This window comes from Siphateles boraxobius, unplaced genomic scaffold (assembly GCF_051911475.1).
Source record: "Siphateles boraxobius isolate OS27281-9 unplaced genomic scaffold, OSU_SipBor_1 26, whole genome shotgun sequence".
Classification (NCBI taxonomy): domain Eukaryota; kingdom Metazoa; phylum Chordata; class Actinopteri; order Cypriniformes; family Leuciscidae; genus Siphateles; species Siphateles boraxobius.
In genome coordinates this window covers 623,623-695,711 of record NW_027508876.1, presented here as the reverse complement: position 1 = coordinate 695,711, position 72,089 = coordinate 623,623, and the positions used below count along the sequence as shown (strand labels likewise).

Here is a 72,089-nt window from a genome sequence, read left to right as displayed (position 1 = left end):
GCACATCAGAGCTGCTGAACTGAGTAAATCTCCTGTTGAATTGAGTCCATCTTCTGCCGTAATCCAGTCCTGTGAGTACAAAATACAGAGTTGATGTTGACATCTTTGACTGTTCTCTCGTCTGTGCTGAGGCACGTCAGAGCTGCTGAACTGAGTGGATCTCCTGTTGAATTGAGCCATCTTTTGCTTGTGCTGAAGCACATCAGAGCTGCTGAACTGCGTGGATCTCCTGTTGAGTTGAGTCCGTCTTCTGCCGTGGTCCAGTCCTGTGAGTACAAAATACAGAGTTAATGTTGACATCTTTGTCTGTTCTCTCGTCTGTGCTGAAGCACATCAGAGCTGCTGAACTGAGTAAATCTCCTGTTGAATTGAGCCCATCTTCTGCCGTAATCCAGTCCTGTGAGTACAAAATCCAGAGTTAATGTTGACCTCTTCGTCTGTTCTCTCGTTTGTGCTGAAGCACATCAGAGCTGCCGAACTGAGTAAATCTCCTGTTGAATTGAGTCCATCTTCTGCCGTAATCCAGCCCTGTGAGTACAAAATACAGAGTTGATGTTGACATCTTTGTCTGTTCTCTCGTCTGGGCTGAAGCACATCAGAGCTGCTGAACTGAGTATATCTCCTGTTGAATTGAGCCCATCTTCTGCCGTAATCCAGCCCTGTGAGTACAAAATACAGAGTTAATGTTGACATCTTTGTCTGTTCTCTCGTCTGGGCTGAAGCACATCAGAGCTGCTGAACTGAGTAAATCTCCTGTTGAATTGAGTCCATCTTCTGCCGTAATCCAGTCCTGGGAGTACAAAATACAGAGTTAATGTTGACATCTTTGTCTGTTCTCTCGTCTGTGCTGAAGCACATCAGAGCTGCCGAACTGAGTATATCTCCTGTCGAATTGAGCCATCTCCTGCCTGTGCTGAAGCACATCAGAGCTGCTGAACTGAGTAAATCTCCTGTTGAATTGAGTCCATCTTCTGCCGTAATCCAGTCCTGGGAGTACAAAAAACAGAGTTAATGTTGACATCTTTGTCTGTTCTCTCGTCTGTGCTGAAGCACATCAGAGCTGCTGAACTGAGTATATCTCCTGTTGAATTGAGCCATCTTCTGCCGTAACCCAGTCCTGTGAGTACAAAATCCAGAGTTAATGGTGACATCTTCGTCTGTTCTCTCGTCTGTTGAAGCACATCAGAGCTGCTGAACTGAGTAAATCTCCTGTTGAATTGAGCCCATCTTTTGCTGTAATCCAGTTCCGTGGATAAGGAGTACAGAGCCAACGTGTGTTGGAGAGACACCGGAAGAGACTGCTTGATTTTAAAAGAGACATTCCTTTAATAAATAAAAGTTCAAATTGTATCTCCTGTTGCCTGGCCTCTTCTGTCTTGCGGGGTAGCTCCTCAAGGGGGTGTGGTAGTTCGGGGGGGGGGGGGGGGGGGGGTTCGTTGGCTGGCTCAGTACCAGCAACCCCCTGGCCTGTGACACTATCATCAGTTTAAATCTATGTTTTTGTGTGTGTGTGTGGGGGGGGGGGGGGTTCAGGCATGTGCCTCATTTAGTGACTTTTTAATTAACTGCTTGTTTTTCAAAAATATGATTTAATACCAATAAGTTACATCAAGGGTCAAATAAAATAGAAATGCCACATTCAAGTTAAAAGTTACAACTGAATGTTGAAACCGTTGTGTTTCTACGTATGCTGTACAGGTCAGGTATAAAGAATATTTTTGCTCAGGTGGCGAAATATGTCCGCCCAATAGAAAAATGTTTTGCTCAGCAAGAAAAAAAAATTAGAGGGAACATTGGTCCTCAGTGTTTCGTCGACTAGCCCACGACACCATAAGAGGGCTCGACAGTGACTCTGGCGTCCCAGAGTCACCCCCCTCCGTCCCCCACTCAACTCAGCCCAGCTTACTGACCTTTACATCCCTCCTGCTGCTGAGACTGCTCCTTTGACCTAACCACAATCTCTCACAACCTCTCCACAACCCGACCATACGCGTCAACCCGTTTGACTAAGGCTGTCGAGCCCCATTGCGGACGTTAAAGCGGTCAGTGGCAACGGTTCCGTATGGCATATCTGTCCAAACACCAATCCTCATTCACGCAAAATACACAGGAACGTAATTACTGTAATTACTATGCAAACTATACAAGTAAACCAACAGACTCATCAAGTTTTCAAGAATTTTTCGAAACCGTAGCATGGCGGCCTGTACACAGCCAGCCAGACTCTTTCCGTCTCAACCACAGCCAGTTGCTGCTCCTCTCTGCTGCTTCAGATAAGTTCTTTACTGTGCGACGCAACTCTTGGCCACTGAATCCGACGTCTCTGAGGAACTGGGTTGTGGAGTGTGCCACAAATCCTCGACAACCCACTTCCACTGGATAAACCCGGACTCTCCATCCTCGCTGTTCTGCTTCAGTGGCCAGCTGAGCATACCGCACTTTCTTCCTCTCATATGCCTCATCTACAGCATCCTCCCATGGCACTGTTAACTCTATCAGTTGAACAATGCGTGCTGATCCAGACCACAAAACAATATCTCGTCGGAGGTTAGTGGTGCCAATCTCAGGTGGAAAAATAAGCCGTTGATCAAGATCAGCCAGCATTTTCCAGTCCCTAGCAGCTTCCAGTTGTCCTGATTTAGAATTGGTTTTAACACCTTTTCTTGGTGGTTGCTCGCCTGGGCGGAGGAATATTATCTTCTGTGTGTAATGTTTTGCTAGAACAGGTGGCAACTTTTTGGTCATGTTACGCTTGTCTTCCAATGCTAAAGCCAAACATCGGAGTACTTGGTCATGGCGCCAAGTAAACCGACCTTGGCAAAGAGCCACCTTACATCCTGTCAAAATGTGCCTTAATGTGGCAGGTGATGAACACAAAGGACAAGAGGGATCCTCTCCTACCCAGAGGTTTAGGTTCTGTAGTGATGGGAGAACATCATATGTTGACCTGATAAGGAAACTGATCCTACTCTCTTCCATTGACCAAAGGTCTTGCCAGCACATCTTGCGTTGTTCCACACTCTCCCATCTCATCCACTCTCCCTGCTTGGCCTGGGAAATGGCCTTTATACACCTCATCCTCTCCTCCTGCTTTCGCACCTCGTTGACTACGAGCTTCCTCCTTTGAGCAGGGGCTGCCTTGTGCCATTTAGGAGGAGCTACACTGAGCCCAAAACCCCCTCTTCCATGCTGTACCTGCCCCACGATATCACCAATTTGAAGGGCAGCCTTTGCCTCTTCCACAGATTTCTTTGCTGGTCAATTTCTACCAGTTTTTAACACAGGTGCTGCCTCCCTTACACATTTGTCGCGTGACTCTACTAAGTCTGACCTTGACGCACTAAAACTCCTCAGTTAAAGCAGAGACTGGCAACTGCAATATTCCTTTACTATAAAGTCCCACTCTGCTGAGGCAGCGTGGAACTCCCAACCATTTCCTGATATATGAACTTATTAACGCTTCCAGCTTATCCACTGTTGTCAAAGAAACCTCGTACACAGTCAGTGGCCACAGCAACCTCAGCAGTAGACCAAATTGAAAGCACCAGAGTTTTAGTTTCCCTGGTAAAGCGCAGCTGTTTATGCTCTTCAACCCTTCCACTGCTTGTCATCTAACTTCTCCCACTCGAACTGTGTCCTTTAGATCCCCATCGTACCATCTCCCAAGAATCTTCACTAGCTTCTCAGAAACTGTTGGTATTACCTCACCATAAATGAAGAATGTTTTATTTACCACATTGCCTTTAATTATCGAGATGCTCCTTGATTTAGAGGGCTTAAATTGCATTCGTGCCCATCCAATGCTATCGGTTAACTTGCCCAATAACCGATTAGTGCAGGCTACTGTAGTCATGGTTGTCATGTCATCCATGTATGCTCTGATTGTTGGTAGTCGCAACCCAAAAGCAAAGCGCTCTCCTTCTACTACCCATTTTGATGCCCTAATGATTACTTCCATTGCCATGGTAAAAGCCAGTGGAGAAATTGTGCATCCTGCCATTATTCCAACCTCTATGCATTGCCATGTAGTGCTGAATTCTTGAGTTGAGAAACTAAATTGCAAATCTCCAAAATAGGCTTTCACTAAATTTGTTATCGACATCGGTACCCTGAAAAAATCAAATGCTGCCCAAAGAAGCTCATGTGGCACTGAACCATATGCATTAGCCAAATCCAGGAATGTCACATGGAGCTCCTTCCTTTCCTTTTTAGCTGATTGAATTCTTTGCCAGATAACATTGATGTGTTCTAAGCATCCTGAGAACCCTGGAATGCCTGCTTTTTGAACTGAAGTGTCAATGAAGCCATTCTTTAATAGGTAGGTTGACAATCTCTGAGCAATAATGCTGAAGAAAATCTTACCTTCGACGTTTAATAGTGAAATAGGACGAAACTGACTGATGCTTGTAGCATCTTTTTCTTTAGGTATAAAGACTCCACCTGCTCGGCACCATGCTGTAGGTACAACCTGCTTTTCCCATGCTAGTTTTATCAATTTCCCCACAATTCGTAGAACTCCTGAAGCACTCTTGTACACTCTGTACGGAACTCCGTTAGGCCCTGGAGATGATGAAGCCCTTGCCTTTCTCACAACCTGCTCTATATCATTCCACTTAGGTGCACAGACCTCCATTTGGTACTCTGGTGGATTGATAGGTGGGATGTCTGACGGAATTGACATAGGCTCATGCCTTTTTGCATCTTTATGCGTTTCCTCCAAATATGTCTCTAGCTCAACCCTAGATGCTTTTAAAGTGCCATTCTTCTCACTGGTGAATAACTTCTTTACGAATCTGAATGGGTCTTTATAGAAATTAGCCCTCGTAATCTCCTTCTTTTTGTAGCGTTTCCATAGGCGCTCAGCTCTGCGTAATGTTGCAAGCTTATCTTTTATGGCCCTTTGTAAGAGATCAAGTCCCTCCTTCTGACCTTGTTCTGCTCTTTTCCATTGCTTCCTCAGCTGCCTCCTTTCTCTAACTAACCCTTCAATTTTCTGCTGCCTTCTAGACATTCCAGGAGTAGTTTGTACTTTTTCCTTCCTTTTTTCCACACCAAACCTCTCACTTCCATATGCGTAAATGATGTCCCCAAATTTATCCAGCTTCTTTTCAACTGTACCAGTTAATCTTTCCAATGCAAAGCATAGATCTGTGTTTACTGTGTCCCATGCAGTTTTCTCACAAGCTCTTGGCCATCTAACTCCAGGCCTATGCCCGTTGAGGTTCTTTTTTCTCTTTTGCTGTTTAATCTGACCGGGTTCACAAGTATCAATGTGTTCATCACTAACGGTGCAAACCCTCCTCTCCTCTATGACAGGGGTGCTGATATCCTGCGAACTGTGGTTTGCTTCCTGTCGCTGGATTTCATTCGACTGACTTGACTGACTTCGTAAGAAGTACTGATCAATGCAAGGCCCTTGTCCCTTCTCTCTGAAGCATTTCATTTTCCCTTGATGAAACCCCTGACCGTTGTCTCCTTGCTCCAGCCACAGACACAAGCTTGGAGTTCAATGACTTTGCTAACTGCAGAACCTGAACTAGTCCTTGGTTTAAGGTTTTAATTGATGCTTTAAAAACATTTAAAGTAGGAGAAGCTCTAATCGATAAAGGTAGTGTATTCCAGAGTTTTGGAGCATAGACTGAAAAGGACCTATCTCCTTTTGTTTTCAAACGTGATTTCGAGATATTAATAAAAGCAGAGATGACGATCTAAGTGATCTCTGAGGAGAATAAGAACTTAAAAGTTCTTATATATAAATAGGGGCCATTCCATGAAGAGCTTTAAACACATAAGTTAAAACCTTGAAAAAAACTCTTTGTTTCACAGGAAGCCAATGGAGAGAGGCCTGGATAGGTGAAATATGTTCCCTCTTTTTTGTCCCAGTCAAGAATCGTGCTGCGGCATTTTGGATAATCTGTAATCACGAAATTGATGACTGACTAATTCCAGCATACAGGGCATTTGTCACGACACGCACACACGGGGAATAGAGATCCAAAAAGCAGTTTATTTAAAAGGGTAATCCGTACTCACAACAGTCCAGGCAAAGGTCAAAATCCAGAAAAGGCAATCCAATAACAAGAAGACAAACACAAGGAACCGACTCGAACAGTAAACGGAAGTGTGGGGACAATAACAAGGACTCCGTGACAAACACTGAAACAGACAGGGTATATATACACAAGTGCAAACAAGGTGACGAGAAACAGCTGTAATGCAATGAACAATCAGTGACAGACAGGATCATGGGAAGTGTAGTGAGAATGCATAGACACCGTGAAAACTGAGGACCTCTAGTGTTTAACCCAGGGAATAACCAGACACTGTGACATAACCCCCTCCCTACGGAGCAGCTACCAGACGCTCCATCCGACCCGGGTGGTACAGGAGGGACAGGCCAGGGGGGAAACAGGAGAGACAGACCAGGGCAAAACACACAACACGAGAGTTCAGGAGGGAGGTGGAATGGTGGAGGATCAGGGGGAGGGATGGGGGGCCAGGTCCATGAAAGGGAACAGAAACAGGGGGTGATGGTTTAGCCGGGGGCCAGGGCGAAGCAGACAGTCCATCGGGCGGCCAGGGCGAAGCAGACAGTCCATCGGGCGGCCAGGGCGAAGCAGACAGTCCATCGGGCGGCCAGGGCGAAGCAGACAGTCCATCGGGCGGCCAGGGCGAAGCAGACAGTCCATCGGGCGGCCACGGCGAAGCAGACGACCCATCGGGCGGCCACGGCGAAGCAGGCAACCCATCGGGCGGCCAGGGCGAAGCAGACGTCCCATCGGGCGGCCAGGGCGAAGCAGACGTCCCATCGGGCGGCCAGGGCGAAGCAGACGACCCATCGGGCGGCCAGGGCGGTGACGACCCATCGGGCGGCCAGGGCGGTGAAGACCCCTCGGGCGGCCAGGGCGGTGAAGACCCCTCGGGCGGCCAGGGCAGTGAAGACCCCTCGGGCGGCCAGGGCGGTGAAGACCCCTCGGGCGGCCAGGGCGGTGAAGACCCCTCGGGCGGCCAGGGCGGTGAAGACCCCTCGGGCGGCCAGGGCGGTGACGACCAGGGCGAGGGCGACCATGGCACAGGAACAGCAACAGACACCGGCTCAGGAACAGACCCCGGCTCATGCACTGGAACAGGCACTGGCTTTGGAACCGACATTGGCTCCGGCTCTGGAACAGGCACCGGCTCAGGAACAGACACCGGCTCAGGAACAGACACCGGCTCAGGAACAGACACCGGCTCAGGAACAGACATCGGCTCAGGAACACCAAAACTGTAACAGCCACAAGAACAGACACAAACACAGAAACAAACACTGGCACTGGCTCTGGAACAGACATTGGCTCCGGCTCTGGAACGGGCACTGGTTCTGCCTCCGGCTCTGGAACGGGCACTGGCTCTTCCTCCGGCTCTGGAACGGGCACTGGCTCTGCCTCCGGCTCTGGAACGGGCACTGGCTTAGGAACAGACATTGGCTCCAGCTCTGGAACAGGCACTGGCTCTGCCTCCGGCTCTGGAACAGGCACTGGCTCTGCCTCCGGCTCTGGAACAGCAGAACCTGGCTCCGACTCTGGAACAGCAGACACTGGCTCCGGCTCAGGGACTGCAGAACCTGGCTCCGGCTCAGGGACAGCAGACACCGGCTCCGGCTCAGGGACAGCAGACATGGGCATGTCCAGGATCCGAACCAGGCGCTCCAGATAGCCCAGGTCCAAAAAGGCGGACGGAACGTGAACAGTCTCTTGCTGGGCAGACGTGACGTGAACAGTCTCTCGCTGGGCAGATGTGACGTGAACAGTTTCTCGCTGGGCAGACGCGACGTGAACAGTCTCTCGCTGGGCAGACGCGACGTGAACAGTCTCTGACTTGACAGACTTGACGTGAACAATCTCTGACTGGGCAGACGGGACGTGAACAGTCTCTGACTGGGCAGACGGGATGTGAACAGTCTCTGACTGGGCAGGCGGGACGTGAACAGTCTCTGACTGGGCAGACGGGACGTGAACGGTCTCTGACTGGGCAGACGGAACGTGAACAGTCTCTGACTGGGCAGACGTGACATGAACATTCTCTGACTGGGCAGATGTGACATGAACATTCTCTGACTGGGCAGACGGGACGTGAACATTCTCTGACTGGGCAGACGGGACGTGAACATTCTCTGACTGGGCAGACGGGACGTGAACAGTCTCTGACTGGGCAGACGGAACGTGTCTCTTCCTCCTCCTCCGTCCATGAGAGCGAGAGGGTGCTGGGTTGGCCGGCGCCAGCGGTGAGAGCTCTGGGCTGGACGGAACCATCAACGAAGGCCTCATGCTGGACGAAACCGGTGGTGGATGGAAGTCTAGGCTGGATTGCACCACCTCAGGTTCCATGAAGGATCGAGGAGGATAGTGATACCTGGACTCCCCTCTAGTACCTCCTCTCCTATGACCTCCGCGGTTCCCGGAATATTTTGCCAGCCGGGTTCCCTCGAATGACTCTCTGGGATGATCTGAAGGGGGTGTGGAAGCTTCCTTCAAATCAGCTTCCTCAGTCAATCGGGCCCACAGTGCAAAACACTCCAAGATGTTCATGCGAGGAGGAATCTCTGTAGGTTGAGAATTCCCCCTCTGCTGTTTCTTCCCCCTATCAGTGGCTGGAGACTTAGGAGACCCCATACCGCTGGATCTCTGCATGACGGAGTCCTTCTGTCACGACACGCACACACGGGGAATAGAGATCCAAAAAGCAGTTTATTTAAAAGGGTAATCCGTACTCACAACAGTCCAGGCAAAGGTCAAAATCCAGAAAAGGCAATCCAATAACAAGAAGACAAACACAAGGAACCGACTCGAACAGTAAACGGAAGTGTGGGGACAATAACAAGGACTCCGTGACAAACACTGAAACAGACAGGGTATATATACACAAGTGCAAACAAGGTGACGAGAAACAGCTGTAATGCAATGAACAATCAGTGACAGACAGGATCATGGGAAGTGTAGTGAGAATGCATAGACACCGTGAAAACTGAGGACCTCTAGTGTTTAACCCAGGGAAAAACCAGACACTGTGACAGCATTACAGTAATCAAGTCTTGTTGAAATAAAAGCGTGTATTACAGTCTCCAAATCTTTAAAAGTCAGAAGGTGTTTTAACTTACGAAGATGCTTTAGTTGAAAAAAGCTGGCCCTAACTACAGAATTTATCTGTTTGTCAAACTTCATGTCACAATCAAAAATGACCCCCAGATTTTTGACATAAGAGTGATTTTTTGACTGCAAATTCCCCAAAAAAGCACTGTATTATTCATTTGTGGTTTGGGGCCAAACAGGATAACCTCAGTCTTATTATCATTCAATTGAAGGAAGTTTTCATCCATCCATTCTCTAAAGTCCTTTTAACATTCTAGCAGGGAAGAAACAGAATCTCTACCGGAGTCTAATGGTAAATAGAGTTGGGTATCATCTGCATAGATGTGATAAGAGATCTTATGATGCTCAAAGATCAAACGTAATGGAAGCATGTAAAGAGAGAACAGAACTGGACCCGGGATCGAACCCTGTGGCACCCTGCAGGTAATTGGCACTGAGGAAGAGGAAAATTCTCAGATTTCTACAGATAAACTCCTATTAGAAAGATAAGACTCAAACCACTGTAAGCCATTTTCACAGATGCCAACCTCATGATTTAGCCGTTTTAACAAAATGCGATGGTCCACGTGTCAAATGCTGTGCTTAAATCCAACAAAACAAGGACTGCACAGTTTCCAGAATCGACTGATACCAAAATATAATTTGTCACTCTTAGTAGGGCAGATTCAGTACTATGCTTAGTTTTTAAAGCAGACTGAAAAGGATCTAAGATGTTATTTAAAATTAAGTACGGTGTAAGTAGATTTAAGACCAATTTTTCTAGGACTTTAAGTAAAAAGGGCAATTTTTTCTTTACTCTGGTATACTCTCTACCTGTCCCTGTAGTTATGGCCCCCTCATTTTCAGCGGGGGACTGGCTTATCTGCTGCTAAGAAGCTACAAACAAAATATTAAAAGGTCATTATACTGCATACACAGATCAAGCTTGAGTTTTGTTATCAATATTTGCATTATATTTGCAAAGTCTATAAATCACCATATATTGGGTGATACAAAAAGGCTAATATTTTAATTAAATTGAATAATTTGCTTGTGAATAGGTTGACAACGCTACAATGGTATTAAAAATAATTACGTTGAAGCGTTGCTAATGCTAATCATTACTAGCCCTATCTCTATTTACCTGTTGCCACTTGTGTTTGTCCTCTTGAAAATAAATCTGTAAGTTTGGAACATTTGGCCGCATCCTCCTCCAATGCCTTTCTTTTTTTCAACCTGGCTTTTTCAGCCCCTCCTGGCCTCTTCCTCCCATCCATTCTCCTTGACGCAAACAGTTATGGTAGGGCCGGCCCAGCTAAAAGACGGGCTATGGACCAAACCAACTCTATTTGGAGCGGAGGGGACAACCCTTGCATAGGCTGCGCGCAGCGGTGTCGGAATGTGTGTAGCCTAATTTAAGAGAAGATAGACTAACATGACAAATGTAAAAAAAAAAATATATATATATATATATATATATATATATATATATATATATATATATATATATATATATATATATATATAATATATATATATATATATATATATATATATATCCTCGACCGGCCAAAAAGTGAAGCGGCCCACCGGGAATTCTCCCGATTCTCCCAATTACCTTTTGTTTTTATTGTTTTTAGTTTTTGATATGCAGCCTGTCGTTGGAACCATTCACAAAAGAAAGCAAAAATATTTTGCTGTAATCAAAATGATCTCTTATCCATGCCAAGATTTCAAAATACAACTCTTCCACAGGGGCTTAACTAGATTAAAGACTTCATTTGATGCTATAATAATGCATAAACTAAAACACTGTGTTCCAAATTATTATGCTAGTGACATCAGAAAGATTTTAGTACAATAAACATTCAGATTTTTTTTCCCAAATAAAGTGTTTGTTTGCTTTATCTCTTGTATCTTTTTAGATAACTGGCATCAATCACAGACAGGTTTGTTAAGTAGTTTGCCAGATCTTCATAGGAAAATGACAAACCTACTTAAAGAGGTTGTTCCACATTATTAAACAAGTCATAATTTTCATGAAATATGGGGAGGAAGAAAGATCTTTCTGAAAATGTAAAGCATGAAATGGTGCAATGTTTTGCAAAAGGCATATTTTAAGGCATATAAAAGGCCTGGAAATATTTTTTTAAAACCGGAATAGAGATTGTTGAACTGTTGAACAGATGAAACAATAAAATAGCTTTTTGGCAGCAAACACTTAATATGGGTTTGGTTCATACAGGTCAGGATAAAAAAGTACTCCATGTGTAAAATTAAATAGTCTGCTGGATCTTTAATGCTGTGGGCCTAATTTTCTGCCAGAGGTCCTAGACCTCTTGTTCAGATACATGGCATCATGGATTCCGTAAAATACCAACAGATAAAAAATCTAAACCTGACAGCATTTGCTAGAAATCTTATAACGGGTCATGTTTGGATCTTCCAACAGGACAGTGATCCAAAAACAAACATCAAAATCAAAACAAAAATGGGCCACCGAGCATAAAACCAAGTATCTGCAATGGCCATCCCAGTGCCCAGACCTGAACCCTATAGAACATGTGTGGGCTGAACTGAAGAGAAGAAACTCCAACATGGATCTGGGAATCTGCAGGATCTGGAGAGATTCTGTATGGAGGAATGGTCCCTGATCTCCTGTCAGTTGTTCTCTAAACTCATCAGGTATTATAGAAGAAAACTCAGAGCTGTTATCTTGCCAACAGGAGGTTTGTAAACAGTATTTAATAAAAGGGGGCAAATAATTGTTCCCAATATGTTTTGGAGAAAAACATTTATTTCATAATGTGATTTTCCCCCCACGTTCAATTATTTTACTTCAATTAGAGGTTAGGTTTTTGCATAAAAAATAAAAAAATTATATATATATATATATATATATAATTTTTTATTTTATTTATGTTTTATGTAAAAAAAAATCTGCATTGTTTATCCTTTTGATGTACCTGTATATATATATATATATATATATATATATATATATATATATATATATACATGTATATCAAAAGGATAAACAATGCAGATTTTTTTTTATTTTACAGCCATCTATGATCATATTAACCAATGGGGAAAATAATTCTGACCAGCACTGTATTTCTACACCCACTGTAAACATTTCTCTTTGTGAGGAGTGGCTGAAATGCATCTTTACACACAACTGCCAGTCTGTATGGAGAGGTTCTTGAGACTCCAGAGACTTTTTGCTGCTCAACAGTGGCTTTTTTTTAAACAATTAATTTGTCTTCCCTTAATAAGAATTTATCTGACTGGATAAAGTCAGACAGTTTACAGTTCAACAATCTCTATTAATTCTTTGCTAAATTTTATTTGTTTTTATGTTTTATTTTATCTTTTGTAAGATGTGGCACCATTTCATGCTTTTCATTTTCAGAAAATCTTTCTTCCTCCCCACGTTGCATAAACACTGTGACTTGTGTAAAAATGTGGAACAACCTCTTTAAGCAGGTTTTAACTTTATCTTAGAAGACCTGGCAAACTAGTTAACAAACCTACCTCTGATTGATACCAGTTATCTAAAAACATGTGGGAAAAAAAAAATGTTTATTGTACTCAAATTCTACTGATATGTCACTTGCAAAAAAATTTGCAACACTGTAAATATTTATTTAGGATTTAGGATAGGATTAGGATTGAAATGATGAAAAGAGAGAAAGAGGAAATATATGTTATATGTTATACCCCAACCCTAAATTTAGTGTCATGACAACTACAGATTTAACAACATAATTCATGAGTGCATAAAACATGATTTATACACATTTGATTACCAGATAAACATATTGTGACATCTTTTACTTAATTCTGATTGCATCTGAGGAGAGCAATTAAACATTGAAATGCTTTTATTACTCAGGGTTATTACTGGTTACTGAAACTATTAAAAAATGTTGTTGTTTTTTGTTAATTGAAATAAAGCTGAAATTAAATAAAATATAAATATTAGAGGAAATACTTAAACTAAACAAAAATTACTAATGTTGACTTGGCAGCTAACTGAAATGTTTAAGTTGAAGCACGAAGTGGAAATAAATAAAAACTAAAATAAAAATTAATGAAACTATAAAAGATCTCAAAATCACAAACCTCTTAAAGAGTCTATTGTACAAAAATGAAATGGAGCTTCAAAACAATTGCATGCCAATCATCCTTTGGGGAGGAGTAGAATTTAGTTTTTCTTTCCTTTACTGTAAAACTTGTAATTGTTTTTGATGACTTCCTCCATCAGGTCCTTTATAAGGGCAGCGCAGTGATCGGCAAGGATCATCAGCATCATGAGTGTCTCTTCTCTGCTCTCAGCTCTGCTGATGCTGGCGTCCACAGCCACTGCCTCTCACTTCTACGGAGGCTCAATGACCTTCAGCTCAAGAAAGAATCCTAGTGGATCCTACATGGTGAGACCTTTATTCACAACAGCAAACAGGTGTTTTTCCAATTAGGTGCACTTTTAATTGCCTGGGGATTTTTGTATTTTTTCGTTTTTTTAAATAAATATATAACTGTCACAAAAATATTACAAGTACAAATTCTTTCATAATAATAATAATAATTCTTCAAACGCCTTTTTGTATAGATTTGATTATTTTATCATTGTCCTAGACTTCAAATCTTAAAATATGAAAAGCATTAGCATTAAAATAATATTACATTTTATAATAATATAATGATAACTTTATATTATGGTTGGTTAGGAAAATGTCACATAATATTTTGATTGTGTAAAATCAGGCTGTAATTTTGTCCAATTAAGCTAGACGTGTAAAAACATAATGTATTATGTGTATTTAGGATACATAAGTTAGTATTTATGAAATTAGCCTAAGCAAGACAGGGTAATCTGCCATTTTATTCTAAAATGTTTATTATAATATTATTCTAGAAAAATGAAGGATGTTGAGAAGTTATTAAAAATGTATTCTCTCAGGTGGACATCCGCTTCAAGCATGCCTTTCATAGCTGTGATACATATGATTACTGGAGTTGCAGATCTGGAAACTGTGGCAATAAAAGTTATGTGAGTGGTCGTGTAGACAGAAGCCCCAATGGTGGCTCCTGGTGTCAGACTGAGGGAGTCATGAAGAGAACCGTCCCCAACAACAGCCCGTTTCAGCTGCAGTAAGCACTTATTCAGAGGAATAAGACTAATCTACACCATTATCTAATAGCGATAAGGGTAGTATAAAACTAATTCATTGCTAATGAAAAGTCTATGCTTGTGTCAACAGCCAAAGCACTTGCTGCTGGATCTATAACACAGTCTCATATAGTGGAAACTGGCAACTTATCACACACATTGACCTTGGAGTGAGATCTGACACCTCAGAGCCCAACAGATCTCCAGTCGCCACCACACTTCCCATTGTCAGGTATTTTGGTTTGTCTTCATAAAAAGAGTTTTCCGTCTGCAAGCTTTTTAATTTCCTTTTTTTTTTTCTAATGAAATACTACTGAAACTTCACATTTTCGTGCTTCTTCTTGAGGAAATGTACAACCTTAATTCAAAAAACTTTTTTTTTTTTTTTAGCATTTAAAGCTTAAGTGTGCTATCAATTTTAGTCGTTTAGCTTTTAGGAATCCTTACAAAAATTCTGATCTGAAAAGATCTCTCTCTCTCCTACACTATAAGAATGTTCGGTGTTCAAAATCTAACCAACATATCACAATGATGTCATTGTAATGTATATTTTTATTTGTATATTTCATATAATTTAATTTTATTATTCAATTGTATGATATACCCTATCTTTTTTTATTATGATCATTAAAAGTCACCTTAGGAACAGTTGTAAATTTATTGCAAAATGACAACAATGTAAAACTCATTTCAAGATGACTGTTTTTGGATTGTTTCTAGAGTCCCTCAGAACTGCCCGAGGAACTACAATCTGTTGTCCTGTGATCCAGATCATGATCAGGTCAGGTGCAGATATGGAGTTCTCTCTGCAAATGAGTGTGGAATGTGCAATCAACATGCCGGATTCACTCTGGACCAGGTGAGAATATGTAAGGAATAATGTACATTCATGTATGTTGATCATTATACAAAAGTAAGAAGTGGTTTCTTTAATTCTTCCACATGTTCTTAGCTAACTTGGTTGAATGTATCATTCACTGTTCATATCTTTCTTCTTTCCAGAACACATGTACTCTGTCATATGGCAACACTTCAGTACAGGGTGTTTATGCATTTGAGTTGGTGATGGAAGACTATCCCACCCAGAACATCAATCTAAACTACACTGCCTTGGCTGCAGTGGTCAGAAGACCGTTTGTCAGTGGATCCTCCAATCCATCACTGAGCAAAATACCTCTCCAGTTCGCTTTAGAAGGTGCCGTTCAGTGCTGAAACCAGGCTTTTAATTGTGATGCTCTGCAACAACCTTCATGTTATGTTTTGTGTTTAGTGGAGGCTCCGGCACCATCTTGCACTGAGGGTGAATATCTACCTCGGTTCATCCACCCAACACCTCTTCACGGAGAACACCTACAGGCTCGTGTCAATCAAGAGCTAGAGATCAGAGTAAAAGCTGTGGCAATCTACTCAAGGTATGAATGAAATGATAATATAAAACTCTCAAGTACAGAAGAATAAAATAATGCATATTTAGTTACCCTTTGGAGCTTGGAAGGGTTCAGTTTGAGCAGATGTTTTATACCATTATCACTGTCCTCATCAGAGCTCATTTCCAAGTACATTCAGTATCTGGCTCATATCCGCGATCTCAAATATATTGTCAAAACTATCTTTTTCAACATCTTCAAAATCAATATTTTGATCGCTGACCACTTCTTCACCAAATCCACCATTAAGTGACAGCGACACTCATATTTGATTGTGTTCAGTAAATTGCAGTAAATTGCTGAGCCATTTCAAGTTTTGCTAATGATACATCCTATTCTTTTGTTTTCTGCCTGCGGTAACTATGAGTGAAATGTTACATCATTACTGTGTATCAGACATTGCTACCTTGTGGAATAAAGGTGAATTGTACTTGTTCAGTCATCAAAGATTAAATTAATGTTGTGCAAAAAAAATATACTTACACTGTTACACACCTTAAGTAATGAGAGAACTGCCATTCTATATATATATATATATATATATATATATATATATATATATATTGTTTATAATTAATTGATTGAGGAAAACTAAGAAAATTGATGTTAACTTTTAAAAAAAAAATTAATGAGGAGGAGGGTAATGAATGGCGTCCCGTGTCACTAAAGACCTGAGCTATGCATTTAAGTGTTAAGCTCAAACAGCAAAAAAAACAAAACAAAACATAATAGCACCCCTTAAAGGGTCACTCCACCCATTTGCATTAAGAGGTCCATTGTTAGACAACCAGTCATACTATTGAATGGTCGTGCAACATTCTTTCATTTTCCCCTGAGACGAGAGAAATCTACTATTTACCTTTTTCACCTCCTCCTACAATGACGCAAAAATCGTCATTTGACGTCATTGTAGGAGGAAGTGTAAAAAGGGGGGATTTCTGTATAGACTACAAGCACAAATTCCCACCCTTTCAAACCCGCCCATAGGGGGTTGTGCCTAATGCGCTAACAGAGCTATCACAGATCAGTGGGTGGGACTTCACTTGCAGATACTGAAAGCAATATCAGCCATCTTGTTTATAAGCTAAGCTAACAAGCGCTGTGGATATAGGAAGTTACGACAATGACGGAAGAAACTAAACATGATATGGAATAGAGGATTTTGAAATTCTGCTGCTCGAATCCGCTGTTCGTGGCTATCTTTACGAGCCGCAATATAGTGAAGAGCAGCTGAGGCTGATGGAGGATCAGGAGGCGGCTGCCTGTCGCGGACGAGGAGCCCGGACTGGGTCGAGCTGAGGCGGGCTGCTGGTGCGTGTGCTCTCGCTGTGCGCTACGGACACAGATAGAGTCCGTCTGCTGCAGAGAATTTCAACGATCGCAATTTCTCCTGGACGAAATCTCTGAATCAGACGACCACACGGACGTTTGTGTTGTGATGTGAACCATCCTAGTTTCGCCTGACTGAACATCCAGGTATCATGCAATAATTCACCATATAGAAAGAAATACAAACGAGTAATTCACTAATGAGGTTGCCAATGTAACGGGGTTCGTTGATGTGGGAAGAAGGAGGCTGGAACCGGCGAACATTTGAACGTTTTAATAGTAAAATAAACAAATACAAAACAAAAGTATAAGCCAGCTGGCCACACACAACAGAAACAAAACATAAAATCAGGCCTGTTCCTTTTGTGCTTCCGCTCCTCCGTGAGAGATATGAGACCGCTGCACAGGTGTCATTCATTATCACTCGCGTCGTCCTCTCACGTCCCTCGCCCTCGTCCTGCTCGCCACAGCCAACTAACTAGACATTTTTTGTGAAATAAATTTCAAACTCATTTGGCAGCTAGCCTTCTTGTAGACGGAAGAGTGATTTCTCTGATGTTTGCGCTGTTCTGGATTAGTGGGAGTGGCTTGCGGAGCTGTGGCTTGCGGAGCTGCATTGTGGGAGTTGTTGTCTTACATAAAAATGCGCCCCAAAGTTATTTTCTGTCTTTTCTCGGTCAAGAGGGCACCAAATTCAAAATTTCTTTTACATTTCGACTACATATATAACCCACTTTCAATAAAGATTAATGTTGAAATGGGTGGAGTGACCCTTTAAATCTATGGACACTAATTTCTGTAAATGCGAATATTGTTGTAGACAGTAAAGGGCCATGAAGTCAAAAAAGGTTTAGAACCACTGTAACTTCCAAAACAAGGTAATTTCAGTTCAATATTTAAACTGATACATGTGCATCTAATTGGATTTTCTTTTCTTCCGATTGTCCAGCATCACTGATGTGGTCTTTAGTGGACCTCTGAACAGCACAAAGGAGACCACCACCACTGGAGAGCATGTGATCAACTGGACACCAACATCAGATAATTTTGGCCAGCACTTTCCAATTTGCTTCATTGCAGAGGGCCAATATGGGTATGGTTACACATTTAGATTAATTAAATCAAAATGTGTGTTTACACTTTATTTTAAGTGCATTTAAGTACTGTGTAATAATAATTAGGAACATGTATCTACTATAGGGTTTGGTTTAGGGTTTGTTGCATGTAATTATGCATAATATATTTATTACTACTGTAACTACGTGTAACATATGTAACAAGGACACTGTAAAGTAAAGTGTTGACAAATGTGCCATATGAAATGAAGCTAATTAATCGTAATATTTTAGGTATAGGAACTATCAGTCTGAGATGAGGTGTGTTATTGTCGTGGTCGAGGCTGAAGGTATTTACAGCCTTTATTGAAATTCTTCTTGACATCTGATTTGATGTATGAATTATTTGTGTGCCCTTGAAGCAAAAGGAAGTTTATCTACATTCTCACGATTTTTCTTTATTCGTTCAAGGTCCAAGAGCACAAGTGACTTGCTCTAGAGATACAATGTCAGTGTCAATAGAGAGAGCCACTATTTCAGGGATCCATGGAGATCACTTGCGGCTAAACAACAATGCTTCGTGTTTAGTTTCTTCCAATAGCACTCATGTGTACACAACTTTCTCTCTTACCGGATGCGGTACTCAAATCGAAGTAAAGAATTCAATGAGTTTCTATAGATATAAATAATAATAAAAAGTTTTCCACTGCATCTAAACTACTTTTAAACTTGTTTCTTTGAAGGAGACTGAGGAACATCTCCTCTTCAAGAACACAATTGTTACTTTCGATGATCCAAACCATATCATAACCAGGAAAAATGAGATTGGAATTGAAGTCATGTGCAAGTACCAGAAAAAGAGCACCATCACCACAAGGTTTGATGCTCACAGGCCAGCTGTCAACTTCACTGAGAGAGGCTTCGGCTCATTCAGCTATCAGTTTGAGTTTTATCAGACTGGCAGTTTCAGTAACATGAGAAATCCCAACACCTACCCACTGGAGTACAACGTGGGACAGCCGATCTACATGGAGATCGAACCTGTCAATTTAGTGCAAAACACTGAGGTCTTCCTTGAGTCCTGTGTTGCTACACCCTATGATAATCCCAGTTATCCCATCTCTTATCCCATCATCACAAATGGGTAAGAATCTAAAAACACTCCAGTAGTGTTATTATAGTAATAGACTCTGATGTTGAATGACAAAATAACCTAATAAAATTCATATACTACATGGTTGAGTATCCCAAATGGCAAAAAAAGAACCATTATTTTTAAGAATGTAATGTAAATATGTGTCCAAAATAAATGCTTTGACAGCAGTGCCATTCTCCGACAAATTAATCCAATCCAATTTGTCAATGTATTTCAGATGCGGGGTTGATGAAACCGTTCAAATCTACACAAGTCACGAGTCCAGTGTCAAGTTCAGTATGGAGGCCTTCAAGTTTATTGGACAATATGACCAGGTAAGGATGGACCAAAAATAATAAAAATAATAAAAAAATAAAACACTGAAGACCGACAGACATGCTCTATATACTGTAATAATGTTTTTTGAATTTCCTCTCTAGGTGTTCATCAGCTGCTCCATTATCATATGTCAAGCCAACAATCCCAACACGCGCTGTGCTCAGGGCTGCACCAACGGCACGGTCATTGCATCATCCTCGCACGTTCACAAAAGAGAAGCTGCCATCCAGACCGGAAGTCACTTCATCTCCCAGGGACCCCTGCGGCTGAAGAGGAGTGCATCACTCACTGGTACGTCCTAACTTTACCATGGTAGATTAGGCAGATTGTGCAAAAGGTAAGGAATTTTAAATGCTAATGTCCCTGGTTTGTTTACAGAGACCATCAGTCCAAGCTTGAACCTGAACCTTGTTTTGGTCGCTGCATGTGTTGTAGCAGTAGTTGCCATGGTGTGTGGAATGATGGTCTACAAATCCAGGGGATCAAAGATCAACTACCAACTTTTGAAAACAGATGAGATTTGATCGGATCAGTTCAATCTACGATCAAATGTTGGCAACTAGTTAATCAACATATTTTGGTGGCATTTACTTCTGTGGTTTCTGCTAAATATTTTTTTATGTTTGGTTTGGTAATATTATAACAAAAACATCTGTTCTGTCTGCATGAATGTAACTTCTAGTCACGTGTGTGTTCTGTAGAAGAATATGGAAACCCAGCATAAGCTTTCTGTAACTGTTAAGACATAAAGTGTTGATGAGGGATGGATTTTATACTGTAATACTTCACTGTATAATAAGTATCTATTTTTGCTCCAAGTTTGTTAAAATGTTTCATGTCAGCTTCTGCTTGTCGTTTACATCCATTCTACTTTTCACAATTAAATCTCCATAACAATTACACAGCCTAAGTATTTTGACTAAAAACATAAGCCTTAGTGTGCCTGTCTCTTAAAAGTGTTGCATACAATTAAACTACATGACTAATAAGTACTTACATGGCAAAAGGTTTTTACATGTTCCAAAGCTTTGGGCTAAAAATTTTCAGAATATTTGAAATTAGCACTACATCACACAACTTTAACATGCATTGTTAGTTCTACCAGAAAGACTCAGGAGAATAAATACCGCAACAATTATACATTTATTAACAGCCCAGCAACCAATATTATGATATAAAGTTCTTTGGCGTAAGCCCCGTCCGTAGCTTGCAATCCGAGGGTACGGACTCTAGATTTATGGACGCAGCCGACCCCCTGGGAGGTATGGGAAGGGACCATCCTGGTGGTGGTGGGGAGGATGGAGGGGAAGGAACCATCTTGGTGGTGGTGGGGGGTTGGAGCTAAATGAAAGCGTCAGTATCTGCGAACTCATACATGTGTAAGTACCCATCTATTATACTACAAGTATTAGAACATAGGATAGATTATTTTTTTTGAAAAATTAAAGACATTCAGCTGTAAAAGTAATTGAATTAGCTCAGCACAACAAATGTTTCAAGTGGTTTCCCCAAATTCAACTGAAAATGCAACTATTAATTAGGGATGCACAGATACCATTTTTTCAGAACCGATCCGATACCAAAAATTCTTTGTAGCCACCGATACCGATCCGATACCAGAGCAGTTTATTTTACTTTTACCGATTTTACTTTTAAATCAAGTAGAATTTCTATGACTCTGTGTGTTGAGCTGATAATCACTAATTTGTGTGTTAAACACAATCTACTTAATACAGACAACTTCGTTATAAAGTAAAACAACAAATCAAAAAAATATGATCATAATCTATGACAAATATGCTATTATAAACTAGATTAGTGGATAATTTAGCAGTAAAATTTACTCTAGAAAATCGCAACCTTGCCGCTGGTGCCACTTCTCGTGGGCATCGAGTCCGATCCTTGAGCCTCACACTCGACCGCAAATGGAGCAGGGGAAACCAGATACCAGGGAGGTGCCAGCCGCCCATTGGTGTCTCTTGATTCAACTCTTGGATCGTCGGTCTTGGTTGGGTGTGTATTTGAGAGACAGCAGTGGGACAGGTGATCTGCCAGGCTGATCTGTCGAGTGCCAAAGATTCAAGCTGCGTAAGGGGGATGTTCGCTTGCTTTAGGAGGTCCCTGGTATAGTTTGCTTTTGCCCTCCAGCAGAGCGCTTAGAGCCCATTAGTTGACTGTAGAGGACTTGGCGGGGCAGGCGGTTTTCAGGCATGCGTATGGTGTGCCCTATCCAACGCAGATGTTTTTTGGCAACAGCTGCTTCCATACAGATTGAGTCAGTGTTGCTGAGGATGACTGTATGGGGAATTCGATCTTCCCAGGACAAGCTGAGGATCTTCTGTAGGCCGCGGATATTGTGTTAAGGGCATGCTGTATATAGTCCGGGCTGTGGGCTAAGACTGCACAGTCATCAGCATACTGAAGCTCACAGATTTGGCGGGTCTTTGTCTTCGTGCGGGCCTGAAGCCGACGGATGTTGAAAAGGCTTCCGTCAAGTCGGTATTCCACATGGACACCGTCTTTATGTCCCATGACACGATGGAAGAGGCAGGTGATGGCAAAGAGAAGGATGTTAAAGAGCATCGGAGCCAAGACACAGCCTTGCTTCACGCCAACGTTTACCTCAAAAGGCTCTGACTGGAGTTCTCCCGTGAGCACTCTGGCTTGCATCCCGTCATACAGCTGCTGTAGGATGGTGAAAAACTTGGGTGGTACCCCAATTTCGGAGAGGTGTTTCCAGAGCAGCTCACGGTTGATGGTGTCAAAAGGTTTGCTGAGGTCGATGAAGCCTCCGTAAAGGTCTTTGTGATGTTCTCGGCTCTTCTCCAGCAGCTGCCTCAAGACAAAAACCATGTCTGTCCTGGATCTGTTCTTCCGGAAGCCACAATGCGTTTCCGGAAGCACAGCTTCCGAAATATGCTCAACCAGTCTGCTGAGCATTATCTTGGCCAGTACTTTCCCTGCGATGGAGAGGAGAGATATCCCGCAGCTATTGCCGCAGACAGCTCTGTCTCTTTTCTGCTTGTAAATGACCAAGATGTTAGCATCCTTCCAGTCGTGTGGGAGGGTCCCATGTTCCCATATGTTTTGCATCAGGAGGTGCAGACGACGCGTGAGGATGTATCCTCCATGTTTGAAAACCTTTGCAGGGATTCTATTGGGTCCAGCGCTTTTGTTGTTCTTCAGCCCTGCAATAGCTTGCCGAAGTTCTGAGTAAAGTGGTGGAGTGTCCAGGTGCATGTTTGGTGGCAGGTCTGGCAGATTATCCAGGATATGTGGGTCAACAGGGTTGGTGTGGTTAAAGAGGCTCTCAAAATGATTTACCCAACGGGCAAGAATATTGTGGCGGTCCTTGAAGAGCGTGGACCCTTCAGCTGATCGGACTGGGGCAATCACCTGCTTCCTGGGGCCGTACAATGCTTGTATGGCATCTTAAAAGTCATGAGTGTTATTGCAGTCTGCCAGGTTCTGGATTTCTTGCGCCTTTTGCACCCACCAGGTGTTCTCCATAGTCCGAAGGGCTCGCTGGGTTTCTGCTCTTACAGCAGTGAAGGTGGTTATATGAGTGGGAGATCCAGGGCAGGACAGGAGAGCTTTGTGGGCTTCATACTTGGTTTTTAGAAGTGACTGTATATCAGCTGAGTTACAGTCAAACCAGTCCTGGTGATGTTTCCTTGATTGGCCGAGCGCCTCTGAGGCTGCGTTATGAAATTTTTTTGTTTGGAGCTGTCCTCAAGCCACAGGGTTGAATGATCATGAGTAGTTTGGATCTGACCATGAGGTGGTCAGTCCAGCACTCAGCTCCGCGCATGGCATGGGTGATGAGGACATTTGTCGGTCCTTTTGACAGACAATCATGTAATCAAGGAGGTGCCAATGTTTTGAGCTGGGGTGCTGCCAGTTGGTCTTGACCCTGTGCTTCATCTGGAAGATGGTGTTAGTAATGACCAGCTGGTGCTCTGCACAGAGGGAGAGGAGTCTGAGCCCATTGCGGTTCATTTTCCCCACACCATGCTGGCCAATGACTTTACTCCATACCAGATGCTGCGTGCCCACTCTAGCATTGAAATCTCCCATGAGTATGATCCTGTCCGTAGCCGGGGTTTTCTGTAGGATGGCATCAAGAGCTCTGTAGAAATCCTCTTTTATGTTATACTCGGCGTCAAGAGTTGGAGTGTATGCACTGATGAGAGTGGCGAAGCGTTCCTTTACCTGCACCTTCCTGCACAACTGCACTGGTATCCCGCTGATCTTCCTTGGAGGCGCCGGTGCCGGAGGAAGCGTGGCAGGCGGGGTGGAGTTGCTGCTCAGTTGAAGTCTCTTGCGCGGTCCTCGCCTGTGTGTATTGGTCCTGTGCTGGCCTGTGAGCGCTGCTCCGCCAGTGCCTTTGCATGGTCTTTACCTTCACACCGGTGGCTTCGACCTGTTGTTCGATGCTCTTTGTCCGTGCTTTCATGCATCTCACCCAGCTTTCGACGCCGTGGAGTGAATCTCTTCAATCTTCGATCGCTAACCCGAACAACACAGCTGGAGGAAGCTGCACCGCCACTTAAGGTGGCTTTGATCAATGCCCGGTCAGTGGTGAACAAGACATTTATAATAAACGATTTCTTCACGGCGCAGGACTTAGATATTTTATGTATTACTGAGACATGGATCAAGTCTGATGAGTTAAGTCCATTCACTGAACTAGTTCCACAGGACTGTCTTTTTCTTAATTCACCGTGGCTATCTGGCCGTCGTGGGGGACTAGCGTAAGTGTTTAAAAATCATTATCCCTACCGCAGTCTAATAACTAGCCCTTGCTGCACCTTTGAAGTGCAATTGTTGCAGCCCACAACAATTAACTCACTGGTATTTGCCTTGGTTTATCGTCCGCCTCAGTCAAACAAGATTTTTTTTTTAATGAGTTTGCAGAGTTTGTGGGGATCTTGTTACAAAATATAACAGAATTTTAATCTCAGGTGATTTCAATATCTATGTATGCTGTGATTCTAAGCCACTCTCTAAAGAGTTTCTAAATCGTACTGCCTCTTTTGACTTTGATCAGTGGGTGTCTGGCCACACTCATATTCAGGGACATACTTTAGATTTAATTTTATCACATGGTTTAATTGTATCGGCCATTAGCATTAGTACCACTGTCATGTCGGATCATTTTCCGATCCTGTTCTCTCTACCTTCTAATGCAGAGGTCTTCAACCTTGCTCCTGGAGGGCCACTGTCCTGCAGAGTTTAGTTCCGAATTTTTTCAGCACACCTGCCTTTGTATATTCAAGCGATCCTGAAGAGCTTGATGAGCTGATTCAGGTGTGTGATTAGGGTTGGAACTAAACTCTGCAGGACAGTGGCCTTCCAGGAGATAGGAGCTGGCGATGCATTTGACCACACTCAGTCTCCTGCTAATTTATTTCCCAAGATGAGATGAACACCCTCGATCGGTAAAGCAGGACGCAATCCCACTACTACTTCACCAGTCACTAAATCAGAGTGAAGATTGACTTTATGAATAGGAACTGTTAACGTATTTAAGCCCATTCCTCGAACTAAAACACTATCACCCGTTTCAGATTGCACTGAAAACGGCAAAATGGATTCCAAAATGAAAGAATCCATAGCTCCCGTATCACGCAGAATTCTAACCGGAACTTCAACTCCAACCGACAATGACACTCGGCCTTCTGTAATGAAAGGAGCATAAGTGGACAAATAATCATTAGACAGTTGAATTTCATTAGTCTCAGCATCACTCAAATTAAAAGAATTTGCAACTGCAGCAGGTTTAAACCCATTCACATCAGTACGTTTATTTTTATCCTTAAGTATAGGGCAGTCCCCTTTCCAATGCCCCTTTCCCCGACAGTAGTTACACGTTTTAGACGGATCAAACTTCCTCAAAGAAATGCGACCACTAATTCTGTGAAGTAGTATCTGTAAAGCGATTCGCACTCACTTCACGTGCTCTCCAATCAATAGCAACATTTTTGTGAGTGAGCACAAAATCATCCGCCAACGACGCTGCCTCCTCAGGAGACTGAACTTTGTGTTCACTGATATAGGTCGCAATTTGATCAGAAACGGAAACTTTAAACTGTTCAATTATGATCAATTCAAGCAAATCCTCTAATGTTATAGCATCAAGTGAAGCACACCAACGTATAACATGTCGTCTTAAATCCCGCACAAACTCCAAATGTGTCACATTCACCGCCTTCTTCGTCTGTGTCTTCACTACACCTCCCAGAATCCCTCTTGTCTCCACACCTGATCTCACTCCCTCATTTCCTCGTCATCATCTGTCTCATCTGTTTGCACATCATTAGTGTTCATTGGTTTGTGTATTTAGTTCCCTCTGTCCAGTCATTCCTTGTAGGTCTTTGTTTATACGTCACCTTTGTGTGTATGCTTTGTGTCTGCCTTAACCTGATCCTGGAAATGGAATAAATCTATGTTTGAATTGGAACCTGTCAACCATCGTCTTCTTCAACCCGCACACACCCGTGACAGAAAGACTGACCAATAAAGTAATGGAGGGGGACGCTATGGATGCATTTCTGTTTAATCAGAATGGGAGTTCTTTGGAGGAATTTGTTGGAGTTTACTTTGCATCTACATCAGGATGTTTACTGGGAGGAGGAGTTTTTGAAGCAACGGTTCTGGAGAGGACTCGAAGATCCACTAGCCCAGATACAGGTGCTCAAAGACTTAAATCGACCTTTTATAGAGTTTATGGACAGAGCTCTTTGGGTTTGTGGTTCCTCTCTCACTGTAGCACCAGCCGATCCAGAGTCAGCTGATCCAGGGCTAGTCGCATGCACAGCCAGCCCAGAGCTTCTTCCACCGCTGGTCCCGTCCAGCACAGAGCCTTCACCGCTGGTCCCGTCCAGCACAGAGCCTTCGCCGCTGGTCCTGTCCAGCACAGAGCCTTTCGCCGCTGGTCCCGTCCAGCACAGAGCCTTCGCCGCTGGTCCCGTCCAGCACAGAGCCTTCGCCGCTGGTCCCGTCCAGCACAGAGCGTTCGCAGCTGGTCCCGTCCAGCACAGAGCCTTCACCGCTGGTCCCGTCCAGCACAGGGCCTTCTCCGCTGATCCCGTCCAGCACAGAGCCTTCACCGCTGGGTCCCGTCCAGCACAGAGCCTTCACCGCTGGTCCCGTCCAGCACAGAGCCTTCACCGCTGGGTCCCATCCAGCACTGAGCCTTCACCGCTGGTCCCGTCCAGCACTGAGCCTTCTCTGCTGGTCCCGTCCAGCACAGAGCTTCCTTCGCCGCTAGTCCCATCCAGCTTAGAGCTTCCTTCGCCGCTGGTCCCGTCCAGCCGAGAGCTTTCTTCGCCGCTGGTTCCGTCCAGCTTAGAGCCCTCTTCGCCGCTGGTTCCGTCCAGCTCTAAGCCCTTTTCGCCGCTGGTCCTGTCCAGCCCTGACATGCCTCCGCCACTGGATTCCTCCTACCCGGAGCGTAAGCCCGTTAACCTCCCCAAGAAATTTTTTTTTGGGGGGGGGGGGGGGGGGGGGGGCAATAAATCCACTCCGCCGTGGCAACCCGAAGGGTCTTCACCCCCACGGCCGCCTGCAGGGTCCTCACCCCCATGGCCACCCGAGGGGTCCTCACCGCCGTGGCCGCCCGAAGGGTCCTCACCTCCATGGCCACCCTAGGGGTCCTAACCGCCATGGCCACCCGAGGGGTCCTCACCGCCACGGCCACCCGTAGGGTCTTCACCGCCACGGCCGCCCGAAAGGTCCTCACCGCCACAGCCACCCGTAGGGTCTTCACCGGCACGGCTGCCTTCTCGTCCTGCTCCGCCCTGGCCGCCTGCACGTCCTGCTCCGCCCTGGCCGCCTGCACGTCCTGCTCCGCCCTGGCCGCCTGCACATCCTGCTCCGCCCTGGTCGCCTGCACGTCCTGCTCCGGCCTGGCCGCCTGTACCATCCTGGAGTCCTTCCAGCTGCACCCGGTCCGCCTTCCCGTCACGGACTCCAGGATGCCCACCCCCCTTGTACGGCGCGGGTCGCGCCTAGCGGGAGGGGGGAGTTATGTCACATGCACCGCCTTCTTCGTCTGTGTCTTCTCTACACCTACCAGAATCCCTCTTGTCTCCACACATGATCTCACTCCCTCATTTCCTCGTCATCATCTGTCTCACCTGTTACACATCATTAGTGTTCATTGGTTTGTGTATTTAGTTCCCTCTGTCCAGTCATTCCTTGTCGGTCTTTGTTTATACGTCACCTTTGTGTGTATGCTTTGTGTCTTCCTTAACCTGATCCTGGAAATGGAATAAATCTATGTTTGAATTGGAACCTGTCGACCATCGTCTTCAACCTGCACACACCCGTGACAAAATGAGTCTGTCCCACGCTCTTTTTACACGACCTAAAGCGCTGTCGATAGGTTTCAGGTACACACTTGTAAACTTTTAACACTAGAGACTTACATAATCTCTACACTCTTCTGTACTTAAAGCAGAAAAAGCTAACTTCGCCTTACCAACTAATACACTTTGCAGCAACAAAACACACTTTGCTTTAGACCAACCTTGTATCTCAGCAACACGTTCAAGCATAGTAAAAAAAACCATCCGGATCAGCCTCATTAAATTTAGGAACAAGTTTTAGACTTTGATTCAGCGGAAAATTCCCACACGCACCAACAGTTGAATCGCTATCAACTTTACCTTCATCAATGAGCTTCAGTTTTAAATACTCCAAGTCCATTTTAGCTTTTTCCAATTCAATTATACCCTGCTCAGACCTCTGCTTTATTTTCTCATTTTCCATTTGTAACAATAATAACTCTTTTTGTTGGTCAAAAGTTAAAGCAGACTGTACAGTCAAACTTTGTTCGTGCTCATCACTTTCACTCATTTCAGCTGTCAAAATTCTCTCGTCAATCAATTTATTTTTCAACTCAGTTCTATTACTACTTTCTTTTATTCTCTTATCACTAAGTTTTATTTCATAATATTCCGCGATTTTTAAAAGTTGATCTTTTGTGCATTTATTTATCAGAACGTGAGAAGGCGATTCAACAAATGTTTCAACATTAGCCATAAGCAAATAAATCACAGACTGAAAGAAACCAGATGTGCAATAAAAAATACTTGGAATTTTACCCACTATCTAACTCTTCAGAATAAATCTATCTACCCACCTAAAGCCTAGTCTTCATACTGGCGGGGGGAAATTAAGCACGCAAGCCCAGTGGGTGGAACTGCAACTGGTTAACCAGCGACAATTCTCAACACCATGGAAGTGCTCCCGAGACAAAAGCTACTACCCACGTTCACCACAACACTACAAAAATAACAAAACCCGACATGTCTCAAAGGAAACACATCGCTAATCCTAGCAGGGGAAACTCCAAGTCAAAACAAACAATATTGCACAAAGGCAACTTACCAGTTGATGTATTCAAACGACGACCAAACAACCGCACCAAATGCTTTCAGGTGTCCCAAAACGCACTTATTGTGACGTTGAATTATTCAAATTGGGTTTCCCCAAAACGTCACAACTAAACAACAAATAAAATCGCGTTCAAAGGAATCGGAAACAAAACACGATAAAACGAACAAAGTAATCAAATATTTTCAAATCACAGACGAAATATCAAACAAAGGCAAAACATTGCTATAACGCAAACCCATTTGTTATGCCCCGTGGCTCCAAAGGGACGCAACAAAATTGGGACACATGAGAAAACCGAACTTTTAAAGAAATTGATTTATTAACACAAGGAAAATTATGCAAAAGAAACTATGTTATGTAGCAGTCAAGTATAGTAGTGTCATGCTAGGTGAATGTGTGGAAATGTAATGTGCTGTAGTGTCGTGATGCATGCAAAAGAAACATAACCAAACAAATATCAAATCAAATAGGTCGCCCGCATCTGCCATCCATCTTGCTTCTCTTGAAAGGGGAAAAGGGAAGTTGGCAGCAGGTGTCAGCGATGCAATCAGGTAGGAGGGCGGAGTAATCCATCCAATACTGGGGAAAACCCCATTAAATACACAGGTCGTCACACCCACCATTACAACTTTATGTGCCGACAGAGCATACTGGAGGTGTCATTACTTTAGTATTTCAAAAGTTCTCAAAAAAAAGGCGAACGTAGAGGTATAGATAGATTCATTCTTAAACGAAATCTTGCATTACAACATTTTCTGATGTGTTATTGTTGAAATATGATACCCCGAACATGCCCCACCATTGCAACTTTATGTGCCGACAGAGCATACTAGAGGTGTCATTACTTTAGTATTTCACAAGTTCTCAAAAAAAGGGGAACGTAGAGGTATAAATAGATTCATTCTTAAACGAAAAATTGCATTATAACATTTTCTGATGTGTTATTGTTGAAATATGATACCCAGAAAATGCCCCACCATTGCAACTTTATGTGCTGACAGAGCATACTGGAGGTGTCATTACTTTAGTATTTCACAAGTTCTCAAAAAAAGGGGAACGTAGAGGTATAGATAGATTCATGCTTAAATGAAATCTTGCATCACAACATTTTCTGATGTGTTATTATTGAAATATGATACCCAGAACGTGCCCCACCATTGCAACTTTATGTGCCGACAGAGAATACTGGAGGTGTCATTACTTAAGTATTTCACAAGTTATCAAAAAAGGCGAATGTAGAGGTATAGATAAATTCATTCTTAAACGAAATCTTGCATTACAACATTTTCTGATGTGTTATGGTTGAAATATGGTACCCAGAACATGCCCCACCATTGCAACTTTATGTCCTAACAAAGCATACTGGGGTGCGTTTCCGGTACAACGATGCAACTCGCTGGTTTAACTTCCATAGTACGATGCATCTTTAAAGAAATCAACTAGCTAGTCACGACTGTTTTCCAAAACCATGGTGACTGTGTCGCAGATCCATAGTTTGAACCACATTGGTTGGAGCTGTCGTTATGACGTTCTACTTCTTCATTGTAAGGAACTCAGCTTTTTGGAAATACTAATAATCAATAATATCTTTTTATTAATTATAAATATTTGGGTCAGTTAATTGGATTAACTTGATGTGGCTGAATTAATATTACAATCAATTAATCAGTTCTTCCAACGAACTCTTTTGATTATTAATTTATTCTAAGAAAAGGGTATCTTCCATGGCCACCGAAGAATAATTATTTCTTCGCCTGTACTTGTACTTTGAGCCAGTAGCAAAAACCGTGATCGTAAAGTGACTTGTATTGCAAGCAAAACAGAACCAAATACATATTATGTTCAAGTTTTATTAACTAAATATAGATATTTATATGAATATAAATAAACTAAACAACATACACACATGAATACATAAATAGGTTAGTGATAGGATGAAATTGGAAACCGGAAGAGGGTCTATGAGAAGAACCATCAGAATTTCATCTTCACATTTCATTGAATTGAATACTTGCATTTGTAATGGGAACAATTCTTGAAGTTGTTGAAAATTGAAGTCGTTATTGGTTCCGGCAGTGTCAAGTGGAAGTTGGTTGAGCGTTCTCTTTCTCCAGGACCGCATGGCTGGTTTGGGCAAGGCCTGGGACTCTGTTGAGGCCACGCCGAGCACCCAGGAGAAGTGAGGAAGTCGGAAGGATGGGTGATTGGAGTCGTTGTTGGTTGGAGTCTTTGTTCCAAAACTCTTGAGATTGTCCTTGGTTCTTTGTGAGAGAGTCATCTCTCTCCTGCCTGAGCCCATATCTGGTTGGAATCGAGGCCTGCTGGGCCCTGGGGCCCCCGTGGAGGGGGAGGGGGGCTCCCCAGTATCACCAGAACAGTGTTGCGGCTGGATGAAAGAACTAAGAGAGGGAGGTCACATGTGAACTGTCTCTAATAAGGCCTGGAGAAGATCCTCCCCTAAGGGTTGAACTCGACCAATCAGAAAGGGGACATGTCTGAGAGGGAAAGTGGCTCTTAGTTGATTTACGGATCTTTGTCCCATAATATGATTATACCTTCATTAATGCTAAAATAGCTATAACACATCCACACTGCATTCTAGAAGAAGGTGATGTACATCAAAGTGTGAGTCATTAAATGAGGATTATTTAGGTAGGAGGCATTATACAGGTGAGGTTACATTGATCGTTAGTTGGTTGTATACCAGGATACATACCATAATATATACCTAATAGTACATGAGACAGTAAACCATTTACACTGTTTCTTTCACAGTTTTATGCATGTTCATTTATAGATCAGTTAGTCTATGATTAACGCAGCAAAGTCTGTTTTAAAGAGGGTTTCTGTTTCATAGTCTCTCTCTTGAGTATGTGGCCACATTCCTCGGAGGTCGTAAAATCTCCTTATCATGCCCTGTAACATGACACTGTTTCTTTCACTTGTGTTTGTTCATTTTGGCTGTGTGAGGAGTTTCATAAACCTTTGTATATAATGAATAAATAGTATGTGTCTGATTGGTCCATACCCTACATCTTCTTCGATCTAATGGCGGACTGGTGCTTTGAGCACATATCGCCACCTGCTGTAAATTTGGTTCTTTTCTCTTTTCGACTGCGCTTTCTTAGTGACGATGTGGAGTAATTGCGTTAACAACTCAACATTCATTCTTTGCACAATAAAATATATACATATGTAAACACAATGTTGTCATCTCTGATCCCAAAATCTATAACTATTAAGTTCAAAATTTCATATTTATTAATTTCTTATTGAATATTGATAGATCAGCACAATTAAAATGAAAATAAATGATGGGTTTTAAAAACACTGTGATTGTTATACTATTGTGGACACCTGTTGCATATTTTGCTTAAGATCACTAGCCTACCTATTTAAGTCATAACCCTTGCCATACAGCTATGTGTTCATATGACCTGTCTGAAAATGACGTGAAAACCACAATTTTAGAAAAATTAAGTTACATTTCTTTTGGAGGAGGTGGAGAATAATAAAATCCAGCTATTTTCAAAGCTGAAAAAGAGACAGTGTTACTAATGCTGATAAAAAAATCCTGGGCAGAAATCACCAAAGAAATAAATGCTGCAGGCTATGGTTATTAACCGAAGCCCAGAGGAAGTTAGAAAAAATTGACGGACTTCGCAAGTGTGACAAAACGGAGGGCTGCGGCACTGGGAAGGGAAGCAAAAAAGACTGGTGGGGGTATCAACTCCGTTCCTCCTCTGACTGCAGAGGAAGAGAAAGTTTTGGCCATCCTGGGGCCTGAGGCATTGGAAGGGATTCCTGGAGGCATAGATGCATGTGCGTCAACCAGGCCTTTGAATTCAAAGTTGAGCCCTACCACATCAGGCCCCTTCCACCCTGGCCCTGGAACCTCAGGCCCCTTCCAACCTGGCCCTGGAACATCAGGCCCCCTCCACCCTGGCCCTGGAACATCAGGCTCCCTCCACCCTGGTCCGAGAACATCAGGCCCCCTCCACCCTGGCCCTGTAACATCAGGCCCCCTCCACCCTGGCCCTGGAACATCAGGCCCCCTCCACCCTGGCCCTGGAAAATCAGGCCCCATCCACCCTGGCCCTGTAACATCAGAACCCCTTCAACCTGCCCCAGTAACATCAGGACCCCTTCAACCTGCCCCTGTAACATCAGCAATGAGTCCTGGTCTTGGGCTATTGCTCCCTTCTCCTGACTCCCCTCAGTCTGAGGCCTCCTCATGTGCTGGGCAACGTCGTTCTGGCATTCCAGAAAACCAGCCATTAATCTCCCACCAAAGGAGAAACAGGGGACGTTGTGGCTGCAGTGAGAAGCTGCTTCAAGGGAGAAGAAGAAATTATATGAGCTCCAGGGAATCAGGTGAGAACTGAGAGCCCTGAAGGAGCAGCAAGGCCAACATCATCAGGAGGTTATGGCCTATAGGAGGGCTAAATTGGAACTCCTGCAACAACAAGCCAGCAAGCCCTCTTTAACCATGTTTCTACCAACCGACATTAAGTGAAAATTGTGTTATTTACTCAGTATGGAAAGTCAAATCATGTGTGGTTGACAGTCATGTCATCTTTTTTTTTTCAGATCCACAGATGTAACCCTCTTTTTTTTTTTTTTTTTTTTGATATATTGTTGGCCATTATGCCTCCCAAAATCCAACCCCTCGTCCTTGTCGTGGGAGGTCGAAACAGACTGGTTCTGGTGAAGCTGTGTGGTGCATGGCATTCAATTTGTTTTTCAGTAATGAAGTTAAAACCCTTCAGCAGTTGGACTGAAATACAAATAAATAAAAAATGTTATAGCCAAATATACTCTTTTGTAATATGTATTTCAAGTGCTTTTCTAATACACTGAGCATTCAGTTTAATATGAGTTAAAGAGCATACTATTGTAACAAAACATAAAGTAAGCCCAATGGCAACATAGAAACAGCACTTAACTCTTCAAGAACTCAGGATATCCATAGAGGGTAGGCTCAAGACTGAACACAGCTCAAAGAAAACTGCCAACTTAAATAGGGCAAAATGCAGGTGGAACACATTAACTTGATTAGCAGTCATTTTTAAAGAGTGCACAGCAGGTGGTGCCGGCTAGTGGCTGGGAGAATAATTGCAGGAAGGAGCAGACAGCTCTCCCTAGTGGCTTGGAGTGTCATTGCAAGAGGGATCAGACAGTGCTCCCTAGTGGCTTGGAGAGTCATTGCAGGAGGAGTCTTACAGGAGCCCCTCTCTCAGGAACGGCTCCTGATGTTCTGTTGGCTACGTTTGGAATCCAGACAGTGGAACTCTCTGATAAGGTCTGGATCTAAGATGTCCCCAGCTGGCACCCAAGACCGCTCTTCTGGGCCATAACCCTCCCAGTCCACTAGGTATTGGACCCTTCCACAGACTCATCGAGAATCCAGCAGTCGACGGACATTGTACACTGGCTGCCCACCAACGATCTGGGGTAATGGGGGCGGTTTCTTGGCTGTCCAAATGATGAATGGGTGTTTAGCCCCCTCCAGCCAGACTCCCTTTCCTGGAGTGCCAACTTCACCGCCAGCAACTCCCGGTTACCAATGTCATAGTTCTTTTCTGCTGGGGTAAGTCGACATGAAAAAAGGCACAAGGATGAAGCTTACTGTCGCTCGTGGTCTTTTGGGACAAAACAGCTCCCACTCCAAAATCTGACGCGTCCACTTCAACTACAAAGGGCAACTCTGGATCAGGGAGAGTCAGGATTGGTGCAGAGGTGAATCTTTGTTTGAGCAGCTCAAATGATTGATTAGCTCTTTCAGTCCATTCAAATTGCCTTGAGGTCTTCTTGGTAAGGGCTGTAAGGGGTTCTGCAATGGAGCTGAAATTCCGTATAAATCTCCTATAAAAATTTGCAAAACCAAGAAAGCGCTGAGCCTGTTTTACAGAGAACGGCTGGGGCCAGTTCAGGACTGCACGGCTTTTGCCAGGGTCCATCTGAATGCTGCCATTAGAGACAATGAACCCAAGGAAGGAGACAGTTGGTACATGAAACACACATTTCTCCACCTTCACAAAGAGGTTGTTCCTTAACAGTTGAGACAAAACCTGCCGGACATGCTGGACATGATCTTGGTAACAACGGGAGAAGATTAAGATGTAATCAAGATAGACAAACACAAACTGGTTAAGCATCTCTCGTAGAACATCATTAATGAATGCCTGGAAGATGGCTGGGGCATTGACTAGGCCAAAGGGCATTACCTTATATTCATAGTGACCAGTCGGGGTGTTGAATGCAGTCTTCCACTCATCCCCGGCTCGGATCCTAACTAGGTGGTAGGCATTCCGAAGGTCCAGTTTGGTAAATATAGTTGCACCTTGAAGGAGTTCAAAGGCTGTAGTCATCAATGGCAGTGGGTAACGATTCTTTACAGTGATACGATTTAAACCCCGGTAGTCAATACATGGCCGGGGACTGCCATCTTTCTTACCCACAAAGAAAAACCTGGCTCCTGCTGGTGAGGTTGAAGGGTGGATGAATCCACTGTCAAGTGCCTTGTTGATATATTCTTCCATAGATGCTCTCTCAGGGGCAGACAGAGAAAACAGTCTCCCTCGGGGTGGACAAGTGCCAGGGTGCAGTTCAATGGCGCAGTCATAGGGTCTATGGGGTGGAAGAGAAGCAGCACGACCCTTGCTAAAAACTTCACAGAGGTCTGCATACTCCTGGGGGACACGGGTTGACTCGGGAGAGGCAGCAAGATCACTGGAAGCCACTTGACTCAGCCCAGAAATAGCCAGCATCTCTGTGGATGGGACTGATGACTCAGGTATTGTAGGGAAGGTCGTCTGTGGCTCAGGAGAATGACAGAGAGACAAGCCAGACACACAGCAGTTAGGCCCACACTCACTTATTTGGTTGGGAGACCAATCAATTTGTGGATTATGAAAAACTAGCCAAGGATACCCAAGGATCAAAGGGAATTCGGGAGAATTGATTAAAAAGAACTCTATCACTTCTCTATGAGAACCCACTTGAAAGTGGAGGAATGTGGTGCACTGGCTTACCTGGCCAGAACCTAGGGGCCTCCCATCCAATGCAGTAACAGTCAGAGGATCATGTAGAGTGATGGGCTGAATCTTTAACTGTGAGCCCAGTGTAAAGTCCATGAAATTCCCTGCAGCACCAGAGTCTATGAAAGCCATGAGCTCATGAAGTTCATTGCCCCAGGAGAGTTTGACATCAATGGAAAGACCCAAAGCTGCTGGTCGGGGGTAAGTGATTACTCTCGTCCCAGGCCCCCTCTTCTTGGGCGAGAGCTGCCTTTTCCCACCAGTTCAGGGCAGTTGGCTCGGAAGTGACCTGACTCACCGCAATACAGGCAGCACTTATCTCTCATCCATCTCTCCCTCTCTGCCTGTGACAACCGGGTTCTCCCCAGCTGCATAGGCTCCTCAGAACACCCGATCAGTGAGGAAGGCTCCATAGAACCAGTGGAGATGTTAAACTCAGGCAGTCGAGTCTCACGGCGACGTTCACCTTGTCGATCCCGGATGCGGTTGTCCAGTCTGAAGGGAACATCGATCAGAGACTCCAAGTCAGGGGCTGGTTCTCTGTATGCCAACTCATCCTTTAATTCATGTGATAGGCCACGATGGAATGCAGCTTTGAGGGCTCGCTGATCCCACTCACTCTCTGCAGCTAGGGTGCGGAACTCGATAGCAAACTCTGCAACACTGCGTCTTCCTTGTGTGAGTTGAAGCAGTCGATGATCAACCTCTGCTCCACTAACAGGGTGGTGGAATACCTTCCTCATCTCTGATATGAAGAGTTCGCTGCTAGTCGTGAGAGGAGACTGCCGCTCCCATAGACCTGTAGCCCAATCTAACGCTATTCCTACGAGAAGGGTTGTCATATACGCCACTCTGCTGCTCCCTGTAGGGAAACTGTTAGGCTGCAATTGGAAAGCAAGAGTACACTGTGTTATAAATCCTCTACACCTCTCTGGGTTCCCATCATACCTATCAGGGGCTGGAAGTCTAGGCTCAAGTAGGAGATCAGCTGGTGGACCTGGCTGAGGCTTGAGACTGGGCTGGTAGGACTGGAGCAGCTTGAGATATGGACCGGGTTGGTGGAACTGGAGAGGCTTGAGATATAGACTGATTTCTTAGACCAGGGATGTCAAACTCAATTCCTGGAGGGCCACAGCCCTGCAGAGTTTAGTTCCAACCAGCTCCAACACACATACCTGTAGTTTTTAAATAAGCCTGAAGAACTTGATTAGCTGGATCAGGTGTGTTTAATTAGAGTTGAAGCTAAACTCTGCAGGGCTGTGGCCCTCCAGGAACTGAGTTTGACACCCCTGTCTTAGACGCTGGAGAATCTCATTTAGAATCTGTTCATGCTTGATTATGGCTGAAGCTTGGCTAGAGAGCTCAGAGAGGAGTCCTTATCAGAGAGGATGCGTTCCACGTTGGAGGGAGGAGTATGTTCTTCTACTGGGTCTACTTCCATGGTTCAGTCTTGCTGTCACAAGTGACTGTCATAAAGTGTTGAAGGTGGGTCTAGAACCCGGGTCTCCCGGTCAGAGAAAGCTATTTCTCTACCTCTGGTCTACTGCGAAGACAGTTTGTAGAAGACCCATGTGCAGAAGCAAACGCAAACTAGGAGGCTCAGATAACTCAAAAGCAGGTAGTCTTTACTTGATCACAGTTCTCAAATACAAACAAAAGAGCAGTCATAGCTTTACAAAACAAAACATAAAGTAAAACCAATGGCGACATAGAAACAGCACTTAACTCTTCAAGAACTCAGGATATCCATAGAGGGCCGGCTCAAGACTGAACACAGCACAGAGAAAATCGCCAACTTAAATAAGGCAAAATACAGGTGGAACACATTAACTTGATTAGCAGTCATAACTAAAGAGTTCACAGCAGGTGGTGCCAGCTAGTGGCTGGGAGAATAAATGCAGGAAGGAGCAGATAGCTCTCCCCAGTGGCTTGGAGTGCCATTGCAAGAGGGATCAGACAGTGCTCCCTAGTGGCTTGGAGAGTCATTGCTGGAGGAGTCTTACATATATAAATCACTAAATGGCCTAGGACCTCAATACATTGCAGACATGCTCACTGAATATAAACCCAACAGATCACTCAGATCATTAGGATCACATCAGCTTGAAATACCGAGGGTTCACTCTAAGCATGGCGAGAACTCCTTTAGCTACTATGCCAGCCGTAGCTGGAACCAGCTTCCAGAAGAGATCAGATGTACTCCTAAGTAGTCACATTCAAATCCAGACTCAAAACACATGTCAAGTCAAGTCATCCTCATTTATATAGCGCTTTTAACAATGTAGATTGTTTCAAAGCAGCTTTACAGAGATAAACACTTTAAGGTAACAAAGATTCGTTTAGTTTTATAGTGGTTCTTGAAAAATGTTTTTCCAGCTAAAGTTAGATTTGCACACCCAGAGGGCATTCCCACTGCGTCTAAGGCTACGCAGCGTCTCGTTACCTATTCAGAGAACACAGATTACATCTGAAACCAGAGACGTTTTAGCAGTAGCCCATCAGTAGACCGGGGGATCCTGGTGGGCACCTCTCCCTGTGTAAATTTCCCTTCGTCTCGCACTCTGTTACCGGTCACTTTCAAATTGAGGGCTCTTCTAATTCCTGTCTCAGCAGTCCCCTAAGGATGGGAAGGTACACCCTTGTACCTGCATCTCTTATCGCCTGAGCCCATCAGAGCGTAACTACGACATTGGTAACAGGGAGCTGTTGGCATTCAGGTTGGCTTTGGAGGAGTCAAAACTGGCGCCCACTGGTTGCCCAATTGGCGCCCACTGGTTTTGGCGCCCACTGGTTGGAGGGGTCGGCACAACCCATTTTGGTATGGACTGACCATAAGAACCTTGAATATATACGCTCTGCTAAGAGGTTATATTCTCGCCAGGCCCGCTGGGCACTCTTTTTTGGCCGGTTTAGCTTCACACTTTCGTACCAGCCAGGATCTAAAAATGTCAAAACCGATGCCCATTCTCAGCTGTTCGGGGCCCCCGGGGTTGAGACACCGACAGAGATTATCCTCCCCAGAGCAGTGATGGTGGGGTCCATTTCCTGGGGCATCGAGCGGCGAGTGGAGATGGCCGGCCGTCAGTGTGAAGTGCCAAGGGATTGTCCAGGCGGACATTTTGTGCCAGCGGTACTACGCCCTGAAGTCATACAGTGGGGCCACTCATCCAGGCTAACCTGTCACCCAGGAATTCGGAGATTGTTGGCTGCCATCCGCAAGCGGTTTTGTTGGCCCTCCATGGGCCCGGACGTCAGGCAGTTTGTGTTGGCTTCTACTGGCTTCTACTTGTGCCCAGAACAAGACTTCGAACCGCACACCCGTTGGTCTGCTCCAGCCCCTACCCATTCCCTCTCGTCCCTGGTTGCATTTGGGCCTTGATTTCGTCACTGGCCTTCCACCCTCGAGAGGCAACACCGTGATCCTGACAGTGGTGGACCGCTTCTCTAAGGCGGCCCATTTAATTCCTTTCAGCCAAGGAAACAGGTCAGGTGGTGGTCGACCACGTCTTCCGGATGCATGGGCTCCCGATTGATGTGGTCTCCGACAGGGGATCCCAATTTGTTTCATAGTTTTGGAAGGAGTCCTGCCGACAGATTGGGGCCTCTACGAGTCTGTCCTCGGGATTCCATCCCCAGACCAACGGGCTGTGTGAGCGAGCCAACCAGGATCTCGAAAGAGCCCTCCACTGTTTGGTCTCCCAGAATCCTAGTTCTTGGTGTCAACAGTTGACGTGGGTGGAATATGCCCATAATTCCCTCCCATAACCTCCTCTGTTTCCCTCATAGGAACCCGATGCTGCGGTCCCGTCTGCCTATGCCTTCATCCAGCGCTGTCGTCGCACCTGGAGGAAAGCTGAGAAGAAGGGTTACTGTCATGTCTCCATTCTGATTCACCTGTTTTCTTTATGTGTGTTGTCTGCATTGTGGTTATCTCGGAGCACATAGCTTTGTTTTGACAGTTCGCCAGGTGCTCCGCTGTTATTGTGGTTGATTCCCTATTTATTCTCCCCTTGTCGTCTGTCTTGTGTCAGATCATTGTGTTCGCTTCCTGCTACGCTTCGACTCAGCCAGTTGATAATGCGTTTTCCCACTCCAGTCGTTTTCCCTCATCATCATGCGATTTCTCCGCTGCCCCTCCCCCTTCTGCTGGCGCCCTGTTGTTCTCCCGCTGCAGGAGCTTTGTGCTCTACTTTGCCATATAAGGAATTGGACTTGCAGCGTTCTCTATATCAGTTTGCCTTTTGCTTTCTGCTGGATTGTTTGTCTGTTTAATTTAGTTTTTTGTTTTTCTATTTTAATTTTTGGCCTGTTATTCAGTCAATAAACTTTTGTTTGAGCCTGCAACTGAATCCTGTCTTGACTCCGGATAGAGTCATCTGTGAATATGTACACAAGAAGCACCAGTCTCCTCAATCTTTGTGTCCTGACCAGTAGAAGTGCTTACAAGTAGAACTAGAGCCTAGCAGGATCCATTCCTCTCCAACATACACACAAATAGGAGAATAAGAGGCATTTAATATCACTAGCATTCAATTACCAAACTAGAAACAGATGGCAACAATCAAGAAAGATTTAGGAAAGGTATAACAAACACCTGAAATGACAACTACAATCACTACAAGAACTACAAAAACTACACGACATACAGGACCCAAACCCAAAACATCCCCAGAGCCCTTCATTGTGAGTCTATAAAGGTATGTGATGTAGCATTCTGATGTAATGAGATCTGCCTTGTCAACTGAACCTAACTGCATCTTTAGGATCTTCTTTCTTCTTGAAAGTTGAAAAAGTACATTTATTTTTTACTGTATACAGTAGTTGTCTTAAATGTCCTTTAGTGGTGGAAAGATGATGACAACACATATAGAAATGTATCATGTCAGGTTATACAAATAGCTAAAAAATGCTCAGCAGTTTAAAATTCTCTTTGTGTAAACGTCTTCATATCATAACTTTTCTAAAGAGCAAGTGATGACAGATTGTGATTAAAAAAATATTCTGGGCAGATTACTTATGTTTTCCACCAGGTGGCGGTCGAAGACTGAGAAAATATCATCCACTGAGCCGCGTTCAAACTGAAGTTGGGTCGTGAAGGTCAATCCCCCAGTTTCACAGAGGAGGCATTAAGTCTAGTCCAAGACTAAAATGCGTGTTTGAGCTGTCTTAACTGAGACAAGATGCACACCAGTAATGTTTTTTTTTGAAGGCATGCTTATATAATCTTCTTAAATGTCCTAATTAAACTGAGGCCTAATCCTGGCTTAATCTAAGCCCTGTTTGTGAAACCAGACCTATATTTAATGAAAATATAAGAGATTATCACAACATAGCAGCACCAAACCGGTTTATGAACCAACCCAAAGGAAATATTGCCAAAGCAAAGTAAACATATTTTGCGAAGAAGCAAAGTGTTTATGTAGTAAACAATGATAGTGAAGGCAGTGCTAAAATATTTGTTGCTGTATCAGTAATCGTGCTAGTTCTAATAATAGACTGAAATAGAGCAAATATCTCCCCGAAACAACATTTCTTTGGCATAAAGGGGAAACTGATACGAAACAGTTTCTTCTAAAGTGAGTACCAACACTTCTTTTAAAGCTCATCTGAGAACCATAAAATCTCGAAAAGGAGGAAGCTACAGATGACATTTAGATTTAGCAGACCCTCTTAACCTGTGCGGTGCATCAGTGTATTGTATTTAATACTTAGAGATTTTTATTTTATTTTATTTCCAAATCCATAACTAACATAATTAAACTGTAACAGGGTCGTAGGATCACAAGATGGCAGGATTGCACTTTCTTTGTGGAAATAAAGTCAGTTAGCTTTATGTGTGACATTAAACTGTTTTGAATGACCTTGTGTTCTTTATATATTGCTCAGACCATAATTATCGCTTTACAAACTACCATTCAAAAGTGCAGGGTTACATTTTTTTTATTAATACTTTTATACATCATGGTTATATTACATTAAACAAACATGACAGTAAAGACATTTGTAATAGATTTATGGATAGAATATTAAGCAGCACAACTGTTTTCAATATTGACAATAATCAGAACTGTTTCTAGAGCAGCCAGTCGTCATATTAGAATGATCATGTGACACTGAAGACTGGAGTAATGATGCTGATAATCCAGCTTTGATTACACAAATAAATTACATTACAATATATTGCAAAATATAATACAAAAATAGTTGTGCTAATATATTTTAGATATTTAATAAGCTAATTATTGTATTTATAAATGACCACATATAAGCCCTTAAGCAAGACCCTCAACGAGAAAACAAGCACAACTCCATGTCCATTTAAACAATGTGCTTATTCATCAGTTCACGGGCTATGAGAAAGCACAGGCGATCTCAAGAGTATCTGCGATTTGCTGATAGCATTAATACGTCTGAAGACAGAATCCCTCACTGACTGCACAAGGCTATCTAATTGGCAATTAAAGCAACCTGAGACACTCGTCTCTAACGTGTCGAGGTTTAAAGGAACACATATAAAACAGATGAAGGATTCTGGCTCTTGGCAAGTAAGCACTTTCTTTTATAAGCCGAGTGATTAGGGATTCTGTTCACCTGCGGCTCTCACAATCGAAGGAAAAAACGACCGCTGAGATTCCCAGCAGAACTGCAGGCTCAGCGCTCGACCTGCTCCTGCAAATCAAATATGTGGGCATTATCACCGTGGGAGAATCCGTCTCTAATCAAATAACCAGTAATACTGGAACACGCCGGCCTGTGTTGTTTTGTTTGCGGTGCTTAAAATGCAAGCAGGATTTCAAACGGAGTAATCTGAGGGTCTGTGCTTGGCACAAGAGACGGATCCGGCACGCCAAAGTCTGTGTGCCGTCAGGAAAAGGCCTGGCTGCCTTGGAAACAGAATAAGGCGACCCAAAGGAGGAAAGCACTCAAGAAGGGGGCGGGAAACAGAGGGAAAAAAGGTGGAGTGTTGTATGGAGAGAGAGAGAGAGAAAGAGAGAGGGAATGGAGAGCCAGAGTGAAAACACACTGGATTCAAGAGAAAGAGTCAAAGTGAGAGACATCTGGGGGGTGGGAATGAAGTGGTGAATGAGGCACAGAAAGTCTGAGGCGTTCTTCACACACCACTGCTCGCCTCGTTCATTCACAAAACAAACGCAGGAAGGCGTAGAGGAAGCTGGAGGAGAGAGAGAGAGAGAGAGAGAGAGAGAGTTATCCGCATAACAGGAGGCAGTGCAGCAACAGAGCATGCGAGTCCCCCGAGAAGACGGTTAACCGCAAACGCAGAGCAGCGAGGCAGAGATCCTCACAGATGCCACAGACTCACACACCCTTGAGTGGAAACCAGAGGGCTCCTGGCACAGGGGGTCCCGACAGATGCGGCGGTCCCTGCGCAGGGCCCTGGGCTCGGCCCTCAGGTGGCTGGGGGTGAAGGTGTGTCGCAGGAGCGCGCTGTTGCTCGTCCTCGTGTGGCTGGCCTCCTGGCTCTTCCTCAACGGCCTGGTGTTTGTGCACAGGAACATGTTCTCAGACTTCTGCACTGACGACAAGAGCAAAGAGATCCTGCAGAGGGTGGTAAGTCTAACTTTTGTGTTCCCTCATTTCCATATTTTATCAAAAAGGCTCTTAAGCTGTTGCTCACCAACTAGTCAGTCTTGCCAAACTTAACCAAAGACTAATAATAATAAAAAAAGGATTTGCAAAACATTAAAGACTAAACACCACAGGTGAAAATTCTGAACTAATGGATATCACCATACTTTCCCAGTTGATTAATCAAGTTGAGTTTTCAGAAATGTTTTGTTAAAATTGCAAGTGAGACACTATCTAATTAAATATGCACCAGTTTGCTTACATTTCCATCTGGACAGTGGATAAAGCCGGGTTCAAAAGTTTTACTTTTGGTATTTTACAGGATTTCTCTTATCACTTTTATAAGAAGAAAAAACAAACATTTTCACCATGTTTATAGGATGAAATTGTTTTATAAAATCAGGCAAATGATGAACCTTCGTAAAAACCTTCCAAATAGAAATAGAAATAAAACTGTAAAGTTTGGTGTATGTCAGTGCTGGTGGAGGGGGGTTTAAAGATATGTATTGACATTGAAATGTATATGTAATTAAAGAAAGTGCAATAAAATAAACACTTAAATGCGATTTTTAAAATGCTTTATTTCCACTAGTCTGAAGATGATATTAAATAAAATAGCCCAAAGTGCAAGAAAAAAAAAATATTGGTTTTGCCTTAAACCCAAAATGCACTACAGTACTTTTACAACAGATTAATCAGCTAGTTTTTGAAAATACTATTAAACAAGAAGAAAAGGTCTGTCAGCAAGTGTTGCAGTTGTAGCGGTACCTCTGAGGATTTTGATGAATTTTCCCCCAAATGATACACAAAGCGTTTCATAGGATTACTCAGTCAAGCATTGAATCATGGGTACCAGCAGTAACGGACCTCCATTAAAGGCTTAAGCTGTGTTCCTCGGAGGGAAACCTAAAGCTCTTTTAGAGCCACTGGATTACGTGATGTCAAGTGAGTGCTGAAAGAACATTTTGTTTGTTGCCACATCGGGAACCACAAAATCCTGTTAGCCTTCGAACTGGAATTGGAAGATGATTACTGGCAAAAACTAGTAGGAACGATTTTGCACGCAAACTATCATTACTAAAACTAAATGCATTAGCATGAGCAGATTCATGTTTTTATTTTGAAAATACATGCAATAATTTGAATGATCAGAATGCAGATTAAATATTGCAATCATTTGAACTACAGTATAACATAAATGTGAAATATACTGAGTGAATGATATTTTTGCTCCTGCGATATCTAAAAGCATGACACAAAAGTCATCTAACTCTTAATATTTGGGCAGGCTACGGTAAATATCACACTGAGTTCAACAGCTGCAAGCCAATGGAATATTGCGTGTGCCAATATTGTGCAAATGATGACTGGGTGGAGACACTAACTGTGAGGTATCTGTCATTTTGGCAATGAGGATAAAGTGGAAATAACAGACTGGTTGATGTAATTGTTGGGTCTTAGTCAATTTGAAATTCCCAAGGATGTCTAATGAGGAATATTATGGTTCAGGCTACAGAGTGCAAGGTTTTATAGAGGGAGTTTTGGAAAATGGGATTATTCTAAAGCATCTATTTTATTATGACATTATTTTGTTTTGTGTTAGGATTCTTTAAATAGATTATAAACCTGCTTTTTGCAAACCCATTTTCAACCTTTCAGTATGTGTATAGCCGAAAGGCACACAAACAATTTTGCTGTGAAAGAAGCTTTTGGCTACAAAGCATGCAAGATGCAGTCACAACTTAAAGTGCATTCAAATTGTTGACATTTAAATAATATCATAATCTGTTTATTTTTATTACTCAGTAATATTGCACAAAATAAACAAATTAACATTTTATTTTTTGCAAATTTTTGGGTTACACTTTATTTCGATATTCTACTTTAGACATTCTACTAATTATAAGTAACTTTGCAAGTACATGTCAACTAACTTTCCTACTAATACTCTAATGACTGCTAAAGTGGACATGTAGTTGGAAAGATATAGTTATTAGAATGTCTAAAGTGGATAATCTAAATAAATTGTTACTGATTTTTGAAGTTTAACCTCACATTAATTCATGTCTGTGGATTTGCATGTAAAAAAAAAAAATTCTCTCAGATGTAGGACACCAAAAATGCTTTTACATTTATTAATTAAGCAATGCTTTTACCCAAAACGACTTCAAAATGAGAATTACACACGCTTTTGAATTTTGATTTGTTTATCCTGTTCTCTGTCTAATTTTCCACTGAATAGTCTTACAGCGCAGTTCAAAAGCTGTGTGACCGTTCTCTCATAAGCCACATTAGATGTTTGTTTGGAAATGCTTTCTAATCAAATCCTTCCATAAATTGTCACAGCGCTTTCTTATGACCACACACTTTGTCTTAAAAGCATAAAAAAAAAAAAAATAAATAAATGAAATAGTGCTGTTTATTTACGATGAGTGTAACGACTGAAAGGTGTAAATTCCTAGTTCAGATCGGTCGCATTAATCGAGACCAAATCCATTCCTGGAGGTTTTCTTGATGAAGCAACTTCCCATTCATGCCTTACTTGTTACAGAACATCTCCAAAACACTGAAGCCTATTTCTCAGTTGATGAATTGTAAAAACATTCTGATGATCTGCCAAACAGTTAGCTGGTTCAACATTGCAATAAACAACTCAGAGTGGTGCGCATTCGCACAATAAACTGTTTATAGTTTCTGGCAGCATTTGGTTGAGAATCCTTTGGGCAATTAGACTTTGAACTACACGGGACCTTTTTTAATCAGCCGTACCATCTGTCACCTCTGCAACCAGGCCTTTGTATAATAGAATTGTTGGCAAGAGTTTATGAACCGTACCTAACTGTTGTTTTAGTGGTGCTCTGCTGCAGGCTCTCGATACACTTTCATTCTTTCTTCTCTAATGTGAAGGTTAAACACAGATGGTCTCGCATGCGGTGGGTAGACACGGTCCACTGACTTGATGGACCTCCATGCAAAGATCATTGTTTTTATTGTAGGTTTAATGCTTCAAATGTATCATTTGAACAAGATATGATACAGTTTGAATGGATGTTAGATGTCGGAGAGACAAATATACTGCACATCAAGTACAAATATATCAGTGGCCACAAAAGCCACACAAAAAATGTATGAATGTCATTGCAACAAACAACAAATATCACTTGTTATGTCAGTCACGATGTAATGATACAATCATTATTTGAAGCACCAAGATCACTACTGTGCACGTTTATATCCGAACTATAAACTTTTATCCCAGTACTTCTGTGATAGTTTGAATTAAGACAGAAATAATGATACTGTGGTTGAAAAAGACTTTTTGTGAAGCTGTTTCATACCTACAGTATACAGTAAACGGCTCTCTCTGGCTCAGATCTGAATGTTCACTGGGAATGATCATGGCAAAGGTTTAATAGAAATAAGATCATGGGTGTTTGAATCGAGATTGCGGTCTTTTAACGATTAATCGTGCAGCTCTAGTGTGTATATTGGCATACATTGGAGCACATTAGGCCCTTTTCCCGTTTTGAATCAGAGTTTTAGTGAGTTTCTTGTAAAGTAAAAATGATGGAGTGACCCAGAGCCTATGCAGACATTCTTGGCATGCCGGGACTGGCCAGCGCTCAGGCCAGATGGCAATACAGCCTGTGGGCAACAGAAATAGACTGCTATTCTCTGGAGTGTAATGTTTAATCATTACCTTACATGCTCAGAAGCATAAAGAAAATATTGTTTCCATCTTAATTCATGTCGTCACTCAACACTGGAATTGCATTTTAGTTTTCTGCTCCCTAGATATCTCTCAGTACGGTCCCTCCTTTAGTGTGTGTGTGTGCGTGCGTGCGTGCGTGCGTGCGTGTGTGTTTTCTGTTGTTTCCCTGGGCCAAAAATATAAGTGTAATTGCTTAGTAACAGCACACCTCTCCCCGACAAGCCGGGTTGAGTCCGTACAGCACAAACTGTGCAGGATGAGTGTTTAATGTTTAATGATCCAGCATAGAGGTTTGTTCAGGTCACTCTAGGTATAACTATAGTTTTAGTGATGCTTGATGCAAACTATCCTACAGTATATAGCAACAGCCTGACTGGATCAAAATAAACACGTTTTCACTGAGAATGTTGAGTCCAGATTAGAACTAAAAGTGCCATAATGTACAGGTGCCATTCATCAAAGTGTTATAGCATCAGTGTTATAGTGTTATAGCATCATTATGGTTGTAATACTATTTTGAATTAGGTATTATTTTATATTTTTAGTTTTCCTGTTATAGTAATTTTTATGTGCTTTTGTCATTTCTTTTTATTATTAAATATTGCTATTTAGGCTTAATTTATTTTTTATTTTAAGTTTTAGTTTCAGATCATTTTAGTTTGTATTTATTTCCAGTTAATAATTTTATTTTAAACTTATTTCAGTTTATTGCCAAGGCAACATATTTCGTTTTCATTTAAAGCTTTTCATCTAACATTTATATTTTCTTTTATTCTAGCTTTATTTCAATGAACTGAAATGTTTGTAATAGTTTTAGTATTGATAATAACCCTGCCTGGTTGTATATTTTCCCATGACAACAACAAATTCAAAGTAGTTATATATGTTACTATTTAGAGTGTGTAGTTAATTTATTCGCATCAGAAGCGTCAGACATAATGTGCCAGATCAACATGCTATCAAATCCAGAGATTTATCTTCGTTCTTGGCTGTATGTTTCTGTCATCCCAACTACTAGATTACAAACACAGTCATGATTGGCAACATACGAGTCACTTTCTCTGAGTCTAACGACGGATCAGCAAGAGTTTTCCCCGCCTAAACACGTTCATTTTTCAAATCTCCAAACAGTGAGTTCACTTTCTATACTAAACACACAAACATACACTGGATTTGGGGCAGCCGCTCGTGTACAGGCCTCACAGTAGAAAAGTTTACATGCAGATGGGAGCTGTTGTCCCATCTGAAGCAAAGTCTGGGAATTAAAACATATGTGGAGAATTTGGCTGGCACTTACAGTGCTGGAAAAAATGAACAGCCTCGACCAAACGCCCGGTAGTGACCACAGACCACAACCGGGATCTCTGGCCTACATAAACACCCCGAGAGGCCCATGAGAGGGTCTCCGAGCTCTTTCTATGTTTATTCTTAGTCGAGCTGATAACAAACATCTGAGATTCCCAGTGCGTTATTCAAGTGTCTTGTCAAAACCAACTGAGTAATTCAGGTAATTGTACGGTCCCACTTTATATTAAGTGGCTTTAAGTACTATGTACTTACATTGAAATTAATAATTTGATACAGTGGACTTACTGTGTACATACATGTTTTTACATTGTACTTATATTTTAAAAATACCTGCATTTGTAATTACACAGTTGACCCTTCCCTTACACCTTAACCCAACCCTAAACCGACCCAGACCACACACACCTGACAAAAAACAGCAGCAAAAGTGTTTTGCAATACAACATGAACACAATAAGTACATTGTACTTATTTTTCAATGTTAGTACATGGTACTTAAAGCCACTTAATATAAAGTGGGCCAATTGTACTGTATAATGATGACACCCATTGAATCATACACTACAATACAAGTTAGTATAGAAGAATAAAACATCACGCACTAGTGTGAACAAATAGAGCAAGATGAATCACACTTTGGCAATTGTGGTTTTTAATGTGCCCTTAAAAAAAGAGGAGGAAGCGAAAGAGGAGAATATGGATGCAGTCATGGGAAAAGAGGCAACTTGGCATGCCAATTTTACAAATGGAGCTTGAGGTAGTTTTAGCGCATCTCACGTTGATCAATACACCATTTCATGTTGCATTTTTATTGGCTAGTCAGGTCGTAGCAACTAACACGCAGTTAGATGATCATGCTAAATTTCTGACACTGTCAGAAGATTATCACAGGCTATATTTGCCAAAAAAAAAAAAAAAAAAATATATATATATATATATATATATATATATATATATATATATTAATATAATATAATATATTTGCTATATTAGCCCAAAATCGTACAATGTGTACCGGCATATGGTGCCTCTTCAGCATTTCTGGCAGAATTAATGAAACTTGTTATAGAGATCATTAGCTACGTTTACATGCACTCATCATATGGTAGTAAACGGGCTGATGGCTCAGTCGAACTGGCCAAAACCTCAATCAATCCAATTGAGTTTAATCCAAATTAATTAGTAGTGTTACTATAATACTATTAATGAAGTAGCTACGCTGGCATTATTGTGGTTGCTTTATATGCTTTTGAACGTGGCGATGTAATGTTTGGATGCACATGCAAACAAATATGTAAATCGTTTTGCAACGTACAGGGTTCCCATTAAACAGAACGGCCAGAATTAGAAATCATTCATTCTGATTGATGCATTTTTTGGCATTTTGATGTCTTCACCACTTTTATTCACAAAATCCCCCATTAAAGCCTGCTGCTCATCTCTTGTAGAGAATGCTATTACATTTGGTAACACTTTATTTTACAGTGTCCTTGTTACATATGCAACACTCCTACTCCTATAGTAAGTACTTGAGTTCATTAATTTTACTCAGTACTTAAATATACAATTACACTGTAACAATGACACCTTAAAATAAAGTGTAACCTTACATTTCTATGCTTTGACTGATTTCCAATAAAACACAAACACACAAAATATCAGTCTTTTTTTATCAGAATTTCAGACTTTCTGACTATATCTCTATTGCTTTTTTGCACAGCAACTTTTGCACAAGCAAACGGCACTCAGATTGTCTTTAGTGAATGCAAAAATCTAGTGTTATCATTGCCAACTTTAGCCAAGCAGGTTTGCTTGCACAAATGTGTGAACTTCAGTTTTATGACAACTGAGTAAAATGCTTTAGCAGGCTTTTTTTGAACACAGAGGACATATTTTATGTAAGGGGACAAGCAAGAGAGAGCATCCCAAAAAACATTCTGATGGATAATGATAAGGAAAACATATCGCTAAAGCCACTGCCGATAAGAGCCGGACTAGTGCCGGACTGTGAGCGGATAACAGCTGTTTACTTTGGAAGGTGACAGAGGACGATTTGCAGTGTAATCTCAGTGGAACACAAATCATCCGAAGCCCCGAAGCCCCTGAACTGACATATATATGTGCCGACTGCAGCAACAACCAGTAATTAGCTCATTCTTCACGAGAGGGTCAGAGAGGGAAAATGCAAGAGCAAAAGCAGATCTGTTTTAAAACCATGCATAAAAATGATCATTTGACTGTTTTACAAGATTAAATATGTGAATTTCATGCATGGCAGTAAAATATGCTGACAGGTGGCATTGGTACAGTAGGCTATCTCAACATAAGTATATATTCAAAAGGTGTGATATAAAATGGAATTAAGATTGCATTGATTAAAAACTGCTTTAACGCAAAGGAAATTAGTTTGATGAGACACATCATAATAATGAGACTATATGAAACTGTGTAGGATGTTAGGACATGCTAGGAATAAAAATAATAAACATTATACAAATGGTATACAATATAAAATTATGAATTGTAAAAGTTATATACGGTATATAGTATATAAATATATAAATATATTTAAAAAAAATAATATATATATATATATATATATATATATATAGCTTTTACAATTCATAATTTTATATATAGTAGTGGCCAAAATGTCCAACCTAGGTAAAAAGACATATTCACCCTTTATTCCAATATTATTTTAAAAAAATAGATTTTTTAAAGCAATTTTGTGTTATGAATTAACGCAATGAAACAAATTGTTCTGACATCATTTTTTGGCCACGCTGTCATACAAAGAAATTACAAACACATGCAAAAACAAGAGAGAACCAACTAACTATTAATAATTTAATGTTGTAGTCAATGAATGTTTTTTGTTGTTGTTGAGCTTTTTGTTATTCCAAGCATTTTTGCTATTTTGCATAGCAATACATAACATATAGCTGTAGTTTGGCTTTTTTGCCAAATAAGTTTGTCAGATATCTTAAGCTTAGTGTTTTTGTTCTTCCCTCATACTTTGGTTTAATCAAACAGGTAAGGTCATTATAATTTACTCCTGTGATCAAAGCTGAATTTTCAGCATCATTACTCCAGTCTTCAGTGTCACATGATCCTTCAGAAATCACTATAATATGATGATTTGCTGCCCAAGAAACATTTCTGATTATTATCAATATTGAAAACAGTCGTGCTGCTTCAGATTTTTGTGGAAACCGACATTTTATTTTTCAGGATTCTTTGATGAATCGAAAGTTCAAAAGAACAGCGTTAATTTGAAATACAAAGTTCTTTACTGACACTTGATTTATTATTAAATGTATACTGCATATATGCATATATATATATATATATATATATATATATATATATATATATATATATATGTTTGTGTGTGTGTGTGTGTGTGTGTGTGTGTGTGTGTGTGTGTGTGTGTGTGTGTGTGTGTGTGTGTGTGTGTGTGTGTGTGTGTACATACACACTGCATATAGGGCTTGGTCTTTTGAAAATGCTGTTTAAAAAGGAAAATGTAATGAAATATGGTGCACATGTAGCTTCTACTGTGGAGAGCGGAGCGTGACACAGCGGCTGTGCTGTTCTGTGTGTGTGTGTTTCAGTGTGACGAGTATCAGCAGGGCGTTCTGAGCGGTGACCTCTGTGATGACCTCTGCGTGGCCGGTCGGGTGGAATACAAACGTTGCCTCTATTACGAGAATGGCAAGAAGGTCATGGCCGCCAGCTGGCGTGGGGTGCCCGTCGTCCTCAAGTCCAAGCTGGAGAACTTCTCCTCCTATGAGGCTTTAGCTCTGCTGGAGTACCAGGACGGGGCCGGAGGAACGGAGGAGGAGCTCTCGCCTCTGGATGTCGTCTTCTACGCCACCCTGGAGATCAAGAACTCACTCGGCCTGGAGACGGGAACTAACTTGACGCTGCCCCGCTTGTGGGGTCAGAAGCTGAAGGAGAGCGAGCGCACGTACTCGCGAGCTGAGCTGGCCTCGCTCTGGGCTCTCCTTCAGCAGGAGGAGTACATCTTCCTCAGGGTCCTACAGGATTTGACCCACCACGTGGCCAAGATCCTGGGCTCCTGTGGACACTTCTACGCCGTGGAGTTCTTGGCCGCTGGACACGCGTGGGACCAACAGATATTCTCTCTGGAGGAACTGTCCCTGAGCCCCTCGCCGAGCCCCGGGAGCGGGCAGGACAAGATGTTCACCGCCAGAGACATGGTTCCCCGAGTGGCTCTGAGCTTTCTGGAGATGGTGGAGCATTTCGAGAATGACTTTTCACACCGCTTACACCTCTGTGATATCAAACCGGAGAACTTCGCCATCAGGAAGGACCTGACGGTGAGTAAACACTCATTCATATAAATCCAGAAGCATCACAAAATCTCACAATGAATATTTTACATCAAATACAGTCAAACCAAAAATTATTCACACACCAGATATAAATGTGATATTTTTGTGGGTACAGGACACTATACTTCATGTATGTAAGCGAGGATAGCAAAATAAAGTAAACTGTGAAATATTATACCCAATAAAATTTATAAAAATGTGGGACCAAAAATTATTCAGACTCTTTGAGCTGATCATGTTTTGCTGAAGTGTTTTTTCTTTAATTGCTAATGTGATATTATTACACTACAGACTGAACAAAACTAAGCATTGCTTTGTAATTGGTTGAGGTAAACTTGTATTATCTAATTGTGTAGTTAAATTTAACAGCTGACAGATATTCAACATAATTAATTTGTGAGACAGTCTAACAGAAGGATGGACAAAACCAGTGAAATATCAACTGATTTGATAACTGAGTTTGCCTTATTGTATTAACATTTTCTAAACTATAGCGAATAAACTGTGATAATGTGAGAAATGTTGAAGGTGTCTGAATAAATTCTAGTTTGACTGTATATACTGAATTGATCGACACTTATTGAAGCATTTCGCACAGCATTTGGGGTTTTAGTGTGGATAGACACATTGGTCACACTTTATTAGGTGTCTTTAGCAACTATGTACTTGCATTAAAAATCATCAGGTACTTATTGCGTTGATGTTGAATTGCTAAACACTTGTGCTGTTATTGGGGTTGGGATACGGGTAATTACAAGATACGGTTGAATCGCTATCGGTGAGAGCGAGAACTCTGATTGGCTGTTCAGCTCAGTGAATGAGTCAGTGTATGAAAGGGATGAAAGCGAGCAAAGAGGTCAAGACGGAACAGACAGAAGACTTAAGAGTTTAGGTTTCCCTTTTTGAATGAAAAATATAGACTATTGATTCCTGCTGATATACTCAGATATTTACTTACACGCAGATGCAGAGCGGACACACTCGTCACCGCTACTTCGAAGGCTTGGTGTGTCCCGGCCTAAAGGTTAGGACAGGTTTAGTGGAATGGGTAGATTTAAGGGTGGGTTAACAGTGTAATTATAGATGTATTTAGAGAAATTAATTACAGCTGTAATTACATGCAGGTTTTTTTTAAGTATAAGTATAAAAACTATGTACACAGTAAGTGCATTGTATCAAATGATTAATATAAAGGTTAGTATATTGTATACTGTAGTTAAATACACTTAATATAAAGTGGCATCGACACATTTCTTGTCACCAACATTACAAGTGATCCTCCAAATAATTTAATTTAATCAGAGAAGTATGAGCTGATTAAACAAAAAAACTAAAAAACTAAAAAAAATGCAAGCATTTACAATGTGATAGTAGTCGACTGGATCATCCAAGGCAGGACTTAGGCCCAAATCTAAATAAAATATTTATACAAATAGTACATATTTTACAATGTTTCCTTTTCGTATTAGATTATAATTAGTAATTAGATTACTGTTGTTAGATTATTCATTATAGGCAAGTGTTATTATAATTAGATCAAATTCATGAGCACATAATCCGTATAGTCTGGTTGGCAAAACTGTGATGTAAACTACAGGACGGATAGTGTTTTACTGCTTGATTACATTTCCTAAAGATTTCCTTATAAACTTGCACTGCCCCAAGGCTTGTTATGGTCCAGATATTCCAAGTATATAAGCTAATTATGATTATAAATATTAATAATTATAGTTTGAGCCCAAATATTACATCAACAATGCGTTCTTCAACTGTTTTAGCATATCAGTTAGAATACAAGCAAGAGAATTATAATGTGAAAAAAAATATTTATTCAGATCTCATATTAAGATATAAAAAAAATCAATATTTAGCATCTGTAGATCTATAACAGCAAATGTTGGGCATTACGCACACATTATTTGTGTTCCAGCGTAGCCGATGAGTTGAGATGAATGCTGCTCATTCTGAGGGTTTTACTGCCGGACTGTAAACAGCAGCTGATGACATCATGCACATATGACACCCATCAATCAAAGCCAGATCAGCGATATGACACTTTTCTAACACACAGCATTACAAAAGTCAGTACTGTATGTGTTTAAGATTCTGTTTGCATTGCCAGTACATTGTTTTTTTTGACATATCAATTACGGTTCTTTTCTGTTTATGTAGAGATCTATGTTAATTTCATGCTCACATTCTCATTATTATCCTGATAAAACAGAGTTCAGCATGCGGCAACAGAAAAACAGCTTTGTCAAAGCTTGCCAAATCTAAGAGCTGACCGCAGAGGTTATATATATATTTACATTATACATCTGTCTGTTTATCTCTCTATACAATTCTGGTAGCACCTTTTTTTTTACATCCTGTTCCCCATGTACATGTGCTTATTATAGTAATTGCTATAACTGGGTAATAACCAGGTACTAACCCTGAACCTACCCCTAAACCTAACCTTAACACATGTAGTTATAAGTTAATTAATTCATAAACATCCTTTATATAATTGCAATAGTCTGAGAAAACTATTGAGAAGGCTTCTATTTTGCTTCTTCTTCTTTTTTTGTGCAAATTATTGCAATGCAATTTCAATTTAAAGTTCAGTTTAAATCGTAATCTTGATTATTCTTAGTTTTAATATTTGATATTTCCAATGTAAACAGCAACACATGACATAATGTACAAAGAAATTTGGATAATTAATGTTTTCCAGGTTATGTAATCCAATTAATGTAATCCAGGTTTAAATTGGATTTTGAATACCAGATTATTGTGGTTTTAAAATGTTGGGCCCCACTGTAAATATAAATACTATACTTTATATTTAATATTGTTGTTTTCTGCTGGTCAGGTGGTGGCAATAGATGTGGACATGGCTTTTTTCGAGCCCAAAATGAGAGACATACTTGAGCAGAACTGCACCAGTGACAATGACTGCAACTTCTTTGACTGCATTTCAAAGTGTGACAGAACTAAAAACAGATGTGGGCCAAAACGCCAAAACAGTAATCTTCAGGTGGGTGAGGTTTCTATTATATTCTATTGTATACTGCAATTCTTTAAGAATTTGCATCAATTATACTATATTTCAAAATTCAATAATCTTTTAGAGTTATGTGGTTAGCAATTATATATGCGATAGGGGGCTGACTTGTTCTGAAAGAGAAAAGAAAATGACTTTGTGTTTGAAAATTGTCACACAGGAATACCACTAAAATAACCCGGAGGAGACAATCATTCTTCAGCTGTAAACATTGCCCAGAAAAATGCTGGGAATGTTAATAGTTCATGATAACGCTGAAGGGAATCAGATAGCGCTATCATTACGGCTCCAAAACACAATGGGGGTTAACAGCGCTGACCGAACTAAGGAAGCACCTTTGATTATAAGCGAGTAACATCTTCATCAGTTGCAAGCTACGGCTAACCGCAGATAAACCACACACACATGACATTTAAAAAAATCAGATATCAAATGTGTATTAAAATAAATGAAGGCTCCAATAACACTGCAAGCCAACAATTCTGATCTCTCATTGCTTTTTGTGAGGTTGTTCGCATGACTTTTTAAAAGTAGTTCATATTGTTTCAAATGCTCCTTAACTGACCCATATGTGTAAAACACCCATGTTCACCAGAGACGACACTAGTTTTATAGTGTCATTTCTGCTTAAAAAAATATTCAAAATTTTCAAGTTTAATTAAAACATTTTTAAGGACACTGTAAAAATTCAAGGACACATTAAATTGTCTTGTTATTAGAAACATTAGTTAAATTGGGAGCACAATACAATAAGCTTTCATCTGTTAACGTTAGTTTACTACATTAGTTAACATGAACTAACAATGTTAATTTCTACATTTACTACTATGTTGTTCAAATAACAAGTTGTATCTGTTAATATTATTTAAAGGACCTGAGCTGACATGAATGAACAATGAACAATTGCATTTTTTATTAATTATCATTAACAAAGATTAGTAAATCATGTAACAGATGTATTGCTCATTGTTAGTACAGTGCATGTTAGTTAATGCATTAACTAATGAAACCTTATTGTAAAGTGTTACCGTTAAATTGATATAAAAAGTGAAATATTTAAAAATATTTACACTAAAATTACATTGCAAAAAGAACAAAACAGAATATACACACACACACACACACACACACACACACACACACACACACACATATATATATATATATAGTATATATTTATATTAAAGATTATATGTGACTCAGATTGGAAATTGATCATCTTTTACGACTTTGGTCTATGATCAGGGTGATAACATTTAAAAAAATTCAGAAAACCCGTTTACACAATTCCTTATTCCTTTTCTTTTTTGCAATTTCACACAAGTCAACAAGTCAAACCTGCAACAGCAAAGGTATTGATATTTGTGACGATATTATGACAGGCAGATGACAATAAATAGAGTGGAATTTGGTGTGACCATTTTTCCGAATGCCGTCGCGATTGCAGGTTTAAATTCTCCATAAGATACTTTGCCACAGTCACGCAACGTCTTTCATCTGTTCATTTGGTTTGGTTGGTAGTCAACACCTGCTGTCAGTGCCAACTCCCCTTAAGGAGAACAAGCTAACAGACGAGCTGGCCACAGGTGGCTGAGACAGAGCCCATCTCTCCGTTCCCGATCACTTAACGCAACCCTTGGTGACCTCTACCTTCCCATTGTATGGCCTGCCATTCAGAACAATGAGGGCTTTGTAACATTCAGGTTGTTGGGTCAAGGAGACCATCGCATTTTGCTCTCCGGTCCCTTTCAAATGGCACGCATAGCGAATATGGCTGATGATTGCTCCGGAGATGATGAAACGAGACCAGGATGGCGCTAATGGCTGCTTTCCTCATCCATAGCAGGTCATGCTTCTGTTTCTGTCTCTCCACAGGTGATCTGTGAGAAGATCTTCAGGCCGTGGTTTTCTCCCACGCTGCTGGGCGCTAAAGCGGGTCTCCCCCTGCAGGTGGCGCTGCAGAGAGCCGTTCAGGAGTGCGCAGAGATCGGCGAGGGCAGGCGGGCCGTGAGACAGACGCTTCGGGCTCTACTCGTGGAGCTCGTTCAGGAGGACTCGGGAAACCAGGGGGAAGGCCAGGAACACAAGACGGGACGCGTCCATACGGCACTTCATTTCTAAATAAACTCTCGAAAGAGCAAATTCAGTCATGTGCAATTCTGGAGAACATCTCAGATGACTATTATAAGACTAACACGCACAATCACCAGATTTCACACACGTCACTTCCAACGCGATCTCACGGCAATTCGTTCGTATTTTACAAGGTGGCTGATTCATATGAATGACCTACAGCTGAATCCGCCCCTAAACCTACAGTACCCATCACGGGTTTAGACAAATCCTACAAATTGGTACGAGTGAGGTCATACGAATTAATCACCTTTTTTTCACTCGAAGGAATTGGTCATGAGATAGCGCTGTCACTTCTCAGACATTCCATGACCCGACAAACGTCGAAACAACATGTTTAATTGGTGAACACAAGCACCGACTCACGCCATAACACACTGATCTGACAAAACCCGATGACGCGTTTGTTGCCGTTGGTCGGTGTCTGTCGGTGCAGTGAGATCTGGACAGTTGTCGAGATTACTTTGTTCAGCTGTTTTCCAACAGTCAGATTCATGTTTGTTTACTCAAAATGTCTGTTAAAAGGAACAGTGGTTCACTCAAAAAATAAACTTTTGTCATCATTTCTCTCATGTCTTTCCAAACCTTCTGTGACACACAAAAGATATTTTGAGAAATGTTTCAACTGTTTGTCCATATAGTGATCCATGATCCAAAACATGTTTTCAGTGAGTTTCATTGCATAGTAAAACTTTTTTTTATTTGCTCCATAGAAGAAATAAATGCATATAGGTTTGTGTTTGATGACAGATTGTATATTTTTGGGTGAACTATCCCTTTAAGTGTGTAGCTTTGCCTCTTCCCAGCTAACAAATGTATGTTCTAAGAACATTTAGCTAATATTCCCATTAAGTAATGAAAACTTTGTTTCTGAATGTTCTCTGTAGCTCAGCGTCTCTCTAATAGTGAAGCTGTTGGTTTTAGTTACTAAGAAATATATGTTAGAACTTCTTAGTTTTATTGATAAATCACAGAACAGTTGACAATACATTTCTGTGCTACTGAATGTTTCTGTGTGCGCTACTGTCTGTATGTGTGTGTGTTACAATGCAGCAGCGAATTAGTTCAGAACGGTGATTAACTTGCGTGTATAATAAGCTGTTCAAAATGTGCATTCACTCAATCAGTTTTGAGCATCCAGATGGTATAATCAAACATATCTTGTGGAGCATTTATATGTCATTTTAACTGATGGAAACGGAGGGTAAAAGTGGCCTTCAAAGATTTCTTATCCTGTTGCACTCCCTCTACAGGCCATGATCAGCGACCAGTCCACGTCAAGCTTAATGTCAAGTGTCATGGCAGAGCATTAAAGTCGACTAGTCTGTGCAACCCTTAAAACGATGTATTGACATTTTGAGAACATATTAAAGACCAGATAACTTTGAACAAACATTGTATTAATATTATTGGAAGAAGGTTTTTTCATAACATTGAAAGAACCTTGCCAGAACGTTAGCCAAAGTTTTGAAAACATTCCCTGTTAGCTGGGTCACGTTACGTAAGAATAACGGTGCAGTCACATGATCGGGAATTTCGCATAAGATTTCCCCTTATAGATTTCACAACACGTTCAAGTTGCTCTTGCATCTCTACACTGTCGACAATGGAAGGTTTTTGCCTAGAAACTCGATCATCTCAGCTAATGGATCCATTTTATTTCCTGAAGAGAAATTGTCTACCTGTGATTTTGTATAAGCATTTTAAATAAACCATGGCTCAGGCACAATCCTTCTGATTTGTTTGTTTTTTTACCCACAGCTGCACGCCGTCATGCCGCATTATATTTGCATTATATCAACACTTTGCAGATAATCTATCAGAAAGCTCAAAGATTAAAACAACATTTGGTTCCTGTTGACGGAAGAGGAACACTCGGTAGATTTGTTTGGATCTACCTTCATCGTTGTGGTCTTCACAGGGCATCAGGTTTCAGTCTGCCTCCAGGAGAAAGACTAAACACAAGGGGAGGATGAGACGTCGCATAGTTGGGGGAGAAAGACATCACCTGCTGGTGAACCTCACTGATTTATGTTGTTCAGTCTTGGTTGGACCGCAAACGTTTTCCAGCTTGGCTTGCAGCGCTCATCAAATTATGCGTCTCCAAGACAACGACAGGGGTCTGTTTTTGATTTGCTCAGAAGTAACTTACAGACAGCAATGATTTCAACTGTTAGGATGGCAGAATGTTGTGCTTGCTAAAGCACATACAGTTCAATGGGGTTCAATATAGAATAGTGTATTTGACAACATTTAAAAGGTTTATTTTATATCAAAAAGGTTCTATATAAGTGAAATGCCTTTCAAGGTTATTTCATTTTTTTCTAGTGATAAAATATGTCTATGAACTGTTTAAATCATAAAACTGAATTCAAATTAAATATTAAGTAAAACTAAATATCTAAAATGATCCCTTGATGTGAACCCTTAAAATGTTCTATAAAGCGCCTACTGAACCCTTAAAGGGATGGTTCACCCAAAAAAAAAATATGGAAAAAAAATACTATGGGTCAATGGGGTCCACGTATTGGTCGAAACATGTTGGCTCGTGTACTTTTATAATGACTTAAGCCATATTTAATAAAGGCTTTTTAACTTTATCCTTCTCCTCATTGTAAACCTGACTGAGTGCCTGGGACCTGTTTCTCGTTTCTTTGGATCTTTTCCCTACCTCAAGAGCACCTATCACGGACTTTATAACTTTACCTGAGCGCCTGGTTGAACCTTTTACAGGGGTCCATCAACTGTTTGGTTACCGATATTCTTCCAAATATTTCTTTTGTGTTTAGCAGAAGAGAGAAACTCAGAGACAATTTTTCACTTTTGGGTGAACTATCCCTTTAAAGGTCCTGTATAGAACATTTTCTTCTAAAAGTGCGTTAAACAATGATCAAACCAAAACAGAGCAGAAAAATCATTCAAACCTATTGTGCGAAATCAAGAGCGGTTTTGTTAAGATCCATGTAGTTGTTTACCTTGACTTGGGATTGGCAGCCAATCCTGCATTTTTCAAGGGATTTTTCATTATTGCACTCTAGCTGTGAAATAATGAAGCCCAGTGCACATAGTTATCTACTGTTTACAGCACTGCTCCAGTGTTTAGAAGGCTGGAACAAACTGCAGGCTTTATTAGTCAAAGCTTTGCAACTGCCCACATTTCACTGTGATTTATATAAGCTTGTGCTGAAGAATCATGTCTTCAAGCTTAGAGAAATGTTGTAGACATACTCAAAGCACCGGAACGCATTATAATGTATAACTCTTTACAACCATGTCCAATGACTGATGTGTTTTCTGAAGTGCAAAAGCTAATTTGTGAGTGCAGAATCGTGATACATATTAATACATATTAATGCATACATATTGATACATATTTAAAGTAATAGTTCACCCAAAAATGAAAATTACCCCATAATTTACTCACACTCAAGCCATCCTAGACTTTCTTCTTTCAGCCCAACACAATCTGAGTTATATTAAGTAATATCCTGGCTCTTCCTGGCTTTGTAATGGGATTAAATAATGCACGAGTAAGTCTTAAAATCACCTGCTGTGCGCAATGTTCCCCCTTGTTATGCAATAATTATAACGTTTTATATTTTGTTCATTCTGCCCAGCTTATTTTTGGCTCTTCTTAAAATTAAGAAAGCTTCAAAATCTTCACCGAGAGACTGGGCGAAAAAATGTAAATTTTCTGCGATGTAACATGCTCCCTGAACTTGCTTTCATGATAAAATAATAGATCTGATATCCCAGCACTTTTCCAAAAAAATTATCCCGAACCTACAAATCAAAGCGGTCTGAATAGCACTCTTATGCGAAATTGCAAAATTGGTCCCATATTTTCTTGGTTTTTGGTCTACCAAGAGTCATTACGTGTCATCAAGCCCCAGATGCAGAGGTCAAAGGGAATGTCAAACGATGCATATTTCATGTTAAGAGTGACAATGTATAATGACAGTACTCCCGGAATTACAACGAAACACAGATATCCTTTAATTTATGAAAAGCAAATATCATGATCATTTTAGACATGGAGGTCTGGAAGGAATTAGCTGTTTGTAGACAAGCGTCTCTGAGCGAGTGTGCAAACAGACACACAGGCCTCGTGACGTGCTGAGTGTAACTGTACCGCCTTCAGGACTAAAGGGTCAAAAGTTTGAATAATTGCTGAGATTGTGTTACTACATCCATGAACGAATGACGCAACAAGAATGGAATTCACACTAAAGGTGCATGGGACCTTTAAACACTTGAGAACATTTAATCAAAATTATTGTCCTTTCTTTGGTTAAATTTGGTTAACGATTAGCTAATAAACATTAGTGTCTAAATTACAATTTAATGACTAAGTTGCAAATCAAAAGTCAATATCACTGCTTAATAATAACAATAAAAATAATGTCTGTGGAATTAATATTGGTTTTGAATATTATTGAAAACTATTTATACATGAATATGTATAAAAATATCTCTATAGTAGTAATGGTGAATATATAGTATAACAAATGTGTGGTAGTCATGGCATAGGGCACTAAAAGTGGAAAAGCCTGTATGATGAAGTTTATTGACTTCTAAATATCAAATAACATAGCTTTGGAAGATATTAAAGGGATAGTTCACCCAAAAATGAAAATTCTGTCAGTATTTACTCTCCCTCATGTTGTTCCAACCTCGTAAGACCTTCGTTCGTCTTCGGAACACGAATTAAGATATTTTTGATTAAATCTGAGAGCTGGATCACTCCTCCATAGGCTTCTAAAGGGATTGAAACTTGCCAGCCCCGAAAAGTTATTAAAGATATCGTTAAAATAGTTCAAGTGACTACAGTGGCTCAATCTTAAAGGGTAAGTTCGGCGTTTTAAAAGTAAAGCCCTGTTTTAAGATCGTTTCCGATGAAATCGAACAGTTAAGATTAAAATTTGGACACATGCTGCTGTCCCGAAAATTTTAGGTTTTTGTGTTAGCCTAAAATTAGTGTTTAGTGTTTGTGTTCACTGATATGCTCACACAAAAATCGCTGCCAAAGATGCTTTCCAACAGGTGTTTTAACCATTCGTTGTAAAACTGTGGACCTATTTTTCCAAACGCCTCACAACCGGCCATTCTTCCAAAAACTACGATAAAACCTGTTGGAAAGCATCTTTTGCAGCGATTTTTGCGTGAGCATATCAGTGAACACCCCAGACCACTCGGTTCACGTCTTTGTAAACTAAAGTTTAATGCGTTTATAAGAATGATTGTTTTAGTGCACCTATGAAACCATTGTATTGGTGGGGGGGTGCTAACACAAAAACCTAAAATTCTCGGGACAGCAGCATGTGTCCAAATTTTAATCTTAACCGTTCAATTTCATCAGAAACAATCTTAAAACAGGGCTTTACTTGTAAAACGCCGAACTTTTTTACACTTTTTAAAAAACGCCTTTAAGTTTATCAAACAACGAGAATACTTTTTGTGCGCAAAAAAATAAATAAATAACGACTGTATTTCAACTATTGATTTCCTTCTCTGTGGGCCTCTAGTCAGTTAACGAAGTGTGATTGGTGAGGGTGAGTAATTACTGACAGAATTTTCATTTTTGGGTGAACTATCCCTTTAAGGCACTGTAAACCTAGAATGATCTGCAAGCCACTACAAGAATAAATTAACCAATTAGAGCCCTATAATCTTTAAAAGCTAACCTTTAATTTTCATCCACAGACTACTCCCTAGTTGTTAATTATAAAATGTTTCAACCTCATGAAATTAATTTGAAAATTTTGATTCACTGTCGGTGTTGTTTTTATTGGATGTCTTCCTTTACCCCTCTCTCTCTATGTATATATATATATATATGTATATATATATATAGAAAAGATCATACTGACAACCGCGCATATGATCCACATTGCACATGAAATATTCACTATAAAACATTATAGGCCAGAAACAGATCCTTCTTAAGAAAAACAAAGATGTTTGGATTAAACCCTCAAACAATTAAATACACATTCTTCTGCAAGAATGAAAAGAAAAAAAATATCTGGCATTCATCTTAAAATCTGGTAATTCAATGTGGACAACTTATCAGTCAACGGCCCAGATATTATAGCAACATTAGGCCAAGACAGAATAATGCGATGCAAAGGGAAAACTCCGGCGCAGAAAGTGAATACAGCTTACATCAGTCTTCTCCGCTGGGGCTGGTGATAAATTAGCATTAGCTCTACAAGCGCTGCCTGGGAAAACGCCAGGAAAAATACATTGCAGCTGTTTTTTGTGGGATGTTCCTCAAATTACAGAGACTCTCTTGTACAAAGCAAATGCCGTTGTTAGTAGGGCGTTTATCGCAAAGGTCAATGTAATTTACCAGGACTGACATGGAAAACAAAAGCCTCACTAAGTATATCTTGAAGTCATTATCAAGCCAAGGAACTACAGGAATCACTGTATCGGAAATGTCACTTTAGCATCTTTTATCCTGCACCACCAAAAGTTGCTCTGGTGACATTCTGGCCTAAAGGATTCCCATCAAAGCATCTGCAATCTTTAATGGGAGGAAAGTCCTGTTGCTACTTCCGTTACATCACACTTTAAAGGATTAGCTCGCAAAAAAATGAAAATTTCTCTGATTAATTACTCTCCCTCATGTCATTCCAAACCCGTAAGACATTCGTTCATCTTCGAAACACAAATGAAGATCTTTTTGATGGAATCTGAGAGTTTTCTGCTCCTTTCGTTGACAGCTACGCAAATACCACTTTGATGCTTCAAAAAGTTGATAAAGAGATCATAAAACTAATCCAAATGAATTATGAACATACTGAATTTAGGCTTTTTTATCCTTGTTCCGAAGATGAAAGAAATTCTCACAGTTTTCGAAATGCATGAGGGTGAGTAAATTATAACATAATTCTCATTTTTTAGGTGAACTATCCTTTTAAAGATGTAGTTAAAAAACGATATACTAAAAGAAACACATTATTACTCCACGGTCAGAATCAAAGCTCTTACTGGGAGTCGCTTCTCTTCAGCTCTGAAAGTGAAAGGAATATTAGGTAATGGAAAAAAGGCAGTGGGAAAGACAAAAAGGTAAATGATCCAAAGAAAGAAATGTGTCTGTTTCCGTTCACTATTGCTATTTGACCTGCAACATGTATCGAGTCTCTGGCCTGGAGAGAATCACCTGAATCAATTTGACAGTTGCCTGAAGCAACAAAGAAAATATTCAGATATGTTGAAGAACGATAGTGCATAGCTTGTATTGGCCAAACTATGTGAAGAAAGACTGAGCCCTAAAGCAACACCTGAGTCTAGTTAGTCTTTTGTGTGAGCTGATCCTAAGAATGCCTGAGGGGATCGGAAACCTGCTCTCTTTAAGCTCATAATGGGTTATATTGCTTCAGGCCAAACTGAACTACCGCCAACAAAACAAAAACAAAAAAATGTGTGTGTGTGTGTGTGTGGGGGGGGGGGGGGGGGGGGGGGGGGGTTGTGGGGTTATCCAATGCTGGTATGAAGATATAGAGTTTTGTATTTTTGCAACCATTTTTATCTGAATTTTATTCCATGCAAAGACTTTTTTTTGTCCTCTTAAGGAAGGATTATGGGGAAATTAAGAGAAATTCATATATATATATATATTTGCAATTAAATACTTCACATCCTAAAAAACTGTAACTGTATCTGAAACAGTACTCAATGCAACAATATACATTTAATGTCAAATGGCATTACATACTTATTTCAGTTTCAGGTAATTTCCTTCTTATGTACGTCTAATTACCTTATAGGAAACAAAAAATGATTATTTTGCATTATTTGGGATTTTTTCTAATAGCCCAGTGGTTAAAATTTTTACTCGCCCTGACAACATTTTCAAAATAGGCCTAGTTATTGTCTTTGTTGTTTTTGACCCATACACTTTATAAATAAGGTTGTGACACCAAAAACTACTAGCCTTACTCATATAAATTTCAGATATTGTTAAAGACAAGTAACCGGTCAGTAATAAAATAGGAACAAATTATCAAATTACGAGCAATAGCACAAATACAAAAAACAAACATACAAATAAAATAAACACTGTTTTTCAGGTGAGTCTAACAGTAATTTTCAGCTAGAGAAAATAAATAATCAAATGTAAAATAGCACTGAACATTCTTCACTGTATAAATTAAATTTACAAAAGTATTTCAGTTAAGAGCAGTGAGTGATTTTTTTGTCCTTTGTTTGATTAAAAGTAAAACAAAGACAGCTGCAGGAATATTAGGCTGCTGACACTTTAAGAACTGCACGGATCCAATATACTGTTACATGTGTTTTATTTCTCAACTGTTTATATTCACTTAACATATAACAGACTACTTTTACTAGGATACTCGCCAAGACCGGCATTTTTTGACGTAATTTTGTGTGAATATGTCTGTTCAAGCGCAAGAAGACACGAAAGAGAGTTCAATTCAGCATTCACACGCGGTCTGAGAAGCGGCTTTCTGGGCATGTGCTTCAGGTGTGCGCACACAAAACTTCTTACACTATTGAACCGAGTTCTCTATCACGTCTTCTTGTACTTGAATATTTTAACTAAAAGACTTAAAAACACGGGCAAATGATACATTTTCATGATGGAGCACTGGCCCGATCGGGGGAGCTTTAAAACTAAAAAATGTTTTGTTGAGCATCACTTATTGACTCATCCTTGTTTGATTTGACAAAAGCGCAATTGAACCACAGTAAAAGAATGACCCACAAAGTCAGTGGACAAAAGGAACTGGCTCTTCTTTATGTTGGGTGACATTTCTTGTGTTGCACTTCAGTAGGTTTTCCAGGACATTCACTGTTTGCTCCATTTTTGTGAGCTGGAGCGTCTTTACCAATTAATGCATCCATTCTTGATTTTCAGAGCTTTCCTCTGTGATTTCTAATAGCGTCTGCATTTTGAGAGCTCCTGCAGTGGTACAAGCCTGCAATTCTTTCAAGAGCATCGTTATTGATTCGACCCACACTGGACTTTGTTGGTGTCCTCTTTAATTGTCTGTGCTCTTCATTTGCTCTGCAGTGTAAATAGTTACCGTATGTCAAAGTCAATAGATATTATCTATTTGCTTGCCTCATCTGAGGCATGTTGGAAGTCAATGAGTTCAGAAACGTAACCCTGGTGTTTGTCGAGACAGAGCCTAACAGCCGCTTTCTGAACTTTTTACTGAATAAAAAATGAGGAAATTAAGAAAAGTTGACTGGAGATTTAATTCAGAATAGCATACTGCCATGCTACTTTTCTTTCTCTGCAGTGTAGTGTCAATTTCTTTGTTCATGGAATATCCGGATGATCAAGATCAGTGGATCTAAAAAAAATGTCACTCCAAGACCCCCATTGTCAACAACAATATTCGAAGCCCCCTAGCCTTGGTTTTGTTTCAAAACCTATTTTAGTTTTTTAACAGTTTTTTTTTTACATTACTTTTCCAAATCTAGAAATCACACTTTTAAAATTAGTCTACATCATACATCCAGCTTTTCCAAGGCTGTTCAGACTGCAGGCAAATCAGATTTTTTTCTCAAATAGGATCTTTTCAGACTGTCTGCTCTATTAACTGCAAGTGATCAAATAAGTTTTTTTTGTGTCCAGACATAACCAATCTTTCTGCATGGGTTGCTTTGGTAATGATAGGCATACCCACGTATGAGACAAGGCTTTCAAAACAGATGCAGGACAAATGGAGGTGCATCATAATATTGTTCACGAAAAAAAACACCCTGTCAAGTCGTGGTGCAGAGGAACTGGAATATATTGTGTTGTTCTGTGCTGTAGTCCCGGCCGAAATCTTTGGACATGCCGTTTGAACACTGTATAAATACTTACACCATTTCCGTCAATAGTTTTGACGTTACTGATGTGTGTTGCATTGAGAGTGACGCAAAAGACCATTTTAAATATGATTTGAGTAGCCAGAGTGTCCAGACTGAGACGCATCTGTAAAAATCTGATTGGAATCGCATTTCAAACCACCTCCAAATGTGTTTTGAATCAGTTGAGGGAAAAAAATTTGATTTCATAAGCTCTTCTGCTCTCAAGACTTTCAAAACCCCATCTGGATAAAATCTGGAGTTGCAAAAAAAAAGTGATTTTTTGCTGGCAGTCTGAACATAGCCCAAGACTGTGTGAATCCTGGTTCTTCAACAGAAACAAACAGTTGAGTTTAATTAAAGTAGGTAATATCTAGATTTTTATTTGTCTTTTGCTTATTTTAATGCTTGGTTTGTCTTATTGTAAGGCCTGTTCACACAAAGAACGTTATCTTTAATGATAATTATATTAGCATCTACACCAAAGCACGATGACGTTCTGTTTATTCTAAGTGTGTGCTGCAGCTTTGTCATATTTTGCTTTAAATGCTTGGGCTGTGTAAGTCAGGTGGATTCTGATTGGCTGCCGGAAAAAATCATTCTGAAACCGATCGATGTAGTTCCTCTGTGTGTCGCTATCATTACATTTGTGGTTCGAAATGTCCTATTCTCATAGAATTAGAAGAGTTCTATGTCAGAGTGGGGTAGTATGTGTTGACCATGAGCAACGCACGATCGTTGTAGTTCCTCTGTGTGTCGCTATCATTACATTTGTGGTTCGAAATGTCCTATTCTCATAGAATTAGAAGAGTTCTATGTCAGAGTGGGGTAGTATGTGTTGACCATGAGCAACGCACGATCGTTGCGAACAAGGCATACTGCCAGCAACTCGAGGCAATAGACATGCTAAGGGCGCTAGGTCCTGTCCAGGAGCTGGCGGCAGCGTGTCCATTGCGCATAGCGCCCCAGCCCATGGTGGAGGCATGTGTTGAGAAACAACATGCCCGTAAGCCCGTTCCAGGGGCACTAGGTTCGACCACGGGGTGAAGGTCTGACGGCAGGTCGGAGTAACTGGTACTCGGAGCACGCCGTGTTGCCATGCCCACCTCGGGACTCGGTCGCAAAGCCAAAGCTGAAGCGGTCTCATATGAGCAATCCGAGCGGCGATGTTGCGGCTACGGGCGCCATATGCCCCAGGAGCCTCTGAAAAAACTTCAGTGGAACCGCACTCTTGCGCTTGATTGTCTCAGGCAAGTCAACAGTGGCTGAGTGGAGAAGGCGACCGAGTCAATACCGAGAAAAGAGATCCTCTGCACGGGGCAAAGTTTACTCTTTTCACAGTTGACCCGAAGGCCTAGACGAGCTAAGTGCCGGAGCACTGGGTCCCTGTGTTCGCAAACCTGGTCTCGAGAGTGAGCTAGGATAGCCAGTCGCCGACATAGTTCAGGATGCGAACCCCGTGTTCCCATGGAGGAACAAGTGCTGCCTCGACAACCTTTGTGAAGGCGCAAGGAGACAGGGCTAGCCTGAATGGGAGAACAGCGTACTGATATGCGCGCCCCCTGACAGCAAATGTTCAGATGCGCAGGTCCAGGATTGGCCGTATCCCACCGGATTTCTCCGGGACAATGAGGTAGGGGCTGTAAAACCCGGACCTCATTTCGGCCTGAGGGACAGTCTCGATCGTACCCTTCGCCAGTAGGGTAGCAACCTCCGCTCTCATGATAGGGGCATAGCCACCGACCATAGTGGAGCGGACACCCCTGAAGCGGGGAGGAGACCGTGCGAACTGAATCGCATGGCCGAGCCGATGGTTTGCGCGACCCAGCGGAACAGATTGGAAGCTCTAGCCAGGCTCCCAAGAACTGTGCCAGCGGAGTCATGCGAACCACAGACGTCCCCTCGGTGGTGCAGCGAAGCGGAGTGACCGGCCCGGACGATGACGGCATAGCAGCCCGGTGTGGGGGCACGGTCATAACCCCACCCTGACAGAGGAGGCCAGGGAAGGACTAGCGGGGGCCTGCTCTGCCAAGGGACTGGCGACAGAGGGGGATGAGAGCGGTACTGTCCGGGGACGGCACACACACTGTCATTCGGCTCGGAGACATAGGGGGACGAGGGGTGCACGGCTCGGGGGTGGCGCACCGTATCATCCGTGAACTCTGTGTGCTCAGAGACGGGAGAGTCAGTTCTTTAATAAGGATTCTTACCCGGCCCTTCACCAGAAAAAAACCTCAGTCTGCTCATGGGCAGTTGAGAACTGTTGGGCAAAGCCCTCAACCGCACCGCCGAAGAGGCCGACCTGGGATATGGTGGTGTCGAGCAGAAGGGTCCGCCCGACATCCTGCACATCAGACAGGTTCAGCCACAGAATGGTGGGCATCACCTGACCCAGGGAGCGTACGGCCACTTTCGTCGCTCGGAGAGCAAGGTCAGTGGTGGCGCGCAGCTCATTGAAGAGCCCTGGGTCAGTCCCGCCCTCGTGCATGTCCGTGAGCATCTGGGTCTGGTAGACCAGCAAAATGGCCATGGCATGCAGTGAGGCGGCTGCTTGTCCTGTGGCGCGATAGGATTTCGCCACAAGTGTAGACGAAAAACTACAGGCCTCGGACGGGTGCATAGGATTGCGCCGAGAAGAAGCACTATGTGGACACAGTAGCATCGCAACAGAGCGTTCAACCGGGGGGACCCCAGTGTACCCATGGGCAGCGGCCCCGCGAAGGGAAGGAAGGGCGGAGGAGATCAACGAGGGATCGCTGGAAGACATGGGGGTCTTCAAGGATTTCGAGATCTCCTGATGCACATCCGGGAAGAAAGGTATTGGAGTGGACGCTGACAGGTGTCAGCGGCCACACCCAAAAACCAATCGTCCAGCAGTGAGCGCTCAGGACTGAGCGCTTTCTCCTCTCACAAAAGAGCTCACAAGCGGCACGTCTTTTTAAAGTCCCTGTAAAGTCAAAATTAAGTATGTGTTCTGAGTTTGTCATATCACAGAAAAATGTGTTATTAGCCAACCAGCCAAATTTGAATGATAAAAAAAGCCGGAAAATACATAAAATAAGCTATCAAAATCTTGAAAAAATGAGCAGTAGTCTCTGCTCTCAAACGCTGGGGGCGTGTCCGCTGGCTGTGCTGAAACCACGCCCAGTCGCGGTAAAGCTGCCGTTGCCACACTCAACTGTCACCGCTACAGCCGGAATGGATGCTCCTAGCAGCTTATTAGGTTTTACCAACCATATATGTTTGAGCCTCCAGAGCCTGAATCTGATTTAGAGGACATTGACCAAGAAAGTCAACATCGTCCCCCTCGTTCTGCAACAGAATGGTAAGATTTTTCTCTCCCTTTTATGCAAGTTAGCTAAGTTATATGTAACGTTAACTAGCTATCATAACCTAACTTAGACAAATAAAGTTAGACTAGCAATAAATAACAGAATAAAACATTTTTCTCTTGTGGTTGGAAGGGACTGCTTTGTGAACAGATAATAGTTTAAATTACTTGGCTAAGGAATATTGATCATATAACGTTAAATAAACACACAAAAAAATCACGTTAGAGGGTTGCAGAATTTAGTAGTTACTGTGGACTACCTACTATAATTATAACATAAGCACACAAGGTAACTTACACTCATTAGTGGGCACGCACTGCCGATGGTGTCACCAGTTGTCGGCGCGACGGGAGGATGAAGGCCGAGGCGGGAGATAGTCGGTTCAGCCCCTTTCACCAGTACCAGCGGATTATCAGTGAATCCCAGTTGTCTCCGACGAAAGTTTATAAAACTATCCCGAGTAAAATGATCACTACAGAGGCGGGTTTTGGTGGTGATCCTCAGCTCTCCATCAAGGTGGCTCTTCACAAAATTAATCCACCTCGTCTTGATGTGCTCCTTTATATAAAATTTAAACAAGGACACCGATCTGTTTTGTACATGATCGCATCCAGGTAGTACGCATTTCCGTGACGAAGACATAGCTAGCTAGCAAACTGTAGGCTGTAGTAACTAATAATAGTACTGACAGTAACTCGCGATTGAGCGCCAAACCGATGTGAATGTGCTCTATTTATATTGTTAGGAAAGCGGCCAGCCTCAG

General features: G+C 41.7%; 2 protein-coding genes across 2 annotated transcripts; both read left to right on the top strand.

The window, feature by feature from the left end:
* The first annotated feature begins 13,426 nt into the window (after nt 1-13,426).
* On the top strand, nt 13,427-20,451 carry LOC143752265 (uncharacterized). The gene is made up of 13 exons (XM_077245408.1): nt 13,427-13,546; nt 14,077-14,267; nt 14,378-14,518; nt 15,007-15,145; nt 15,289-15,481; nt 15,557-15,698; nt 17,992-18,135; nt 18,392-18,447; nt 18,569-18,750; nt 18,841-19,241; nt 19,471-19,567; nt 19,673-19,862; nt 19,950-20,451. Exons 1-13 carry the CDS (start codon nt 13,427-13,429, stop codon nt 20,093-20,095), a joined length of 2,142 nt encoding a protein of 713 aa, XP_077101523.1. The 3' UTR covers nt 20,096-20,451.
* Nucleotides 20,452-42,804: 22,353 nt separating this feature from the next.
* Nucleotides 42,805-59,892, top strand: dipk1c (divergent protein kinase domain 1C). The gene is made up of 4 exons (XM_077244096.1): nt 42,805-43,585; nt 52,241-52,969; nt 55,839-56,003; nt 57,906-59,892. Exons 1-4 carry the CDS (start codon nt 43,388-43,390, stop codon nt 58,149-58,151), a joined length of 1,338 nt encoding a protein of 445 aa, XP_077100211.1. The 5' UTR covers nt 42,805-43,387; the 3' UTR covers nt 58,152-59,892.
* Nucleotides 59,893-72,089: the final 12,197 nt, after the last annotated feature.

Excerpts from the sequence above, each read along its gene's own strand:
- LOC143752265 (XM_077245408.1), top strand. The coding sequence starts at position 13,427 with ATGAGTGTCTCTTCTCTGCTCTCAGCTCTGCTGATGCTGGCGTCCACA. Across the intron at positions 14,268-14,377 it reads AACAGCCCGTTTCAGCTGCA|CCAAAGCACTTGCTGCTGGA; the intron begins GTAAGCACTTAT and ends TTGTGTCAACAG. Across the intron at positions 19,568-19,672 it reads TTATTGGACAATATGACCAG|GTGTTCATCAGCTGCTCCAT; the intron begins GTAAGGATGGAC and ends TTTCCTCTCTAG.
- dipk1c (XM_077244096.1), top strand. The coding sequence starts at position 43,388 with ATGCGGCGGTCCCTGCGCAGGGCCCTGGGCTCGGCCCTCAGGTGGCTG. Across the intron at positions 43,586-52,240 it reads AAGAGATCCTGCAGAGGGTG|TGTGACGAGTATCAGCAGGG; the intron begins GTAAGTCTAACT and ends TGTGTGTTTCAG. Across the intron at positions 56,004-57,905 it reads GCCAAAACAGTAATCTTCAG|GTGATCTGTGAGAAGATCTT; the intron begins GTGGGTGAGGTT and ends GTCTCTCCACAG.